Source organism: Salvelinus fontinalis, chromosome 4 (genome assembly GCF_029448725.1).
Source record: "Salvelinus fontinalis isolate EN_2023a chromosome 4, ASM2944872v1, whole genome shotgun sequence".
Lineage (NCBI taxonomy): Eukaryota > Metazoa > Chordata > Actinopteri > Salmoniformes > Salmonidae > Salvelinus > Salvelinus fontinalis.
In genome coordinates this window covers 18,425,931-18,498,019 of record NC_074668.1, presented here as the reverse complement: position 1 = coordinate 18,498,019, position 72,089 = coordinate 18,425,931, and the positions used below count along the sequence as shown (strand labels likewise).

At 42.4% G+C, this 72,089-nt stretch overlaps 2 protein-coding genes and 1 pseudogene across 2 annotated transcripts; 2 read left to right on the top strand and 1 right to left on the bottom strand.

Annotated features, from left to right (window-relative positions):
- The first annotated feature begins 12,206 nt into the window (after positions 1–12,206).
- LOC129853234 (transmembrane channel-like protein 2-B) lies at positions 12,207–31,785 on the top strand. Its single transcript, XM_055919038.1, has 17 exons — positions 12,207–12,349; positions 12,807–12,897; positions 15,577–15,658; positions 15,760–15,866; positions 16,028–16,126; positions 20,242–20,384; positions 20,497–20,644; positions 20,856–21,050; positions 21,470–21,649; positions 21,909–22,067; positions 22,286–22,414; positions 22,826–22,893; positions 22,991–23,230; positions 23,308–23,433; positions 23,672–23,750; positions 23,919–24,045; positions 28,226–31,785. Exons 1-17 carry the CDS (start codon positions 12,324–12,326, stop codon positions 28,453–28,455), a joined length of 2,229 nt encoding a protein of 742 aa, XP_055775013.1. The 5' UTR covers positions 12,207–12,323; the 3' UTR covers positions 28,456–31,785.
- Positions 31,786–40,851: 9,066 nt separating this feature from the next.
- Positions 40,852–50,777, top strand: LOC129853233 (cytochrome P450 1A1-like). Its single transcript, XM_055919037.1, has 7 exons — positions 40,852–41,314; positions 41,581–42,497; positions 46,824–46,947; positions 47,308–47,397; positions 48,236–48,359; positions 48,507–48,593; positions 49,446–50,777. Exons 2-7 carry the CDS (start codon positions 41,637–41,639, stop codon positions 49,726–49,728), a joined length of 1,569 nt encoding a protein of 522 aa, XP_055775012.1. The 5' UTR covers positions 40,852–41,314; positions 41,581–41,636; the 3' UTR covers positions 49,729–50,777.
- Positions 50,778–69,299: 18,522 nt separating this feature from the next.
- Positions 69,300–70,668, bottom strand: LOC129852810 (uncharacterized; annotated as a pseudogene).
- Between the last annotated feature and the right edge of the window lie 1,421 nt (positions 70,669–72,089).

Genomic DNA, 72,089 nt, shown 5'->3' with positions numbered 1-72,089 from the left:
ATTATGTGGATTATAATTAATGGACATTTTTGAAGGGGTTGATACATTTTTCATTTGGTCAAATCAAGTCTGAAATTTCTAAGTGGAAATTACAAACATTAAAATACTTTTTAAACCTCAAATACACTACAAGTTTGCATTTCTCAGCAACAAAAGAGTGCTCAAATTAAGATCCTATCTGTAGATGTACTGTAACATGGAGCATAATCCATACTCTTAAACATGAAACTGTAAGATTGTGAGATTTTTCATGGTTCAAAAACAAAGTACAATATTTGTAGAGCTTTTGACTGACAATATATATATATTTTATAGTGGGAATGGATATCGATGGAGAATTAGACAGTGGGAGTGAGGGTAAGTCATCAGAAGGAGAAAGTGTTTGATGTGTGTGTGTTTATGTGTGTTTGAGCTTACCTGTTTGTTTAATTGTCCAACAGCTGCAAATGTCGGATTTTGGAATAATGTGTTATTCTGAAAATATGTGGTTCTAAAGGGGTAAAAAAACGGTGTAAAAAATTATGACATTTACTATTCTAAATTATGAGTTTAAGGACGCAATAACCCACTCCAGCTAATTTTGAACTTTTCCCGTTGAATAACGATATTCAACATATCAATACAGTAAAGTACACGCACTTAAGGATATAAAGTTATGTTTTGAGCAAAATAGTGTTATTTAGACATATTTGCGAGATTGGATTTGGCAGTTCAATGAGTTGGTTTGATGGTGCACTCTGATGTCATTGGCCTCCCCCCTTGCTTGCGGGAACAATAGAGGAAAAATGTAAGGCTAAAAAGAGGAACGGCCCAACCCCCCCACTTGTACCATGTCAGAGGACACCTGGACCACCTATTGAGGTGTGCTTTTTGTTGAGTAAGTGTAGGCCGTCATTGTAAATAAGAATTTGTTCTTAACTGACTTGCCTAGTTAAATAAAGGTTATATAAAATAGGTGATAAATCATGTTCTAGGGAGGCTGGAGTGGGTCTTTTAGGATAGTCATAAACCAGTGATGTAGTGGTTTAAAATGTGTAGTGTATTTGAGGTTTAAAAATGCTTATGAAGTTTGTAATTTCCACTTAGAAATTTCTGTCTTTATTTTTCCTACAAAAATGTCCGTTCATTAAATCCACATAATAATTCCCATATCCTGTTGCTGCAGGATTATTTTCATGATGGTGCAAACGGACTCAAATTAAGATCCTACATCTGTACTTCCAATGCATTTTTCCACAAAAGGTGGGTAAACTAAATCATCAAATCAGAATATGTTATTTGTCACATACAACAGATGTAGACCTAACCGTGAAATGCTTACAATCCCTTAACCAACAACGTAGATTTTTTTTAAAGTAAGCAAGAAAATATATGCTAAAAAATAAATAAGTAAAATAAAATAAAGTAAGAAAAAAAGTAACACAATAAAATAACAATAACAAGGCTATATACAGGAGTACCAGTACCAGTGTGCGGGGGTATAGGTTAGTCGAGATAATTTTGGTAATATATACATGTATGTAGGGGTTAAGTGACAATGCATAGATAATAAACAGTCAGTAACAGCAGCATAAAAAAGGGGGTCAATGCAAATAGTATTTGACTAACTGTTTAGCAGTTTTATGGCTTGGGGGTAGAAGCTGTTAAGGAGCTTTTGGATCTAGACTAGCCCCGCGGGTACACCTTGCCGTGCGATAGCAGAGAGAACAGTCTATGACTAGGGTGGCTGGAGTCTTTGACAATTTTTAGGGCCTTCATCTGACACCGCCTGGTATAGAGGTCCTGATTGGCAGAAAGCTTGGCCCCAGTGATGTACTGGGTGTAACAGTATAACTTTAAACCGTCCCCTCGCCCCGACCCGGGCGCGAACCAGGGACCCTCTGCTCACATCAACAACTGACACCCACGAAGCGTCGTTACCCATCGCTCCACAAAAGCCGCGGCCCTTGCAGAGCAAGGAGCAACACTACTAATAGGTTTCAGAGAAAGTGACGTAACTGATTGAAACGCTACTAGCGCGTACCCGCTAACTAGCTAGCCATTTCACATCCGTTACACTCACCCCCCTTTCAACCTCCTCCTTTTCCGCAGCAACCAGTGATCCGGGTCACGGCACCAATGTAACAGTATAACTTTAAACCGTCCCCTCGCCCCGACACGGGCGCGAACCAGGGACCCTCTGCACACATCAACGACGGTCGCCCACGAAGCGTCGTTACCCATCGCTCCACAAAGGCCACGGCCCTTGCAGGGCAAGGAGCAACACTACTAATAGGTTTCAGAGGAAGTGACTTAACTGATTGAAACGCTACTAGTGCGTACCCGCTAACTAGCTAGCCATTTCACATCCGTTACATGGGCCGTACACAACACCCTCTGTAGCGCCTTGTGGTTGGATGCCGAGCAGTTGCCATACCAAGAGGGGATGCAACCAGTCAGGATGCCCTCGATGGTGCAGCTGAAGAACGTTTTGAGGATCTGAGGACCCATGCCAAACCTTTTCAGTCTCCTGAGGGGGAATAGGCGTTGTCGTGACCTCTACGCAACTGTCTTGCATTTACCCTCCATTACACCACTGGCAATAACCAGGGAGGCTGGCAACCTGGCTGATTTAGATGTTTGTTTAATTGTTCAGGTTTTAATGTCATTTATGGATATACGGAGCCTTTGTCTGTCTGTTTTTATTTCCATTAAATATATACAGTAAGTGACAATGTGTGTGTATCGTGTGCGTGTGCGTGTGTGCGTGTGCGTGTGTGTGTGTGTGTGTGTGTGTGTGTAAATGTGTAAATGTGTTTGTGTGTCTCAGATGAGGTCAGGTGGAGAGACAGAAACAGGAAAGTCAAACTCTCTCCACGAGCCGGGGGACGGAATGGCAAACAGGTCACCAGCGAAGAGGAAGAGAAAGACGAGGAGGACGAGGCACAGAGGAAGAGGGCTCATAAGAAAAAGGCCAATGTCCAAGACAGCGTGGAAGAGGATGAGGAAGAGGATGACGAGGCACAGAGGAAGAGGGCTCATAAGAAGGCGGCCAAGGTCCAGGACAGCGAGGAAGAAGATGAGGAAGAGGAGAAGAGCGTCAAGCGGAAGGGCCCAAAGGCTGCAGGCAGAAAGAAAAAGGCAGTCAAGCAGAAGAGTGAGGAGGAGAGCGAGGAGGAAGAACGAGAGAAGAAAAGGAAAGGCAGAAAAGGGACTAGCAAGAACCAGAAAGAAGGGCAGAACAAGGAGAAGAAGGGCGATGCCAAAGGGAAAAGTGACGCCAAAGGCAAAGGAGTGAAGGACAAAGGGAACGAGAAAGACAAGAAAAAGAGGAATGCAAAGTACAGCAGGTGCAGTATCCTTTGAGAGGGCCATCACTTTCACATATCTCCATGCTCCACACACCATCATGTATGAAGGAGGAGTCTGACAGACTCTGTTCGAATATCCCCCTTCAAAGTATTGATCAATTAGGTCAGGGAGTTGAGTCATGAAAATGGGTTATAGGGTTGCACAAAAGTGTTACAAAATGCTACGACAATGACCTTAGCTCACTATTTGTCAAGCACCAAAACAATATGTTTCATACAATAACACTATTTTACCCAAGGAGTTATAATAGTGTATTACTGATTTGTAAGATACATATATAAAAAGGCAACATTTCCTCTCAGCCTGTATATACAGTGGAGCAAAAAAGTATTGTCAGCCCCCAATTGTGCAAGTTCTCCCACTTAAAAAGATGAGAGAGGCCTGTAATTTTCATCATAAGTACACTTCAACTATGACAGACAAAATGAGAAAATAAATTCCAGAAAATCACATTGTACGATTTTTAAGGAATTTATTTGCAAATTATGGTGGAAAATAAGTATTTGGTCACCTACAAACAAGCAAGATTTCTGTCTCTCACAGACCTGTAACTTCTTCTTTAAGAGGCTCCTCTGTTCTCCACTCGTTACCTGTATTAATGGCACCTGTTTGAAATTGTTATCAGTATAAAAGACACCTGTCCACAACCTCAAACAGTCACACTCCAAACTCCACTATGGCCAAGACCAAAGAGCTGTCAAAGGACACCAGAAACAAAATTGTAGACCTGCACCAGGCTGGGAAGACTGACTCTGCAATAGGTAAGCAGCTTGGTTTGAAGAAATCAACTGTGGGAGCAATTATTAGGAAATGGAAGACATACAAGACCACTGATAATCTCCCTCGATCTGGGGCTCCACGCAAGATCTCACCCCGTGGGGTCAAAATGATCACAAGAACGGTGAGCAAAAATCCCAGAACCACACGGGGGGACTTAGTGAATGACCTGCAAAGAGCTGGGACCAAAGTAACAAAGCCTACCATCAGTAACACACTACGCCGCCAGGGACTCAAATCCTGCAGTGCCAGACGTGTCCCCCTGCTTAAGCCAGTACATGTCCAGGCCCGTCTGAAGTTTGCTAGAGAGCATTTGGATGATCCAGAAGAAGATTGGGAGAATGTCATATGGTCAGATGAAACCAAAATATAACTTTTTGGTAAAAACTCAACTCGTCGTGTTTGGAGGACAAAGAATGCTGAGTTGCATCCAAAGAACACCATACCTACTGCGAAGCATGGGGGTGGAAACATCATGCTTTGGGGCTGTTTATCTGCAAAGGGACCAGGATGACTGATCCGTGTAAAGGAAAGAATGAATGGGGCCATGTATCGTGAGATTTTGAGTGAAAACCTTCTTCCGTCAGCAAGGGCATTGAAGATGAAACGTGGCTGGGTCTTTCAGCATGACAATGATCCCAAACACACCGCCTGGGCAACGAAGGAGTGGCTTCGTAAGAAGCATTTCAAGGTCCTGGAGTTGCCTAGCCAGTCTCCAGATCTCAACCCCATAGACAATCTTTGGAGGGAGTTAAAAGTCTGTGTTGCCCAGCAACAGCCCCAAAACATCACTGCTCTAGAGGAGATCTGCATGGAGGAATGGGCCAAAATACCAGCAACAATGTGTGACAACCTTGTGAAGACTTACAGAAAACGTTTGACCTCTGTCATTGTCAACAAAGGGTATATAACAAAGTATTGAGACAAACTTTTGTTATTGACCAAATACTTATTTTCCACCATAATTTGCAAATAAATTCATAAAAAATCCTACAATGTGATTTTCTGGATTTTTTTCCCCTCATTTTGTCTGTCATAGTTGAAGTGTACCTATGATGAAAATTACAGGCCTCTCTCATCTTTTTAAGTGGGAGAACTTGCACAATTGGGGGCTGACTAAATACTTTTTTGCCCCACTGTATATATATATATATATATACAGTGCATTCAGACCCCTTGACTTTTTCCATATTTTGTTATGTTACAGCCTTATAATAAAAAAGATTTCCCCCCCTCATCTAGCTACACACAATATCCCATAATGAAAAAGCAAAAACAGGCTTTTAGAATTTTTTGCAAATGTATAAAAAACAACAACAACTGAAATATCACATTTGCATAATTATTCAGACCCATTACTCAGTACTTTGTTGAAGCACCTTTGATTACAGCCTTGAATTTTCTTGGGTGTGACGCTACAAGCGTGGCACACTTGTATTTGGAGAGTTTCTCCCATTCTTCTCTGCAGATCCTATCAAGCTCTGTCATGTTGGATGGGGAGTGTCGCTGCACAGCTACTTTCAGTTCTCTACAGAGATGTTAGATCGTGTTCAAGTCCGGGCTCTGGCTGGGCTACTCAAGGACATTCAGAGACTTGTCCCTACTCCTGCATTGTCTTGGCTGTGTGCTTAGGGTCGTTGTCCTGTTGGAAGGTGAACCTTCACCCCAGTCTGAGGTCCTGAGCACGTTTTCATCAAGGATCTCGCTGTACTTTTCTCTGTTCATCTTTCCTTCGATCCTGACTAGTCTCCAAGTCTCTGCCACTGAAAAACATCCCCACAGCATGATGCTACCACCACCATGCTTCACGGTAGGGATGGTGACAGGTTTCCTCAAGACGTGACGCTTGGCATTCAGGCCAAAGAGTTCAATCTTGGTTTCATCAGACCAGAGAATCTTGTTTCTCATGATCTGAGAGTCCTTTTGGTAACCTCCAAGCGGGCTGTCATGTGCCTTTTACTGAGGAGTGGCTTTTGTCTTGCCACTCTACCATAAAGGCCTGATTGGTGGAGTTTTGCAGAGATGGTTGTCCTTCTGTAAGGTTCTCCCGTCTCCACAGAGGAACTCTGGAGCTCTGTCAGAGTAACCATCGGGCGGCAAGCTCTAGGAAGCTCTAGGAAGAGTCTTGGTGGTAGCAAACTTCTTCCATTTAGGAATGGGAAAGGGGGATACCTAGTCAGTTGCACAACTGAATACATTCAACTGAATTGTGTCTTCCCGCATTTAACCCAACCCCCCTTAATCAGAGAGGTGCGGAGGGCTGCCTTAATCGACATCCCCGTCTTCGGCCCCGGGGAAAAGTAGGTTAATTGCCTTGCTCAGTGTTAGAACAACAGATTTTGTAACTTGTCAGCTAGGGGATTTGATCCAGCAACCTTTCGGTTATTAGGCCAACTCTCCTACACGCCAGCCTGCCTGAATGATGGAGGCCACTGTGTTCTTGGGGACCTTCAATGCTGCAGAATTTTGTTGGTACCCTTCCCCAGATATGTGCCTCGACACAATCCTGTTTCAAAGCTCTATCGACAATTCCTTCAACGTCATGGCTTGGGTTTTGCTCTGACATGCACTGTCAACTGTGGGACCTTATATAGACAGGTGTGTGCCTTTCCAAATCATGTCCAATCAATTGAATTTACCACAGGTGGACTCCAATCAAGTTGTAGAAACATCTCAAGGATGATCAATGGAAACAGGATGCACCTGAGCTTAATTTTGAGTCTCATAGCGTAAGGGTCTGAATATTTACATAAATAAGGTGTTTCTGTTTTAAATGTTTTATACATTTCTACAAATCGACATTCTACAAATGTATAAAAACATTTTTTCGCTTTGTCTTTATGGGGTATTGTGTGTAGATTGATGAGGATTTTTAGAATAAGGCTGTAACGTAACAAAATGTTGAAAAAAGGGGTCTGAATACTTTCCGAATGCACTGTATATATATATACATACATACATATATACATATATATATAGGCTGAGAGGAAATGTTGCGTTTTATTAAAGCTAATTTCCTGTAATTCTACACATTTTGCCATGAGGCTGAGAGAAAATGTTGCAGTTTTAAAGCTAATTTCCTGTAATTCTAAACAATTTCTATAGCCTATTACATGCTCATACACTATCTGGGCGGGGTCGCCGAGCTTAAGTGGGCCCTCCCACCTCGCGTGGGCTGCGGGGGGGTGTGCTACGCTACTGTATATTATATATCTTTAAACTAGGGATGCACCGATATGACATTTTTGGTCGATACCGATATCTGATATTTTCCTTGACAAAAAAAAGAACTATACCGATAACCGATATTTACATTTTTTGCTACCTTTTAAGCAGTCTAGTACAGTTAAATAGTTAACACACACACACATGGACACAGCGGTCTAGAGCGCTGCATCTCAGTGCAAGATGCGTCACTACAGTCCATGGTTCGAGTCCAGGCTGTATCACATCTGGCCGTGATTGGGAGTCCCATAGGGCGACGCACAATTGGCCCAGCATCATCCAGGTTTGGCCGGTGTAGGCCGTCATTGTAAATAAGAATTTGTTCTTAATTTAGGGCTAGGCATCCCGGGATACCTGTCGACAACATCCGGTGAAATTGGAGGGCGCGCAATTCAAATAAATACTCGTAATATTAAACATTTATGAACATACAAGTATCTTATATTGGTTAAAAGCTTAAATTATTGTTAATCTAACTGCATTGTCTGATTGTTTGAGGACGGCGCCTCACATCAACATATTTTTCAACCAGCACAGGCTTCATAAAATCACAAATAGCAATTAAATGATCACTTACTTTTTGAAAATCTTCCTCTGTTTGCAATCCCAAGGGTCCCATCTACAACATGCATGGTCCTTTTGTTAGATAACGACCACCTTCCCAAAAAGTCAGTTTAGTTGGCGCCATCGATTTCAGTCATCCACTCGTTCAACATGCAGACAAAGTAATCCAAAAAGCTACCACTTAACTTTGTTAAATCAAGTCAAACTACATTTCTATACAATCCTCAGGTACCCTAAAATGTAAATAAGCTATAATATTTCATATGGATAGAAGTATGTTCAATAGAAAAATAAAATTAGCAAGTGTGCGTCCTCTTCGCTGCGCGCCCACAGACTGATTTCCAACTGTGACTCCCTGTACCAAAACTCAAAATTCTTCCTCGTTTTGGAAGAAACAAGCCTGAAACCTTGAACAAAGACTGGTGACATCTAGTGGAAGGCATAGGAATTGCAATCTGGGAGCTGGAATTGCATAGGACCCATAGCTTTCCATTGAAAGAGCATGGGATCTATAAAATAAAAAGAATTCTGTTTGGTTTATCTTTGGATTTTCTCTTACCATATCAATTGTGTTATAGTCTCATACATTATTTTAACATTTCTATCCAATGGTACCAATTATTTGCATATCCTGGCTTCTGTGCCTGAGTAACAGGCAGTTTATTTTGGGCACGTCAGTCAGGCGGATATTCTGAAAAAGGACCCTAGCCCTAAGAAGTTCTGACATGCCTAGTTAAATAAAGGTTACACACACACACACCACACTGACCAAAAAGTTATTTTGTTGGCATTTACATATGTCATCATTACCAGTAAAACATAATCAAAACCTATTTCTTTCACTTGTGCTGTTTCATTGTTCATTTGTTCAGTCGTTTCATTCTCAACCAGGATTTCATTATCAAATCAAATCAAATTTTATTTGTCACATGCGCCGAATACAACAGTTGTAGACCTTACAGTGAAATGCTTACTTACAAGCCCTTAACCAACAATGCAGTTTTAAGAAAATACCAAAAAAATAAAAATTAAGAAAAAAGTAAGATAAGAAAAACTAAAAATTAAAGAGCAGCAGTGAATAAAATTAGCGGGGCTATATACAGGGGGTACCGGTACAGAGTCAATGTGTCAATGTGCGGGGGCACCGGTGTCAAGGTAATTGAGATAATTATGTACATGCAGGTAGGGTTGTTAAAGTGGCTATGCATAGATAACAGAGAGTAGCAGCAGAGTGGGGTGGGGGGGGGGGAATAGTCTGGGTAGTCATTTGATTAGCTGTTCAGGAGTCTTATGGCTTGGGGGTAGACGCTGTTTAGAAGCCTCTTGGACCTAGACTTGGCGCTCCGGTACCGCTTGCCGTGCGGTAGCAGAGAGAACAGTTTATGACTAGGGTGGCTGGAGTTTTTTTTAACCATTTTTAGGTCATTCCTCTGACACCTCCTGGTATAGAGGTCCTGGATGGCAGGAAACTTGATCCCGGTGATGTACTGGGCTGTACGCACTACCCTCTGTAGTGCCTTGTGGTTGGAGGCCGAGTAGTTGCCATACTAGGCAGTGATGCAACCCGCCAGGATGCTCTTGATGGAGCAGCTGGAAAACGTTTTGAGGATCTGAGGATCCATGTCAAATCTTTTCAGTGTCCTGAGGGGGAGTAGGTTTTGTCGTGCCCTCTTCACAACTGTCTTGGTGTGCTTGAAACATGTTAGTTTGCTGTTGATGCCAAACCTCCCTATAGGTTGTCTCATTGTTGTCAGTGATCAGGCCTACCATTGTTGTGTCATCAGCAAACTTAATGATGGTGTTGGAGTTGTGCCTGGCCGTGCAGTCATAAGTGAACAGGGAGTACATGAGGGGACTGAGCACGCACCCCTGAGGGGCCCCCATGTTGAGGATCAGTGTGCAGGATGTGTTGTTACCTACCCTTACCACCTGGGGGCGGCCCATCAGGAAGTCTAGGATCCAGTTGCAGAGGGAGCTGTTTAGTCCCAGGGTCCTTAGATTAGTGATGAGTTTTGAGGGCACAATGGTGTTGAATGGTGAGTTGTAGTCAATGAATATCATTCTCACATAGGTGTTCCTTTTGTCCAGGTGGGAAAGGGCAGTGTGGAGTGCAATAGAGATTGCATCATCTGTGGATCTGTTGGTGCGGTATGCAAATTGGAGTGGGTCTAGGGTTTCTGGGATAATGGTGTTGATGTGAGCCATGACCAGCCTTTCAAAGCATTTCATGGCTACAGAAGTGAGTGCTACGGGTTGGTAGTCATTTAGTCAGGTTACCTTAGTGTTCTTGGGACAGGGACTATGGTGGTCTGCTTGAAACATGTTGGTATTACAGACTCAGATAGAGAGAGGTTGAAAATGTCAGTGAAGACACTTTCCAGTTGGTCGGGCGCATGCTCGCAGTACACGTCCTGGTAATCCCTCTGGCCTATCAGCCTTGTGAATGTTGACCTGTTTAAAGGTCTTACTCAGATCGGCTGCGGAGAACGTGATCACACAGTCATCCAAAACAGTTGATGCTCTCATGCATGTTTCAGTGTTACTTGCATCGAAGTGAGCATAGAAGGTATTTAGCTCGTCTAGTAGGCTCGTGTCACTGGGCAGCTGTCGGCTGTGCTTCCCTTTGTAGTCTATAATAGTTTCAAGCCCTGCCACATCCGACGAACGTTAGAGCCAGTGTAGTACGATTCAATCTTAGTCCTGTATTAACGCTTTGCCTGTTTGATGGTTTGTTGGAGGGCATAGCGGGATTTCTTATAAGCTTCCGGGTTAGAGTCCCGCTCCTTGAAAGCGGCAGCTCTACCCTATAGCTCAGTGTGAATGTTTCTTGTAATCCATGGCTTCTGGTTGGGGTATGTACGCACAGTCACTGTGGGGCAGTGAAGTTTCAGCTCTGTCTGTCCGTGGCCTATCCTCCTCGGTGCGCACTGTCACTGTGTCCATTTCCATCTTGTCCAGCTGTGTATTTTTTATTTATTTTTTTTTTAAATTTTTTTTTATCCCATTTTCTCCCCAATTTTCGTGGTATCCAATCGCTAGTAATTACTACCTTGTCTCATCGCTACAACTCCCGTACGGGCTCGGGAGAGACGAAGGTCGAAAGCCATGCTTCTTCCGAAGCACAACCCAACCAGCCGTACTGCTTCTTAACACAGCGCGCCTCCAACCCGGAAGCCAGCCGCACCAATGTGTCGGAGGAAACACCGTGTACCTGGCCCCCTTGGCTGGCGTGCACTGCGCCCGGCCCGCCACAGGAGTCGCTGGAGCGCGATGAGACAAGGATATCCCTACCGGCCAAACCCTCCCTACCCCGGACGACGCTATGCCAATTGTGCGTCGCCCCACGGACCTCCCGGTCGCAGCCGGCTGCGACAGAGCCTGGGCGCGAACCCAGAGACTCTGGTGGCGCAGTTAGCACTGCGATGCAGTGCCCTAGACCACTGCGCCACCCGGGAGGCCCCTGTGTATTTAACATTTCACGTAAACTCTGTTTCTTGTCTGCATCGAAGTAACTGTCCTTGTACCTAGCATCGAGCATGGCGGTGACACAGTAGAGAGGCTCAGAGAGAATGCCACCGAATCGCTTGTTCACAGCCTCGAGTACTTTTGTAAGTTTTAACCCCACGGTCTGTCGGCAGTTTGTTGAGCAGGCGTTTCAATGCCATGACAGAGGATATCACGTCTGTTGCAGACACAGTTGAGCTTAGTTCTCGAGTCAGTTGTTCGAATGGAGTTAGGAGTGTTCATTTTTCCAAGTTTCAAACATGTTCTCAAATGCCATGGAAATGGCAGCAGCGGTACTAGAACCAACACATTCTTGAGCATGCAATACGACTTTCCTCAGTACGAAATCCTCGTCGACCCACTGTGCTGTCAGAATCATAATGCTCATGGGGCTGACATCGCTGGTCCAAATGTCAGTAGTGAAGCTCATGGATGTGAGTTTCAACAATACTGTGTAACTCTGGTAGGGCAACATCTGAAAAATAGTGTCAATTCAATTACATTTAATTAAGGGCTTTATTGGCATGGGAAACATATGCTTACATTGCTAAAGCAATGTTCTCTTTTTGTATTTTCTGTTGGTCTGCCAGATGTTTTTCAACATAATATGACAAGTTCAAAGTTTGTACCATGATAATTGGGCACTGTGTAAAGCCTCTGGCCACACTGCCCACTCTTAGCAAAGACAGTCTGACCGGAACTATAACTCTACCCTGTTTGACACATGGTTGACCCTAACTTGACCCCTGGCCCTGGTAACAGCTCTTTCTTCTGATAGCTCTTCTTCTTCGGGCGAGTCAGGGGACGAGGATTCTCTGTCAGAGGGGGAGATTGCTGCTCAGAAGGAAGAGGTGGAGGAGAAGAAGAAGCTGATAGCCACTCTAAGGAACAAACCGTGGCGCATGAAGAGGAGGCTTAAACTCCTCAAGTAAACAAAATGGCCACCATCATATGTCATCCTCCACTGATTTCCCATTGGCTGATTGCCTTCACATAGGGACTTGCTCTTGCTGTGCTGTTTTCTCTTTTTTCTATAACTACAGTACTTTACACATTCCTTAAGGCTTACACAATAACTAATGTGTTATTGTGATGTCATCTTATTTATTTTTAAATTAAATTAAAATATAATTGTGTCTTTGATGCTACATTGCCTGATCAAATGTCCACTTATTTTGTGAAATACTTTAATTACTTTATGGAACGACAAAGTAGATCGATTGTCCATTACCCTTTGAACTATTTACGAGTTTTGTGCATTGGCTTTGCTGATTGATGTTCTTTGACCAGCTTCTCACTGATTTGTTGGGGGGTGGTTTATCAAACCAGTGATTGATACTTTTTGTTGGTTGATGGTCATTCTTTTTTGTGTGTTTGAATTGTAGGGAATGCCAGGCGTTTGTGGAGAAGTTTGAGGGGGCTCTGGGAAAGGGCAAAGGGAGGAAGCTCTACGCCTACAAAGTCATAATGGCTAAGGTAACTTTTCCTAGGCCAAGTGTTAACTTTACAACTGAGTCCACAGTCTTAAAGATGAGTTATGTCCTACTGAATCATTATGAATAATTCAAACAAATTATGCATGTATAACTTCAATATGTTAAGACTTAAGTTAGCTGCCCAGTGACACGAGCCTACTAGACGAGCTAAATTACTTCTATGCTCGCTTCGAGGCAAGCAACACTGAAGCGTGCATGAGAGCATCAGCTGTTCCGGATGACTGTGTGATCACGCTCTCCATAGCCGATGTGAGTAAATCCTTTAAACAGGTCAACAGTCACAAGGCCGCAGGGCCAGACAGATTACCAGGACGTGAACTCCGAGCATGAGCTGACCAACTGGGAAGTGTCTTCACTGACATTTTCAACTTGTCCCTGACTGAGTCTGTAATACCAACATGTTTCAAGCAGACCACCATAGTCCCTGTCCCAAGAACACTAAGGTAACCTGACTAAATGACTACCAACCCGTAGCACTCACTTCTGTAGCCATGGAGTGATTTGAAAGGCTGGTCATGGCTCACATCAACAACATTATCCCAGAAACCCTAGACCCACTCCAATTTGCATACCGCCCCAACAGATCCACAGATGATGCAATCTTTATTCCACTCCACACTGCCCTTTCCCACCTGGACAAAAGGAACACCTATGTGAGAATACTATTCATTGACTACAGCTCAATGTTCAACACCATAGTGCCCTCAAAGCTCATCACTAAGCTAAGGACTAAACAGCTCCCTCTGAAACTGGATCCTGGACTTCCTGATTGGCCTCCCCCAGGTGGTAAGGATAGGTAACCTTGTGATTAGAGCGTTGGGCCAGTAACTGAAAGGTTGCTGGCTCGAATCCCCGAGCTGACAAAGTAGAAATCTGTCATTCTGCCCCTGAACAAGGCAGTTAACCAACTGTTCCCCGGTAGGCCGTCATTGTAAATAAGAATTTGTTCTTAACTGGCTTGCCAAGTTAAATAAAGGTTAAATAAAAAAATAAAAATAAAAAACAACACATCTGTCACGCTGATCCTCAACACGGGGACCCCTCAGGGGTGCATGCTCAGTCCTCTGCTGTAGGCACGACTCCATCATCAGCGTCATTAAGTTTGCCGACGACACAACAGTGGTAGGCCTGATCACCGACAACAATGAGACAGCCTATAGGGAGGAGGTCAGAGACCTGGCCGTGTGATGCCAGGATAACAACCTCTCCCTCAACGTGATCAAGACAAAGGAGATGATTGTGGACTACAGGAAAAAGAGGACTGAGCATGCCCCCATTCTCATCGACAGGGCTGTAGTGGAGCAGGTTGAGAGCTTCAAGTTCCTTGGTGTCCAAATCACCAACAAACTAACATGGTCCAAACACACCAAGACAGTCGTGAAGAGGGCACGACAAAGCCTATTTCCCCTCAGGAGAATGAACTGATTTGACATGGGTCCTCAGATCCTCAAAAAGTTATACAGCTGCACCATTGAGAGCATCCTAACTCGTTGCATCACCGCCTGGTATGGCAACTGATCGGCCTCCGGCCGCAAGGCACTACAGAGGGTAGTGCGTACGGCCCAGTACATCACTGGGGCCAAGCTTCCTGCCATCCAGGACCTCTACACCAGGAGGTGTCAGGGGAAGGCCCTAAAAATGGTCAAAGACTCCAGCCACCCTAGTCACAGACTGTTCTCTCTACTACCGCACTGCAAGCGGTACTGGAGAGCCAAGTCTAGGTACAAAAGGCTTCTTAACAGCTTCTATCTCCAAGCCATGAGACTCCTGAACAGCTAATCAAATGGCTACCCAGACTATTTGCATTGCCCCCCCCCACACACTTTATATGCTGCTGCTACTCTCTGTTTATTATCTATGCATAGTCACTTTAACTTTACTTACATGTACATATTACCTCAATTACCTCGACTAACCTGTGCCCTCGCACATTGACTCTGTACCAGTACCACCTGTATATAGACTCACTACTTTTATTTTACTGCGGCTCTTTAATTATTTGCTATTTAGTTTTTTACTTATCTATTATTTACTTAACACTTATTTTTCTTAAAACTGCATTGTTGGTTAAGGGCTTGTAAGTAATTTTACTGTAAGGTCTACACCTGTTATTTGATGTTATTTGACATGGCATGTAAAATACACATTTAACCCTCTAGAGTCTAAGCCCTGTCTAAACCAGGGGACAGGGATGCGGGAAGGGGGGACAGGGGGTCTACGCTAACATATGGAATTGTAGCTATTTATTTTGGGGTTTTATAAAAAAAAATATATATATATATATATATTGGATGAAACGTTGAAAAAAAATGATCAAAAGGAAGTATGTTCTGAAGTTTAGGGTTGTTACATGGTCTGACAAACACCACTCTATCTCTGCCACCTTTCACTGAAGATGCGGAACGGTTATATCGGCAGATGTGGTGGATTGAGACGTAGCCCATGCAAAAACTGATATCTCTAGCTTAAAGAGACGGATTTTGATGGGGATTTTTTTATTATGTTAATTTGATTTCCGCTGGAGCACAGAGATTGTAGGCTAAGGGTTAAATCATAAGTGCACCATAATCTTCATTCTTTTTTCTCATCAGGAACTACACAGTACTTCTGTGATAAACTTTTATTTTCAAATATTCTGTCTTAACCTTTTTCGTTTCAGAAAATGATCAAGTTCAACCGTGACTTTGACAATTTCAAAACAGCCTGTATTCCATGGGAAAGAAAGATTAAAGAGGTTGAGAGTGGGTACCATTATTTAAAGCTATGAGTTTCTGTCTTGTTCATGTAATGTAGTTCTATCTATTCATTATGTAACTTTTGGAGTTTGAACTCTAACCCTCAGGTCACTTTGGGTCATCTGTGGCTTCCTACTTCATCTTCTTGCGGTGGATGTACGGTCTAAACCTGGTCCTGTTTGGGTTAATGTTTGGGCTTGTTGTTCTCCCAGAGGTGAGCAGCTTTTTACCTTAAGCACATAGTCCATTGTCTTGCAAAATATTTGCAGTACATTTGGTCAGCATATGGAGAGATATCGAAGGAGGGACTCACTGTCTCATTCTTACAGTCATTTCCCCACTTCCCTTTCATTTTTCCTTTCTTTCTGTCCCGAGGTGATGATGGGTCTTCCGTATGGGTCTATACCCAGGAAAACTGTTCCCAGAGCGCAGCAGGCCAAAGCCATGGACTACTCCGTCCTCCTTGATTTTGGAGTGAGGATCTTTGGAGTGATGCCATATTTAAAGCACCTTGTTTTGTTTACTTAAGGTTCAGGTTTATTTCATGTGATTGTACATATGAAACAAACATACATAAAATGTGATGTCATACAGTACTTTTAAATTACTGGTAAAAAAAAGGGTAAAAAGTAGATTTTAAGACATTAGGGGTCATACATGTTCATGAATAACAGCATCATATTGCATTGTACCTGCATTGTAACTAAACGCCCACACCAGTAGAAATCCACTTTTTCAAGCTGAAAGACGATGGCCAGAGCTTACCCATGATGTTGCACAGCGATTTAAGTCAATAAGTCATCATTTTAGTCAAAGTATTATATATTCGGGCTTGAAGTGTCAAATCCGAACTGCCAACTTCGTGCAAATCCTATATGACAATCAAATTATTTTCAGCCTACGTTTAGTTTCAGGGCTGGGTTTTACTTGAATGTTACCACCCACCAGCGTGGCATTATTTATTAATCAGAAACAGCTGAGTTATTCCTCTTTGCGCCTGAGATGAGCCAAATAGCCTTGTGTCCACTTGGCTGCCTGAGCTATGGAGCAAATTAAAATAGGCAGTGCAAATGTATGTTTTTGCAAGTCTACTTTTTAAAATCTTTTTTCAGAAAATTATCATAATCCATTGAATAATTTGTCAATTTTCACTTTTATTTGGTGGTCTATTTAAAAAACAAAACAAAACAAATATATACATATAATACCATTTATAAAATAGTTATATATACAGAACCAGTCAAAAGTTTGGACACAGTTTACTCATTCAAGGGTTTTAATTATTTTTACAATTTTCTACATTTTAGAATAATAGTGAAGCCATCAAAACTATGAAATAACACATATGGAATCATGCAGTAACCAAAAATGTGTTAAACAAATCTAAATATATTTGATATTAGTTATTATTCAAAGTAGCCACCCAATGCCTCGATGACAGCTTTGCACACTCTTGGCATTTTCTCAACCAGCTTCATGAGGTAGTTACCTGGAATGCATTTTACTTATCAGGAGTGCCTTGCTAAAAGTTCATTTGTAGAATTTCGTTACATCTTAATAAGTTTGAGCCAATCAGTTGTGTTGTGACAAGCTAGGGTGGTATACAGAAGATAGCCCTATTTGGTAAAAGACCAAGTTCATATTATGGCAAGAACAGCTCAAATAAGCAAAGAGAAACGACAGTCCATCATTACTTTAAGACATGAAGGTCATTCAATCCGGATATTTTCAAGAACTTTGAAAGTTTCTTCAGGTGCAGTCACAAAAACCATCAAGAGCTATGATGAAACTGTCTCTCATGAGGACCGCCACAGGAAAGGAAGACCCAGAGTTACCTCTGCTGCAGAGGATACGTTCACTAGAGTTAACTTCTTATGGCTGCATGGGCACTATTGAGTAGCTTGGATGAAAGGTGCACAGAGGTGCCCAGAGTAAACGGCCTGCTCCTCAGTCATAGTTACTAATATATGCATAGTATTATTAGTATTGGATAGAAAACAATCTGAAGTTTCTAAAACTGTTTGAATTATGTCTGTGAGTATAACAGAACTCATATGGCAGGCAAAAACCTGAGAAGAAATCCAAACAGGAAGTGGAAATTCTGAGGCTGGTCGATTTTCAACCAAGATCCCATTGAAATCACTGCGAGATATGGATGAGTTTGCATTTCCTACGGCTTCCACTAGATGTCAACAGTCTGTAGAACCTTGTCTGATGCCTCTACTGTGAAGGGGGGCTGAATGAGAGGGGAATTAGTCAGGTCTGCCATGACCTGACCATTCTTTGACCATTCTTTGACCGTTCACATGAGAGGGAGCTCTGCTCCATCGCTCATCTGAAGTCAATGTAATTCTCCGGTTGGAACGTTATTCAAGATTTATGTTAAAAACATTCTAAAGATTGATTCAATACATCGTTTTACATGTTTCTACGGACTGTTACGGAACTTTTGGACATTTCGTCAGGTTTTAGTGAACGCGCTTCCCTGACTTGGATTTGTATACCAAACATGCTACAAAAATAGCTATTTGGACATAAATGATGGACATCACCGAAAAAAACAAACATTTCTTGTGGAAGTGGGAGTCCTGGGAGTGCATTCCAACGAAGATCAGCAAAGGTAAGTGAAGATTTATAATGCTTTTTCTGAGTTTTGTTGACTGCATAATTTGGCGGGTAACTGTATGGCTTGCTTTTGTGGCTGAACGCTGTTTTCAGATGATTGAATATTGGGTTTTGCCCTAAAGCTTTTTGAAATCTGACACAGTGGTTGCATTAAGAACAAGTGTATCTTTAATTCTATGTAAAACATGTATCTTTCATCAAAGTTTATGATGAGTATTTCTGTTATTTGACATGGCTCTCTGCAATTTCTCCGGAAATTTTGGAGGCATTTCTGAACATGGCGCCAATGTAAACGGAGGTTTTTTGGATATAAATATGAACTTAATCTAACAAAACATATATGTATTGTGTAACATGAAGTCATATGAGTGTCATCTGATGAAGATCATCAAAGGTTAGTGATTAATCTTATCTCTATTTGTGCTTTTTGTGACTCCTCTCTTTGGCTGGAAAAATGGCAGAATTTTTCTGTGAGTTGCTGGTGACGTAACATATTCGTTTGTGGTGCTTTCGCTGAAAAGCTTATTCGAAATCGGACCGTTTGGTGGGATTAACAACAAGATTACCTTTAAAATGGTATAAGATACATGTATGTTTGAGGAATTTTAATTATGAGATTTCTGTTGTTTGAATATGGCGCCCTGCTGTTGTCATATCGATCCCGTTAACGGGATTGCAGCCATAAGAAGTTTTAACAGCACCTCAGATTGCAGCCCAAATAAATGCTTCACAGAGTTCAAGTAACAGTCACATCACAACATCAACTGTTCAGAGGAGTCTGAATGAATCAGGCCTTCATGGTCGAATTGCTGTAAAGAAACCACTATTAAAGGACACCAATAAGAAGAAGAGACTTGCTTGGGCCAAGAAACACGAACAATGGACATTAGACCGGTGGAAATCTGTCCTTCGGTCTGATGAGTCCAAATTTGAGATATTTGGTTCCAACCGGCGTGTCTTTGTGAGACGCAGAGTAGGTGAACGGATGATCTCCGCATGTGTGGTTCCCACCGTGAAGCATGGAGGAGGAGGTGTGATGGTGTGGGGGTGCTTTTCTGGTGACGCTGTCAGTGATTTATTTAGAATTCAAGGCACACTTAACCAGCATGGCTACAACAGCATTCTGCAGTAAAACGCCATCCCATCTGGTTTACGCTTAATGAGACTATCATTTGTTTTTCAACTGGACAATGACCAACACACCTCCAAGATGTGTAAGGGCTATTTGAGCAAGAAGGAGAGTGATGGAGTGTTGTGTCAGATGACCTGGTCTCCACAATCACCCGACCTCAACCCAATTGAGATGGTTTGGGATGAGTTATACCGCAGAGTGAAGGAAAAGCAGCCAACAAGTGCTCAGCATATGTGGGAACTCCTTCAAGACTGTTGAAAAATCATTCCGGGTGAAGCTGGTTGAGAGAATGCCAAGAGTGTGAAAAGCTGTCATCAAGGCCAAGCGTGGCTACTTTGAAGAATCTAAAATCTAAAATATATTTTTATTTGTTTAACACTTTTTTGGTTACTACATGATTCCACATGTATTATTTCATAGTTTTGATGTTTTCACCCCTCCTCCCCCGAAGATGAATGCTTTGATTGGTGTAATGATAGCTAGAACCCACAAGTGTCTATTCAGATAATGCAAAGGAACCCGCAAAAGAAAATTCAACGAACTTATAGTTAGCTACATGTTATATGTCATTTGCGGCATGAATGATTATGAGCAAAGCTATTGTAGCCTGTCAAATCAATGAATATGTATATTTCAATTTGTGAATATGTGTATGTAGCCTTCGTTATTCTTCGGACAGGAAATGGCATCGAAATAGTGGCGGCAACTTGTTATGGGGGGGTCCTTTAAAGTGTTACACATTTTCAGTACATCAATTGTACTTGTCACTGTCAGCTTAATTTTGGATGAATGACTTGCATATGAACATGATTATTTTTCTTAATTTCACCAGGGCTACTGCAAGTACTCTATTATGTTCTATGGCTACTATAATGACGAACGCACCATCGGACTCCTCCAGTTCAGACTGCCACTGTCCTACCTACTGGTCGGTGTTGGCATCTTCGGCTACAGCCTGATGGTGGTCATTAGAACGTGGGTAAAACACACACACGTGAACATACACATACGCACACAGTAAATACATACTAATCCACATACACGCAAACAGTATCTGAAATATTGATGCCAGCAACCCCCCCCCCAGGATGGCCCGTAACTCGGATGAGGGAGGAGATGGTGGGGACGATGGACAGTTTACCTTCACCTTTAAGATGTTCACCAGCTGGGATTACCTCATTGGGAACCCAGAGACAGCAGACAACAAGTATGCCTCCATCACCACCAGCTTTAAGGTAAACACAGCAGCAGCTAACACTTAGGCCTATCCATAGCTAGTAGAACGACCTTCCACTAGCTTGGCACAAGATACTGTTGTTTATGCATAACTTTGTTCTACAAATATCCATTTGTTCTACAAATATCCATACATGTACGGGCCTAGACACTTACTATCTTCAACCATAGTATCCACTGTGTTTCTCACTAATCGACTGTTCTCGGTAGGAATCCATAGTAGACGAACAGGAGAACCAGAAGGATGAGAACATCCACTTGCGGAGGTTCCTGCGGGTTCTAGCCAATCTTTTCATTCTCTGCAGCCTGGGGGGCAGCGGCTTCCTCATCTATTTTGTGGTCAAGAGGTCTCAGGACTTTGCAAAACTAGATCAGAATACGCTCTCCTGGTATGAAAAGAATGAGGCAGGTTGAGTTGTTATGATGCTGTGCTATGGTTCGTCTAGTCAAAAGGAGTGAGCCAGAAATGTACATTTGGTGTTTGTCCTGTTTTCTTCAGTTGTAGGTTGTTGTGCTATTATCTGGGTTGTCATGATAGTCAAAATTATAACATTTATAAAATATATATATCACACCACACTTTACACTTAAAATAAAAATACTTAATAACTTTCATGAATAAGCCACTAAAAATTATTACATGTTTATAAATGATATGATACATGTTTTACATGTTTATGAATGTACTGCTTATAATGCTTATAAATGCTAATACATCTTTATAAAGAAATACTAATTTAATAATAGTATGTTCACTATTTGATGCTTATATTATTTATTTTTTCGGTCTTCATCCTGGTGATTGGATGTGTTTTACTTTCCAGGTGGAGGTTGTGATGTCACTGCTGGGGCTGGTGTGCCCCCCTCTCTTTGAGACTATCGCTGAGCTGGAGGAGTACCACCCTCGTATCGCCCTCAAGTGGCAGCTGGGCCGCATCTTTGCCCTGTTCCTTGGGAACCTCTACACCTTCCTGTTCGCCCTGTTTGATGATGTCAACGAAAAGGTACCAGACAATGTGTCAGTGTTATGTACCTGCAAATGCATGTTTGTGTGTTTATTCACCTGTGTGTGTGTTTGTGTGTGTGTGTGTGTGTGTGTGTGTGTGTGTGTGTGTGTGTGTGTGTGTGTGTGTGTGTGTGTGTGTGTGTGTGTGTGTGTGTGTGTGTGTGTGTGTGTGTGTGTGTGTGTGTGTGTGTGTGTTCCGTACATGTATATTTTACTTACTCACCTGAACCTGTCTTTGTGTGTTAACATGTGTACAGTTGGAACAGGAGAAGTATATTAAGAATGCCACTATCTGGGGTCTGAAGGAGTACTATGCCAACTACAGCACCTACCACAACACTACTGACATCCCCCCTCCGGAGATCCCTCCTGCTGATGTCATCAGAGGGCCGTGCTGGGAGACCGACGTTGGCATAGTGAGGATTACCCGTGTTCTTCCTCCGTTTTCCCTTTATTACTAAACATAGCGGTGGCAGACCACCGTTTTTTATTCTTTTGTTTTTCCTCCTGGGTTTTCCTCCACCTAACCTGGGCAGCCCATAAAGTTCCTGTCATTGTGCACCAGTGATGAGACTGAGGCTGTGTGACATGCTGGGCGTTTCATGTTTAGTTTCCCTTCTGTGCTGCCCTCTAGGAGTTTGTGAAGCTCACCGTCTCTGACATCCAGGTGACATATCTGACCATCCTCATTGGTGACTTTGTGCGAGCCGTGATTGTGCGTTTCCTCAACTATTGCTGGTGCTGGGACCTGGAGGCTGGATTTGTACGTGCTAGGCTTCCGAAGCATAACATAACTACTGTTCTACTGTGTGTGTGTGTGTGTTTTGGTAGTACTTTACATTACAGTATGGGATAAAGTGGTAATAACATGTATGGAAGTATGGTAAAGGTATACTTACTCACTATCAATACAATCCAGCACTGCTATATTGCTCTTTACTTTGTTTTTCTTTGCTTATTGTATGTGTGAGAACAAGTAAACTTGATACCACACAGCGACATCTGGCACGATAGGTGATCCTTCACATTCACCAAGACACAGGACACTGCCCTGGGAAGTTAATTACTGAGAGAGAGAAAGAGGGAGAGAGAAAGGGGGGACGATGAACAGAATTACATTTACATTATTTATATTATGCATTGCACTATTTAAAATATTTATATGTGATTCTAGCCGTCTTATGGAGAGTTTGACATTAGCGGCAACGTGCTCGGATTAATCTTCAATCAAGGAATGATTTGGTGAGTAAATATGAGACACCACATAAACCATCAACACATTTCCACTCACCCTGTAAGTTGTGTTTATCACATATTTCTGTATCTGTGTTTGTTTCAGGATGGGTGCGTTCTACGCCCCTGGCCTGGTAGGGCTGAACGTCCTGCGTCTCCTCTCCTCGATGTACTACCAGTGCTGGGCCGTGATGAGCTGTAACGTTCCCCATGAGAGGGTCTTCAAGGCCTCCAAATCCAACAACTTCTACATGGGCCTCCTCCTCCTGGTGCTCTTCCTCAGCCTTCTGCCTGTGGTTTACACCATAATGACCCTGCCGCCCTCCTCTGACTGTGGCCCCTTCAGGTGTCTCTCATGCACACACACACGCACGCACACATACACACTAGGCACACATCTAATGCTGGTCTCTTGTCTACTAGTGGAAGGGCGCAAATGTATGATGTTGTCATGGAGACTATAGAGAAGGACCTACCAGCGTTCATTGGTAATATCTTCACCTACGCAACTAATCCTGGGCTGATCATACCAGCTGTGCTGCTGATGGTGTATGTACACACACACACGCACGCACGCACACACACACACACACACACACACACACACACACACACACACACACACACACACACACACACACACACACACACACACACACACACACACACACACACACACACACACACACACACACACACACACACACACACACTAAAGCAAACACGTATATTGTCATAGTAACATACACATGCTCATCATATCAAGAGTTCTGTGATCCTGTTTCAGGTTGGCCATCTACTATCTGAATGCGACCTCCAAAAACTATCAAAATGCCAACCTGGAACTGAAGAGGAAGATGCAAATGGTAAATGACCATGAGCAACTGAGCTGCCGTCTCTCAGGACTTAAATCCTATACTGTAAATAATGACATGTTATTCAGTACTGTAAGTTAACTGCATGTACGTAATGCTGAAGTGGTGTGTAAATATGAATGCAGCAACACCAACAGTATAATCTGTGGTTGTGTTTAGGCTAGAGATGAGGAGAAGAACCGGAGGAACAACAAGGAGAGTACCAACCAGGTGATGCATGACCTGGTTGGCCTTCTTCCCAACCGCTCTCTAATCCCCCCTCCTACGGAAGAAGCACCCCCACCAGGTCAGTTCACATAGCCTACTCTACCTTCCTACCATCTCCACTCAGCACCACTTGGTGGTTGGATGTTTTTTTGGCATTAGGAAAAAAATGTGAACCCACTTCAAAGAACAATAGAAGAAACCGTTTGTTTTGAGTGAATTGTATCATAATATCGCTCCGAAGAAGAGCTGTCAAAAAGTATTCACACAACTTGACTTTTTCCACATTTTGTTGTGTTACAGCCTAAATTTAAAATGGATTAAATTTAGATTTTGTGTCACTGGCCTACACACAATACCCCATAATGTCAAAGTGGAATTATGTTTTACATTTTTTAAAGCAAATTAATTAATAACAAAAAGCTGAAATGTCTCACTTCAGTAAGTATTCAACCCCTTTGTTTTGGAAAGCCTAAATATATTCAGGAGGAAATATCTGCTTAACAAGTCACATAATAAGTTGCATGGACTCATTCTCTGTGCAATAATAGTGTTTAACATGATTTTTGAATGATTACCTCAACTCTGTACCCCACACATACAATTATCTGTAAGGTCTCTGTCGAGCAGTGAATTTCAAACACAGATAATTGCATTTTTTGCCCTCTCACCATTATTTGCTCTCTCACCTTAGTTTATACAGTGCTTTCAGAAAGTATTCAAACCCCTTGACTTTTTCCACATTTTATAACGTTACAGCCTTATTCTAAAATAGATTACATGTTTTTTTGCCCTCATCAATCTACACACAATACCCCATAATGACAAAGCAAAAACAGGTTTTAGAAATGTGTACAAATGTATTAAAAATAAAAATTGACATTTTACATTTACATAAGTATTCAGACCCTTTACTCAGTACTTTGTTGAAGCAGCTTTGGTAGCAATTGCACATTGAGTCTTCTTGGGTATGACGCTACAAGATTGGCACACCTGTATTTGGGGAGTTTCTCCCATTCTTCTCTGCAGAACCTCTCAAGCTCTGTCAGGTTGGATGGGGAATGTTGCTGCACAGCTATTTTCAGGTCTCTCCAGAGATGTTCGATCGGGTTCAACTCCAGGCTCTGGCTGGGCCACTCAAGGACATTCTGAGACTTGTCCCAAAGCCACTCCTGCGTTGTCTTGGCTGTGTGCTTAGGGTTGCTGTCCTGTTGGAAGGTGAACCTTCACCCCAGTCTGAGGTCCTGAGCACTCTGGAGCAGATTTTCATCAAGGATCTCTCTGTACTTTGCTCCTTTTATTTTTCACTCGATCTTGACTAGTCTCACAGTTCCTAAAAAGCATCCCCACAGCATGATGCTGTCACCACCATGCTTCACCGTAGGGATGGTGCCAGACGTGACACTTGGCATTCAGGCCAAAGAGTTCAATCTTGGTTTCATTAGACCAGAGAATCTTGTTTCTCATGGTCTGAGAGTCTTTAGGTGCCTTTTGGCAAACTCCAAGCGGGCTGTCATGTGCCTTTTACTGAGGAGTGTCTTCCGTCTGGCCACTCTACCATAAAGACCTGATTGGTGGAGTGCTGCAGAGATGGTTGTCCTTCTGGAAGCTTCCCCCATCCCCGTCAGAGTGACCATCGAGTTCTTGGTCACCTCCCTGACCAAAGCCCTTCTCCCCCAATTGCTCAGTTTGGGCGGGGAGCCAGCTCTAGGAAGAGTCTTGGTGGTTCCAAACTTCTTCCATTTTTGTAATGATGGAGGCCACTGTGTTCTTGGGCACCTTCAATGCAGAAGAAATGTTTTGGTACCCTTCCCCAGATCTGTGCCTCGACACAATCCTCTTTCGAAGCTTTTCGGACAATTCCTTCGACCTCATGACTTGGTTTTTACTTTGACATGCACTGTCAACTGTAGGACCTTATGTAGACAGGTGTGTGCCTTTCCATATCATGTCCAATCAATTGAGTGTACCACAGGTGGACTCCCATCAAATTGTAGAAAAATGATGCACCTGAGCTCAATTTCGAGTCTCATAGCAAAGTGTCTGAATACTTATATAAATAAGCTGTTTCTGTTTATTTTTTTACAAATTTGCTAAAAACCTGTTTTCACTTGGTCATTATGGGGTTATTGTGTGTAGATTGCTGAGGATTTTTATTTATTTAAGCAATTTTAGACCAAGCTGTAACTTAAGAAAATGTGGAAAAGGTCAAGGGGTCTGAATACTTTCTAAAGGCCTTGCCACCGTGAAATATAGGCCTACGGTCGAGACAATAAGAAGACACAGAGGGAGAATGAATTCAACAACACCTTTGTTTAATCACAAAATGGAGAGCAACATCGTTCAGATGGAGTCCACAATGCATATGCATATTGCATGTAACAAACAGTTACATGGCCTACAGGAAGGTCAATCAAGTTAATGTCTCTGACATTTTCAGACGACTATTGATTTAGTTATCACAAGTTATCACAAGTCACAAAGAAAATAGCACTATTTCAACTTCAACATCATCAATCAAATCACTTATGCTTAGTCTAATACAGTGACAACTAGATTCCCAAAACAATTTAGTCCAATTGATGTAAGCTAAATATCAGGTGGCTGTCCATGTTACTGATTTCTCTGTGTGTGTGTGTGTGTGTGTGTGTGTGTGTGTGTGTGTGTGTGTGTGTGTGTGTGTGTGTGTGTGTGTGTGTGTGTGTGTGTGTGTGTGTGTGTGTGTGTGTGTGTGTGTGTGTGTGTGTGTGTGCATAAGTAGAAAAAACATGTTGACTCTCCCTACTTGTAGAGAAATGCCAATGCCATCCTCCTTTCCTTCATGTTGCCAAAACGGTCTTTTACCCTGTCATACAGGACACACTTTTAGTTCGTGTTTTCCTAGACTCCCTGACTAAAATGCTTGCTCGCAAGCCTAACTTTCCTTCATGGGCAACGATGAGCCAGCTAGTTAACATTAGCCTACTACATCTAGCTACATATTAAACTTCTATCCTCTCAGGCCAGGGGCATAATGTATGATTTTATCGTTGATTCCCAATCGCCGTTATAATCATTGGCCATTATGGAGAATTAAGTAAAACTACAAGTCCAAATCCCTATCTCCATTCATGGCTAATTTAGGAAAGTGACAATTTTAACTAGCTAGCTATCCACCAGAGTACAACAACACAACGAGATTTAACAATTCAATTTTTTTCTGTCAGTGATGTTTTGCTTTTGATGTTTTACGTCTGTAATATGATTGGTGTGAAGCCAAATCCAAACGGATTTCCCATGACACTTTTTTTTGGTGCGCCAAGACGATTCACAGTTGAGCTCGCTCAGTTTAGCTAAATGCTGATTGGCTATTTTAATCAAGGGAGGCCACATGCTCGCTGGCTTCCCTTGCATTCAATGCTACTGGTGGCAACAATATCCTACTCTTTTTGACCAGACAGCATCAGATAGCTGGGCTACACATACAGAGACAAAGGGGAGATGTTTCGCTCGCTTGGATGCTTTCTCCGATGAGATATATTCAGCCTCTTACGAATTGAAGGGACATTCTGAAACACAGAGAGACAAAAGGTACATAATTTTATGTATTTGTTATTTTTTTCTTTTTTCTTTTTTGGTGGTGGCTGCATTATGTTATGGGTATGCTTGTCATTGGCAAGGACTAGGGAGTTAAAATAAAAAAAATAAATACATGGAATAGAGCCAAGCACAGGCAAAATCCTATAGGAAAACCTGGTTCAGTCTGCTTTCCAACAGACACTGGGAGACAAATTAACATTTAAGCATGGCAATAACCTAAAACACAAGGCCAAATATACACTGGAGTTGCTTACCATGACAACATTGAATATTCCTGAGTGGCGTAGTTACAGTTTTGACTTAAATCAGCTTGAAACTCTATGGCAAGATGTGAAAATGTCTGTCTAGCAATGATCAACAACCAACTTGACAGAGCATGAATACTTTTTGAAAGAATAATGTGCAAATACTGTGCAGTCCAGGTGTGCAAAGCTCTTAGAGACCTACCCAGAAAGACTGATTATAACATGCGTTGACTCAGGGGCGTGAATACTTATGTATTTAATTTTTTTAATGGAAAACAAAAATCTAAGAACATGTTTTCACTTTTTCATTATGGGGTATTATGTGTAGGTGGGTAAGAAAAAAAAATATTTGATCCATTTTGAATTCAGGTTGTAACACAATAATATGTGGAATAAGTAGCTGTACATACACCCCATTTTTCGCTTTTGCTTTTTCAGACAACATGAGCGAGAAGGGCAGCACATTTCCCAAGGTGGCAAAACGTCCAGGAGCAGCTGTCAATGTCAAGGGGGTTAACCTTCAGAAGGATGTTTCATTGGCTGCACCAAACTCCCGAGTGGCTGTGACCCGCCCCCCAGGCCCAAGGGGGCCGCCTGGAAACGCCAGAGGACCACCCCCAGGGCCGGGAAGGGGCAGAGGGAGGGGTGCACCTCCTCCTAGATGCTAATTAGGTGAAAAACAGGGTGCTAAGATGTCCACACCACCCTCACAAATCAGGATTTACAAAAGCAAGAAAACGGACTAAAACACTCGGACTTAAGAAAAGTTTCTTGCCGTTTTCCCTTGCAAAACGTTTTGTGTTGCATGTTATAATGAAAAAGACCCTAGGAATCTGGCCAAAAGTCTAAAGCCTGTAGGCAGTATTTGTAACACCCTCACAATCATGACATAACAGCATCCTAAATCCTATTTATAGACAAACAGATGATCAGATTGTCTGTGACCAATTTAGGGAAAGCTTATTTAGACTACTGAGTGTCACAGCACGCTGTAAAACATTAGTAAATATTAGCTTCAATATTTGAATAACTTACTTCTTATTTATGTGTTCAAAAAGCATGATATTCAGAAATGTTAGTTTAATTAAATATCCTGCAACATCTGAATGACTATTTGTGAGTGAAAACTACAACAAAGGAAATTGTGTTTAATTTACTCCATATTCATAATATTTCTATCAACTTAAGAATTCTACGTTTTTGCAACAACTTGCCATTTGGTTCCGTTTGTATATTGTGGGTAATTCAAATTTGTTAGACTTTATAATACTTTTACACAATGTTGTATGCGTGTTTGAAGTATATTTCTACATTAGTGTTGAACTGAAATGCTCAAATCAACATGCAACAATGTTTTACACGGCGATGTTGGGTAACCTTGTTGAACGTGATGTTCTGAAAATGCTTTTAAAACATAATATTATACGTTTTTCCAATGCCTAGCGCAAGGCCCGTTCCATGTCATTTCAGCAACCCATGACACCCACCATCTCAGATTGTCCTGTAGTTAGAAACAGATAAGATTAACATTCCTGCAACATTATTTGGTTGAAATATAATTAGATCTCTGAGAAATTAAGCTAATTGATTGCACCCAAATTGGCCATTTTAATTGATAGGATTCATATAATATTCAATAAATATAGTACCCAACATCCGATTTACACAAAACTTGTTTCTAACATTGAGTAAGACATGAGGAATCCAAAGAAATTGTCAAAAGCTACCCACGGACCCTCCACACCAATCCCACCCTAACAATGAATATACAGTATCAGTTCTCTATGTCTGACAAGTAGTATGGAGCTGCGGCTTGGAGTATTGTTTCTTCATCCTATGTAATGTATTCTCAGTGATTTTGGTGAAGTTTTTTTCCCTTGTTTCCGAGAAATTAGTAATTGAAGTTGTTACATCCTGATTTTACCAGGTGCTGACCTAGGAGAGGCTAGCTATCGAGCTGGGCTAGAAACAACTGGCTAGAATAACTAGTATTCAGTTGATGCAACCTAGCTATCTAGGTGTCTGTTCTAAAAGAGTTACCTACAGACATGTAGAGTTGTTAACAGTGCCCACTAATATCAAATCAATTGCAGCTAGTTGTGAGACTAACCAAAAAAGTCCTACACTGTAGCAAGCTATTCCGGTAATGTCACTAGCAAGCAAAATATCCATCAATAAAAGCTGAGCTTGCCATTGTTTTGGTCTAGCTGTCTTGCACAGTTGATCTTTTTTTGTAAATTTATAGTTCATGCCATGTTACCTGGCTAGACTTGAACAGAATAGTCTTCTAAAAAGGCACTTATTTTCATATTTGTTTTATTAGTATCCTTGAAAAGATTATCAAGGCTACTAACGTGCATTGTAACATAAATATTAGTTTTCAGCAGTTGTAAGGGTAGGAATGTTGTTGGAAAATTCTTGCACAGGGACACTCGAAGTCAATCTTAAATTATTCATTGTTTATTGTCAGCGCGCTGGAGAGGTTCCAACCAACTCAATGCATCATAATATACATGTCAATCAGGAGCTCTCTCTGGGCAGACCCAGCAGTTGTTTTATATACGCTATACACAGATAAGTTATATTTGCATGATTTAGCATAATTAATTAATCATTACCGTTTTGTTTCATTCATGCGATCGACCAATTCTGGTTCATAACATGTGACAGATTCACACCTCACAAGGCTTCTCCTCTCTAAGCTGAGACCTTGAAACTGAGACATCTTTAGTTTGTTATCAAAACAAGGTCTGGGTGTACTGCCAAATTGCAGCTGCTGATAAGAGGAGGATTTGTTCAGTGAACCACTTGCATGAACACAGAAATTGGTTTATAGAACAGAACATGAATAGAACACAGAAATTAGTTATACGAAAAGCACAAACATTAAAATTCCCATTACATTCCATCCTCTTATCACTATGTGTGATAATAATTGTTACATTTTAATGTAAGCATTTTGATTTTAGCTTCTATATCAAAATATTCTATACTCTATTAAAGTAATGGAAATCAACACAGAAAAAAAACAGACACTTCATCATTTCAAAACCTTCATTTTGGGTTCGACAATCCACTTAGTATGGTAATACTATAATCATAATAAAGGCTATAATTTATTAATTGGATTGAGAATCAAAAATACACAATGGATCTGTAGATTCAGAGGTGAATAAATCTGTCAATGTTAACCATTGTTTCCATATTTCTTACCACAGTCGGATTGCATTGACCTATGTTTTCACTAACTGTCCCTGGGACATTCACCTAGTCAAAATATAAAACCCAGTTGTTTAACTTGCTCATCAGCTCAGTCTTCCACATAATGTAAACAGGTTAAGGGTTTAGATGACCTTACCCTCAACTTGTTAAAATAAAACAACCTTCAATCATTACTCATTGTCTGTACCTACAGGGGGAAATGGGGGCTCATCCAGAATTGGCATCTAACTGTTTCACCATCCTCTGGAGGAGTAGAAAACAAGATAGCTGCCAAAATCCTATCAGCCAGAGAGGCACATCGTCTTACAGCATGTTAATAACATTTCACAGGGAAGAGAGAGAGAACACATGTTATAACAGTTTCACACCAACCTTTCGAAGAATGAGATTGGGGCAAGGTTAGCCCAAGCTACAATCTAGTGTCTCTCCTCGCGTATTTAGGGCACAGCTCTGTCTCTAGAAGCCACCCCTTTCCAAATCATAATTGTAATTATTGATATATTATCCAACCCAAATTTAGAATGACAGTCCTTAGTGCTTCACGTTGGTTCTATCACTTTAATTTAAGATCCTCACTTTTCTCATCACTTGTGGTAATGACAGATTTGTATTTAAATGCACCCCTATCACCTTGGCGATCTCACTGAGGCATTACAGGTCAGGGAATCAGAGGGCTAATCCTTAGGGAAAAATCCTGACCATCCAGCAGACCCAATCTGGTGAGACTTGTTATTGAAGCAGTACAAAAACAAAGTAAAGAAAACAACAACAGCAATACACACATATCACACGAGGTGGGGGATTTTTTTTTTTTTTTTTTTTTTTTAACATATTTACCAAAGGGCCCCAGGGGACCGGTAATTCCCCCTTTGGACACATGACTCACATTGTGATTCACGTGTCTGAAAAAAACAACAACACTGGCTGTTGAATCAAAAATAAACAAATGAGAATAAATCAAATTGAATTATCTATGGATAACTCCATCAGGAAATAATTGGATCCCATAAGGTAATGGTAAAATAGACTAGAGACAACTCTCTCTCTGTCCTTCTTACGGTTAGAATCACACATAGGACTATTGATAAATTATAAACTTCTTCTTAATTATTTGTTTTTACATAGCCCATAAAAAAATGTATCCTGTCTTCCTAGTAGGGGTGATCAGGTCTCACCAAGAAGTCAGAACAGAGGTCAGTCAGCCCTTTTAAGTGAGAGTTTGTTTCCCTGTACCTCAGACATTATTTAAAGATATTTCAAACATTGTGTGTATCAGGTTTACATTAGGTTTTTCAGTACATTTCTTCTAATCAAGAGAATTTACATGTGCGCAACCAAAACTCTGACAATAGAAACTTTCAGTTGTGTACAGCATCCTTTCTAACCCGTGAAAAACCCACTAAAACAAAATAAAAAGACCCCACACTCCTAAATCAAACAGAGTACGAACCACTAACAAATATACATTAACAGGTGGGTTGTGTGTGGATGCTGGCATGTGTGTGGCAAAAATTGTAGGGTAAACACAAACAACATGGCCAGGCCTTGCTTAATTTTGGAGGACCCTTAAAACTTTTAACTGCTCTCCCAAGACACCTGCCTCAGGAAGTCCTTTGAAAGGGAGAGATACAGAATCATTGATAAACATGAAAAGAAAACTTGGTAACGGACATTCCATCAGTCCTGGAAAACATCAAATAAACATGTACTTTGTTTTCACTATGCTACATTTTAATCAGTCCAAAAAATTCTTCATCATTAATCGAATTTACTGCTCTCTTGTAATCTTAATATTTTTGACCTGTTGACATACAATTATTTACAAACTGTCCCAAATTTCCCCACTGTGCCTCTCACAGCCTTTTTGAGTTCAGTGTGTACTGGCAGCTATCTATTGTTCCACAGGAAGGTTATCTCTAACCCAAACAACAGATGACGTAAACACGAGAGCAATGGACCTAGCCTTGAAGAGTGAGCAGCCTCTAATTTGATATCAGGCCTAATGCTCAATCCCTCTGTTTTACTCCTTCAAATTACTAAAATATTACATTATTGGATTGCTATCTGAAAGCCAATAACCAGTCTTTGTTACTTTCACTAGTCTCCATAATCTTTCCTTCAACTAGGACTCCCTTCTTCCCAATAGGAATACCTCATCACTACTGCTTAAAACACACAGATCACTCTCAAACCACATTTAGCGTTTTCCCCTATTGCAAGGGTTAAGACAAAACAAAACAAACATGATAACTTTCCCCATATTGGAAAGCATTGTTTTCATTTTAGTATACCTTCAAAAAGTTACTCTATATTGTTATTTCCAATCTCTGTTGGATATTCTTCAATATTTATTAAATGTCTATTATTTTAAGATTCATATGTAATTCCTTGTAGGGATCATTATGTATTACAGTTTTTCTCAATTGCTAAAACACAATTTCTGAAACCTTGCTCCATTTCCTTAAAACATTAAACACAAAACCTCATCTTCAAGCACTATTTACATAACCTCTGGCTCCTCTCGCAAAATGAAACATTTGCCTCAAAACAGTTTTACCTGTGTTCAAAAAATCAAAAAATCAAACATAAACAAAGTGATCAAAATGATATACACTCTCAAGCAGTCAGTAAACAATACACTGAAAAAAAGAAAACACATTGTTCAAAACATACAATTCTCCGGGAAAAGTACATTTTTAATCTAAAAAAATATTCATATTTTTCCATCATTGTCTTTTGATGAACGAAAACATGTTCTATCATAGTAGCTCAAAATTGATGAGAAATTACTACTCTGCTTTGCTCTTTGCAATTTGTTTTTTTTGTTCTTCCTCCTCCTTGTACCCCTATTTTTACAGTACTGTACCCTGCATCTCACAAACGTGTCCTTTGTCTCTGTGATACTGTAATTATTGTTCTTTGTTGATATGACCCTGCAACCAGTCAAAATCTATTGAGCAGTCAGTACTGTTAATAAATGGAAAGCGCAATGTTCAGGGCCATACAATTTGTCCATTGTACAGTATACAGCCTACAATGCACTGTACTACAGTATACAGCCTACAATGCACTGTACTACAGTATACAGCCTACAATGCACTGTACTACAGTATACAATACTAAAAGGGACAAAAATCAAAGGAGTAAACATGTGATCAATGTGCTTCTTCTTGTCTTTGGGCTGGGTCAGGCCAGAGCACTTCCTCGACATCACAAGCAATATTGTCCCTCCTGAGGCAACGGGGGAAGAAGCCTCTTGTGTGCCGTATCCAGCCCTGACATGATTCCTCACCTATATCACCACAGGCTAAATCCATGGCTTGCAGCAGATTTACTCTGGTGTAGGGTTGTCTATCATACACTTTCCATCTCCAAGAGGAGAAAAACTCCTCAATCGGATTCAGGAAAGGCGAGTATGGAGGGAGGTACAAGTTCATAAACTGCCCATTGATGTTAAACCATTCCCTTACCTGAGCAGCTCGGTGGAAACTGACATTGTCCCACACTATCACATAGGTGGGAATGGGATTCTCATTTAGCTCTTGACCCTGCTGCTCTTGAACCTGCTGCTCAAATAAAATATCTCTTAGATTGGCAATAAATCTTAGAAGGTGCTGGGTCTTATATGGCCCGAGTGTAACATGGTGATGTAGAACACCATGGTTGCTGATAGCAGCACAGATTGTGACATTGCCACCTCGTTGACCAGGGACTTCAACAATGGCCCGCTGTCCAATCATGTTTCGGCCTCTCCTTCTCCTCTTTGTTAGATTGAAGGCTGCTTCATCGACAAAGATGAACTCATGGGGTCTGTCCAAGGATTCCATATCAAATATTGTCTGTGTAGAAATACAATATACTGTATGTAGGATTTTGTAAGTCGTACAGAGACAGTGCTATACTGTAGAGTACAATAAGGCTTCCGATTCACATACATTGTATGTACTGAAGAGTAATGTCATTCACATAGTATGTGTTAGTACTGTAGACAATCTGAATTACAGTAAATGTTTCTGAATGTACACTTGCACATACTGAGCTCGCAGTTCTTTCACCCTTGGTGAGTTGCGCTCAAAAGGTACTCTGTATACTTGTTTCATTCGCATCCTGTTATGATGGAGGTAATGTAACCAAACATACTAAATGGAGTGGCATGGATAATATAATACGTTTTGCTCTGAGACCAGGTTGTCCCTCTACAGTATTCTGTGGGAAGGAGCTAGTATACACTTTTTTTGGTCAATTGTGGAAATGCTCACACTGTCGATTCCCTGGAAGTGTGTGTTGTCTTGTATCACTCGTTCCTGGATTTCTCTGAGTCGTATTGCATTATCTTGAAGGACCATGCCAACTATAACAGCCTCTTGCTCCCGAGTGAATATAGCTGTCCTTCCACCTGCATGTGGCAGCCTTGCAATTCTACAAAAAGTAGTTGTGCAGTTACAAAACATATTAATGTAGTACAAGACATACAGTGATTAACTTTACAAATGTCTATTGAAACAGCTGCATATAGTGTAGTACAGTAAATTTGCAATTACAAAAATACAGTAGTATACTGTACCTGTTCTCTTCTCTGAATGTCCTTACCATGGTGGACACAGAAAATCGGCTCAAATTGGGTTGCACTCTAAGTCCTGCTTCCCTCATTGTCAGTCCATGGACAAGAACATGGTCTATAACTGATGCTCGAATTTCATCAGATATTTCCACTCTTTGTCTTCCTCTTCCTCTTTGTCCTCCTCTTCCTCTTTCTTGCCCTCCTCCTCGTCACCCACCTCACATACGCACTCGTCCTCGTCCTCTCACATTGTTTCTTCTATCCATTCTCAGACTTTCTCTTTCCCACCTTCAACAACCTGTTTGCTCTCTGAACTGGCTTATATTGGTTGTGTCGCATCATTTGAAACAGGTTAAATCAATTTTGAGTGGTTGTGTTCAATCAATGACATGTGTTCTCTATTTGTATTTGATTGTTGCCACTTGTGTTTACCAGTATGGATGACATGTGCATTAGAGTGCAGAATGTGTTTTGAGAATGAGAATGTGTTTAGAGTTTTGCTGAAAAGTCTAAGTGAGATCTGCAAATTGTGTTTTACCATGTGAAATGGTTTAAGGTATTGACAACAGACTGCATAATTAGCTAAATAAGTCCAGGCAACTGAGAACTTTGTTCAGCCAATGGGTTTTAGTGTTTTAGCAATTGAGAAAAACTGTAACTGGGTTGCACTGTCTCCATCCCCAGGAGATGTCGCACTTGGTCTATAATAAGTTTGGCACCTGAGATAACAGGGAAACAGATGCAGTATCCATTTTGCCTACTCACGAATTGGTTTAGAATGTCATCATTTGGGATATTAAAAAAACTCCATCGGGAGTACATTAGATTGGAGCCTTTTAAGTTAAGTTAACAGAAAATCATGTTCAACATTCATTGGTTCTATTTGACAGGGTATGGTCTTATTTCAAAATGCATTACTAGGGTGGAAGAAATCTTCTAAGCATTTATTAGCTCTATTGGTTAGGGGTAAGTCAAGTCCTGTGCAATGATTTAATACTTATCATTTCTCAAATAATCCATAAAAAGACCACTCTGAACATTCCTCAGAATACTTTGTCTCTCAGAACTCAGCATAAGACCCAGATGTAGACAGCTAGAGTCACAGATGTTTACTGACCCAAACAGGGGGCAGGCAAAAGACAGGTCAAAGGCAGGCAGAGGTCCGTAATCCAGGGCAGAACCAATAAGGTACAGAACAGCAGGCAGGCTCGGGGTCAGGACAGGCAGAAACAGGAGACAAAGGGCTGTGAGTCATAGGTTTAATCCTAGAGACATGAAAAGTGGGATGGATACGGAGGGTATGGGGCAACAGAAGAGAAACAGCAGAGCGGCTAATGATCTTGGGGATGGTGAAAGAGACAATGAAGCAGGGGGGAAGTTTGCGGGACTCCACCCGGCCGTTGGACTGGTGGTGGAACCTGGAGGACAGGCTAGCCGACGACCCAATGAGTGTGCAGAATGCCTTCCAGAACCGGGACGAGAACTGAGGATCCTGGTCGTAGACCACGTCTACTGGCAGTCCATGGATCCGGATGACGTGCTGGCCAGTTCGTACTATCACGTTTCAGGTAAGACCCAGATGCAGACAGTGTCAAAGTAACAAAAGATTATTACTAGTACAGGGGCAGGCAAAACGACAGGTCAAGGGTAGGCAGAAGGCAGTAATCCAGATATGGTGCAAAAGGTCCAGAACGGCAGGCAGTCTCAGGACCAGAGCAGGCAGAATGGTCAAAACCGGGAAAAACTAGTAAACAGGAACTAGAACAGACAGGCGCAAGGTGGGAAAATGCCAGTAGGTTTCACACAACAAAACAAACTGGCAACAGACAAACAGAGAAAACAGGTATAAATAATGGGGAAGATAGACGACACCTGGAGGGGGGTGGAGACAAGCACAAAGACAGGTGAAACAGATCAGGGTGTGACACCCTAGGTGTAAAATAGTAAATAATGCTACTTCTCAGAAAGTTGAAAACTGTCAAGAGGAGTAAAACTATCTGCATATATATTTATTATGGCCATCGAAATGTTAGCTATTAAAATCAGATCCAACAATAATATCAAGAGAATAGAAATACACGGCTTAAAAACAAAGGTGACATTGTAAGCTGATTATTCATGTTTTCTTTTAAATCCACAACTTGGATCCCTCCACAGCCTCATAGAGGATCTAGATAAATGTTCTAACCTCTCTGGATTACAACCAAATTATGATAAGTGTACTTACTATATTTCATATTGGGTCACTAAAAAATAAAACTTTTACATTGTCATGTAGTTTATCAATAGAATGGTGTGATGGTGATATGGACATACTTGGTATACATATCCCGAAAGAAAGAAATGATATCATTCAAAAACATTTTAATAGAAAGTTAGCAAAAATAGATAAGATCTTATTACCATGGAAAGGCAAATACCTTTCTATTTGTATAAAAAAATCACGCTGATTAACTCTTTAATCATATCCTAGTTTAACAATTTGCTTATGGTCTTGCCTCCACCTAGTGAACAGTTTTTTTTAATTATATGAGAAAAAATGGCAAGCCAGACAAAATTAAACGGGCCTATTTATATAATGAATATGAATTCGGAGGGCAGAAAAGCATTGGTCCTCTCACTAAAGGCTTCAGTCATACAAAAATTATAGTTAAATCCAAACTGGTTCTCTAGAAAATTTGTACCCTATGTTCAAGAAAGGCCTTTTCCCCTTTATTCAGTTTACAACCTCTCGCTTTCAGTTATTTGAAAAGGAAATCATCTCCCAAATATCGCTATTTTTAAAACAATCCATAGAAAGATGGTTGCAATTTCAATGTAATCCACCTGTAAAGACAGACAAATACTACAAAAATATCGTGTTTAAACTCAAATATACTAATTGATTAAAAAAACATTATTCTTAGAAATAAAAAAAATGAAAAGGTATACTCTTCATAAATTATATCATAATTACGACTGGTGGAGTTATGTCATACATGCAGCTAACAAAAACATATGGAAATGTCCGCTTTACCCAGAATTACAACCAACTAATTGCAGCATTACAAAAATGCAAAATGGAAGAGGAAAGTGGACAGGGGAAAAGGTAAGGAACTTGTCTGTCGGCCCTGCATTGAAGACCATAATTGGTTAAAGAAAATCATGATCAATAAGAAAGTATACCAGCTTAATTTAAGGACCGAAAAAAAATGACAGCCGTGCCACATAGATTCCAAAATAGTTGTGAAGAGATTTTTGACATGGTTCATGAACTGATATGCAAATAGTACAATAGTACGCAAGCGTAAACACCATGGGACCACGCAGCCGTCATACCGCTCAGGCGTTCTGTCTAATAGAGATGAACGTACTTTGGTACGAAAAGTGCAATACAAGAACAACAGCAAAGGACCTTGTGAAGATGCTGGAGGAAACAGGTACAAAATGATCTATATCCACAGTAAAACGAGTCCTAAATCGACATAACCTGAAAGGCCGCTCAGCAAGGAAGAAGCCACTGCTCCAAATCCGCCATAAAATGCTAGACTACGGTTTGCAACTGCACATTGGGACAAAGATCATACTTTTTGGAGAAATGTCCTCTGGTCTGATGAAACAAAAATAAAACTGTTTGGTCACAATGACCATTTGCCATTCCAATGTTTGGAGGAAAAAGGGGGATGCTTGCAAGCCGAAGAACACCATCCCAACCGTGAAGCACGGTGGTGGCAGCATCATGTTGTTTTGCTGCAGGAGGGACTGGTGCACACACAACATAGATGGCATCATGAGAAGGAAAACTATGTGAACATATTGAAGCAACATCTCAAGGCATCAGTCAGAAAGTGAAAGCTTGGTTGCAAATGGGTCTTCCAAATGGACAATGACCCCAAGCATACTTCCAAAGTTGTAGCAAAGTGGCTTAAGGACAACAAAGTCAAGGTATTGAGCTGGACAGCTATTTTCAGGTCTCTACAGAGATGTTCATTCGAGTTCAAGTCCGGGCTCCAGCTGGGTCACTGAAGGACATTCAGAGACTTGTCCCGAAGGCACTCCTGCATTGTCTTGGCTGTGTGCTTAGGGTCATTGTACTTTTGGAAGGTGAACCTTCGCACCAGTCTGAGGTCCTCAGCGCTCTGGAGCAGGTTTCATCAAGGAACTCTCTGTACTTTGCTCTGTTCATCTTTCCCTTGATCCTGACTAGATTCCCAGTCCCGGCCACTGACAAACATCCCCACAGCATGATGCTGCCACCACCATGCTTCACTGTAGGGATGGTGCCAGGTTTCCTCCAGAGCTGACTCTTGGCATTCAGGCCAAAGAGTTCAATCTTGGTTTCATCAGACCAGAGAATCTTGTTTCTCATGGTCTGAACGTCCTTTAGGTTCCTTTTGGCAAACTCCAAGCGGGCTGTCATGTGCCTTTTACTGAGGAGTGGCGTTTGTCTAGCCACTCAACCATAAAGGCCTGATTGGTGGAGTGCCGCAGACATTTTTTGGTACTCTTCCCAAGATCGTTGCCTCAACACAATGATGTCTCAGAGCTCTACAGACAATTCCTTCGACCTCATGGCTTGATTTTTGCTCTGACATGCACTGTCAACTGTGGGACCTTATATATGTGTGCCTTTCCAAATCATGTCCAATCATTTGAATTTACCACAGGTGAACTCCAATCAAGTTGTAGACACATCTCAAGGATGATCAATGGAAACAGGGTGCACCTGAGCTCAATTTCGAGTCTCATAGCAAAGGTCTGAATACTTATGTAAATAAGGTATTTCTGTTTTTATTTTCTTAAAACCTGTTTTGGCTTTGTCATTATGGGCTATTGTGTGTAGATTCATGAGGGAAAATATATTTATTAAATTTTAGAATAAGGCTGTAACGTAACGAAAAGTGGAAAAAGGGACGGGGTCTGAATACTTTCCGAATGCACTTCATGGTCCAATACCCTTGATGCATATCTATGAGTGAATATCCTGTCTGTGGAGGTGGGAAAGTGGAGAGAGAGGTGGAGTTGGGAAAGAGAAGAGGGAGAAAGAGGAGGGACAGAAATAGGTTAGAGGGGAGAGGGAAAGATGAAGGTAGGTATAATGGAGGGGGAGGGGGAGGGGGGAGAGAGAGAGGGAGAGGTTGAAGAAGGGAGGTGGGAAGAGAGAGATAGACAGGAGGGAAAAATAGATTAAAAAAGAGAGAGACAGAGCGAGAGAGGAGTGTGTATTTTCTGTGAGGCCTTTTTCTATGTATCCATATTGTGATGCTAATCTTCTCCCATTGAATGCAATGTTTTCACTTAGGCATCAACTCTTTAAAGCTCACATTTTCCCATTGACTGCAATTTATTGACATAAGATTAAATTGGCTGATGCTTATCTTTTCCAATTGAATGTACTGAGATAAACATCAACCCTGTGACACTCATCTTTTTCCATTAACTGCATTGTATTGAAAAAACATCAGCTACTGTGACATTTTATCTTTTTGCAAAAACGTGCCAGGGTGACATTTTCAGGCTGATAATGGGCTGGGATGCTAGATCAAGCTCTATGAAGTTGTTCAATTGAATGCGCACCAGTTTGCAGTGTCTGCTTAAATAGGCTGATCTTGTTGCTGCCTCTCGTGGTACTTGGCCCTGCCTAGCGCCAGTCCTCTTGCAAAGTGTATCCAGTTTTGCGTCCCCCGGCAATTTGCATTGCAGTAGGTCAAACTGCACTCATTAGACAGTCTCCAACTTAAGAGAACTTTCACTGCTCGCGTCTGGTGAGTAACATATCATTGTCTTTTGGTTGTCATCAAATTTATGCATTGACTACTTGTTAAACAAAAGTAGGCTACATGTTGGTAGTTCATTGGGAGATACCACTTTATTTTCTTATTGCCATAAAATCATAGATTCTTATTTCTGTGAAATAAAAACCTAAACAGTTGTGTTCTCATACAGGACTATTCTGAACAGATTATCTTTCTTTCTTTTTCTTTCATGTTTATGAAAGTGATAAAGTATTTGTTTTCACTCTCTCTTCCAGATTCTAGTTTGTGTCTTAGTGCTTCTGTCCTGGCTAGGGAGCTCTCAGACGGCAATATGAGGCTGACATTTGGGATATTCCCCAAGGATGGCCTCAGTATGTCCCTCTCCGGAGTCACCATGGCTCTCTGTACCCTCACCCTGCTTCTAGTGGCTCTCAGGGGCCGCAAGCGAGAGGGTGCGGGACACCCCAAAGGCACCCTGCCACCGGGGCCGACCCCCTGGCCCCTGGTGGGTAACCTGTTCCAGATGGGCGACCAGATCCACCTGTCACTGACGCAGCTCCGGCTGCAGTACGGAGACGTCTTCCAGATGCGTATGGGCTCCCTTGTTGTGGTGGTGCTTAGCGGCTATGCCACCATTAGGCAGGCGCTGGTTCGGCAGGGTGAGGCTTTCGCTGGACGCCCTGACCTCTTCACCTTCTCTGCCGTGGCCAATGGCACCAGCATGACCTTCAGTGAGAAGTATGGCCCCGCCTGGGTGCTCCACAAGAAGCTCTGCAAGAACGCCCTACGCTCCTTCTCGCAGGCAGAGCCGCGGGGTCCCGACACCACCTGTCTGCTAGAGGAGCACGTGTGCGCTGAGGCAGCTGGGATGGTGGAGGCCATTTGGGAGCGATCAGAGGCGAGCGAGGGGCTAGGTCTGGACCCTGTGGTCCCGCTGGTTATGTCGGTGGCCAATGTGGTGTGTGCTCTGTGTTTCGGGAAGAGGTATGACTACAATGACAAGGAGTTCCTCACTATTGTGCACATCAACAACGAGGTGTTGCGGATCTTCGCTGCAGGCAACATGGTCGACTTCTTCCCTGTGTTCCGCTACCTGCCGAGCCCGTCCCTGCGTAAGATGGTCCAGCACATCAGGAGAATGAACAGCTTCATGGAACACAACATTGAGGAGCACCTGGAGACCTTTGACAAGGTTTGAGCCACACCTGGGTCATGCAAATTAGAGCATGCCACAGAAAACGTTTTATAAAGTTTCTCAGTGGAAAATTTAAAATTAGTCCTTTTTTTGGACAAGTCCACGTAGTCCCTCCCTGTTTCAGTTTTCTTCTGTTTGGTGTTTAATTAACAGACCCTGAAAGCAGACAGTATGATAATATTGCAATGTATGATAAGATATCCAATTGACATTCAACCGTTCTACTGTTACAGCTTGAGACAGAGGTAAGATATGTTGATACATGTGCTATTAAAACTATTGCCTAGAGGCGTATATTCTGTAATGTGTATTCACTGAAACAGAAAGTTGACGTAATCGTTTTTGCAGACATCAACTTGTAGAGAAATCTCTATTTTCATATGACATTTAGGCTGAATTTGGTAGATAAGTAAACTGTTAGAAATATATGATCTGTGCAATCAGATTCTGGTACAGAGGCACAGAAAACCAGCCAGTCATTGAGGGATCTGTTTCAGTGTTAGAGGGATAGACAGAGAGAGAAGGAATAATGCAGGGGGGAAAGAAAGGAAGAGATGGGATAGAGTGAGGGAGATATAGCATGAGCAGAGGTAGATTAGGTAGAAAGGAAAGTTCCTTTTTGGAAAGCATGTTTTTGCTTGTGATTTTAGGTTACATATAACAGGTTGTATATTACAGTAGGGAATAGATTGAACAGGTAGTCATTTGAAATATTGAAATAGTTGAGCTACAATATAAGAGACCTATACTCTAGGTAGGAGGGCAGGCCAGACCAGGCTTATATATATCGGGTGAGGCTAAAGTGAACCTTTGATCTTGCGCAGGGGCTAAAATGCTCGCACGCACTCTTTAATGAGGAATTATCAATCTGGTGGAAGACCCAGGCTCACATGTTTTCTAGAAGATGCTGTCATTTACTGTCAGTCTCACTCTCACAATTTGATGGTACATTTGATTGGCGGGTTGTGTATGAGGGTTTTGTGAATTTGAAAGGATTACATTTAATTTGAAATCAGTATTTGGAATATGACACAGATATAACCTGGAGTGGCTAGGTTAGGACTAGCCACATGTATAGGCTTACTTAGAGAGACATAACATATAAGCCTTATTATTAGACATTATAAAGGCTCATACAGTACCAGCCACAAGTTTGGACACACCTACTCATTCAAGGGTTTTTCTTCATTTTTACTATTTTCTACATTGCAGAATAATAGCAAAGACACAAAAACTATGAAATAACACATATGGAATCTTGCAGTAACCAAAAAAGCGTTAAACAAATCAAAATATATTTTCTATTCTTCAAAGTAGCCACCCTTTGCCTTGATGACAGCTTTGCACACTTTTGTGGTTCTCTCAAACAGCTTCATGAGGTAATCACCTGGAATGCATTTCAATTAACAGGTGTGCCTTGTTAAAAGTTAATTTGTGTAATTTATTTCCTTCTTAATGCGTTTGAGACAATCAGTTGTGTTGTGACAAGGTAGGGGTGGTATACAGAAGATAGCCCTATTTGGTAAAAGACCAAGTCCTTATTATGGCAAGAACAGCTCAAATAAGTAAAGAGAAACAACAGTCCATCATTACTTGAAGACATGAAGGTCACTCAATTCGGAAAATGTCAACAACTTTGATACTTTCTTCAAGTGCAGTCGCAAAAACCATCAAGCACTGTAATGAAACTTGCTCTCATGAGGACCGCCACAGGAAAGGAAGATTCAGAGTTGCAGACGATAAGTTCATTAGAGTTACCAGCCTCAGAATTTGCAGCTCAAATAAATGTTTCACAGAGTTCAAGTAACAGACATATCTCAACATCAATTGTTCAGAGAAGACTGCGTAAATCAGGCCTTCATGGTCAGTATTTCTGCAAAGAAACCACTACTAAAGGAGACCAATAAGGAGAAGAGACTTACTAGGGCCAAGAAACCCGAGCAATGGACATTAGACCGGAGGAAATCCAAATTTGAGATATTTGGTTCCAACCGGCGCGTCTTTGAGTAGGTGAACAGATGATGTGTAGTTCCCACCGTGAAGCATGGAGGAGGAGGTGTGATGGTGTGGGGGTGCTTTGCTGGTGACACTGTCTGTGATTTATTTAGAATTCAAGGCACACTTAACCAGCATGGCTACCACAGCATTCTACAGTGATATGCCATCCCATCTGGTTTGTGCTTAATGGGACTATCAATTGTTTTTTAACAGGACAATCAACCAACACACCTCCAGGCTGTGTAAAGGCTATTTCACCAAGAAGGTGGGTGATGGAGTGCTGCATGAGATGACCTGGCCTCCACAATCACCTGACCCCAACCCAATTGAGATGGTTTGGGATGAGTTGGACCCCAGAGTGAAGAAAAAGCAGCCAACAAGTGCTCAGCATATGTGGGAACTTCAAGACTGTTGGAAAAGCATTCCAGGTGAAGCTGTTTGAGAGAATGACAAGAGTGTGCAAAGCTGTCATCAAACAAAGGGTGGTTACTTTGAAGAATCTAAAATCTAAAATATAGTTTGATTTGTTCAACACTTTTTTGGTTAGTATATGATTCCATATGTTTTATTTCATAGTTTTTATGTCTTCACTACTGTTCTACAATGTAGAAAATAGTAAGCATAAAGAAAAACCCTTGAATGAGTAGGTGTGTCCAAACTTTTGACTGGTACTGTACGTGCTTTTAATACATTTTAAAGCATTACAGCATTAAACTGTCATGTTCAAAACATATTGGTGCAACAGTAGCTGAAATGGGGAAAGGTCTGTCCATAATAAAGTGCTGCTCTGCCTTCTTAACAACACTATCAACAAAGCAGGTCCTACGGTTGCAAATTTTGTCTACTGTTCAGTCATGTGGTCAGGTGCCACAAAGAGGGGCTTTGGAAAATTACAATTGGCTCACCACAGGGCATCACGGCTGGCCCTTAAAAGTACACAGGCAGCTAACATTAATTATATACACTGCTCAAAAAAATAAAGGGAACACTTAAACAACACAATGTAACTCCAAGTCAATCACACTTCTGTGAAATCAAACTGTCCACTTAGGAAGCAACACTGATTGACAATAAATTTCACATGCTGTTGTGCAAATGGAATAGACAAAAGGTGGAAATTATAGGCAATTAGCAAGACACCCCCAAAAAAGAATCACTCCTTTTTTGGGGGTGTCTTGCTAATTGCCTATAATTTCCACCTTTTGTCTATTCCATTTGCACAACAGCATGTGAAATTTATTGTCAATCAGTGTTGCTTCCTAAGTGGACAGTTTGATTTCACAGAAGTGTGATTGACTTGGAGTTACATTGTGTTGTTTAAGTGTTCCCTTTATTTTTTTGAGCAGTGTATATATGTCAATCTCTCATGGCTCAAAGTGGAGGAGAGATTGACTTCATCACTACTTGTTTTTGTAAGAAGTGTTGACGAGCTGAATGCACTGAGCTGTTTACACTACTAGAACACAGCTCGGACACCCATGCATATCCCACAAGACATGTCACCAGAGATTTCTTCACAACCCCCAGGTCCAGAACAGACTATGGAATGCGCAGAGTACTACATAGAGCTATAACTACATGGAACTCTATTCCACATCAGGTAACTGATGCAAGCAGTAGAATCAGATAAAAATACACCTTATGGAACAGCGGGGACTGTGAAGAGACACACACAAGAGCTAGCATACACACTCAACACAGTAGTATTATACATTCTGTATTGCAGAAATATAGTGGTGTAATACAATGTACTGTTTTATCTGCCTTGGCAGCAGATGTCTTTTTTTATCCATTATTTTACCAGGTAAGTTGACTGAGAACATGTTCTCATTTACAGCAACGACCTGGGGAATAGTTACAGGGGAGAGGAGGGGGATGAATGAGCCAATTGTAAACTGGGGATTATTAGGTGACCATGATGGTTTGAGGGCCAGATTGGGAATTTAGCCAGGACACCAGGGTTAACACCCCTACTCTTACAATAAGTGCCATGGTATCTTTAATGACGGACACCCGTTTAACATCCCATCTGAAAGACAGCACCCTACACTTTGGGATTGGGATTTTTTTTTTTTAGACCAGAGGAAAGAGTGCCTCCTACTGGCCCTCCAACACCACTTCCAACAGCATCTGGTCTCCCATCCTGGGACTGACCAGGACCAACCCTGCTTAGCTTCAGAAGCAATGCAGGGAAGTATGCAGGGTGGTATGCTGCTGCCGATAATGGGGATCCCTAATAAATACAAATACAAATACAGCTGCAGGTATTAAGTAGAGTGTAAAGTAAAGTGTTAACTAAAGCTGTGATGATGTGTGTGTTTCCAGGACTGTATACGTGACATCACAGATGCTCTGATTGCCCTCTGTGAGGAGCGGCAAGAGGATGAAGACACCACAGTGCTGTCCAACTCCCAGATCATACACACTGTCATCGACATCTTTGGAGCAGGTGAGAGAGATGGAACAGAGAAGTTTGGCAACAAATGATTTGAAGCTCTGCTTATAAACAGCATATTTACACTAGGCTATTGCACAGTACGTTAATTCTTTACAAGAAGTTTATAAACAGACCTTGGTATTATGGCGATTTCAGGGCTGTGGCTGTAGTATGTTTGCTGAGACTCGATTTCCAAATCCAGATGTATTTTTCTTCTGGAGGATCACCATTCCCAGCAGTGATGGGTTGAACAATACGTTTGAACAGACCAACTCTAGAGCAACTTCATTAAGTTGGCGTTCATAGCATAGATACGACGGTGATAACGACGATTGTAACTAACGTTACATATGAGGTTTTTTTACATTACAGGATTCGATACCATCATAGCTGGTTTACAGTGGAGCCTCTTATACCTCATCAAGTTTCCTGACATCCAGCTCAAAATACACCAGGAGATTGGTACTGTACATCCTGTGTAGTAATACTTCTTCCTGTATGACTGAACAGTACTTTTCCTATAGAAAACTGTAATACTGTACTGTCTGCCCTTGTAGCGCTAAATGGACTTGTTGTCTCCTTATACTTAGTCTCTTTGTACGCCTGCTTGTGTGTCTGCTTTACTTGTTAAGAATAATCACTTTGTTTTATAAAAATAGGTGAGAGTTCAGGAGTTTTATGAATGAAAGTACTTCCTGTGTTGTCAAACAGCACATCCTAATGAGCAGAGTCTCCTACAGTACCAGCCAGTTTGCCAGTTTGATAGGCCGTCTGTGCAGTTCCACACAATGATCTAATCTTTGAGAGACGCGTCCCCCCACCCTACCCCCCATTCCGTCCTCAATGGCTAGAGACCATTGCTCGCCATGGTAACATTCAAAAGGTCATGAATTCGCCAACGCCGGAGCAATTTTTGAAGTGGGCTGAGAAAACTGGTACAGTCTGTTCAGTAAGCACGATTCATTCACAGAGACAGAGAGAGAGAAAAGAGAGAGAGAGATGTTGGATACTTGGACAGTCTACTCTGACAGGAACAAAGGGGATCACACGCAGGGGTATTGCACCATATGAGAATCACGCCACACAAATCATCCCCTTACTTGCGAATGGAAATGTAAGACTAGATGGCAATAATCCAATCGTCTTTCTTTCTTCCTGGGTCTCACTTGTTCTGATTGCCTCTGTAATGTCGCTGATCCTTTTCTCTCTATTTTCACTTTCAGGTACATTCTTTTCTTGTGACTTTCTTCACCGAGGTATTTTGATTGTGACTGTATGTTTTTGCCTTTCTCTGGTTCAGACGACCACATTGGCCCATCCAGACTACCTCGGTTTGAAGACAAGCCCAGGATGCCTTTTACCGAGTCCTTCTTATACGAGGTGTTCCGTCACACATCCTATGTCCCTTTCACCATACCACACTGGTGAGGCTCTGATAACAGTCACAGTAACAATTTGTAATATTTACATCTGCATGGTGCCTGTCTGTTAGCATGTTCAGGTCAAAGCGTTATCTCTGGGAAAGTTGAGATTTACATAGTATTTTTCCCCCATGCTTTTCTTCCCTTAAGCACCACACAAAACATCACACTCAATGGATACTTCATTCCAAAGGACACCTGTGTCTTCATCAATCAGTATCAGGTTAATCATGACATGTGAGTGTTATCTGTATATGTTTTAAAGCACACATCTCAATTTATGTTACATTTTAGTCCTTTGTGCAGTGTTGGGGAAGTTACTTTGAAAGTATAGCTGGCCAAGTTACCCATTACTTCAGAATGGAAGAGGTTAAGCTACAGTAAAGCTACCCTTAAGAAACATATAGTTTACTTAACTGAAGTTACTTTGGAAAAGTAGTTCACTACATCCAAACTACTTTGTGAAGAATTATCATATCTAAATCTGAAATGTCATAGACTACAAATTATAAGAACAGATCACTCTGGAGTCAGATTTTATCTGATTTTAGATGTTAACAGATTGTGTAATTTAGCCTATTAAACAAAAAAACGATATTTTAAGTGAGAATTTAACAGGTCTGATGCCGAAAAAGAAAGAAAATTCTTGCCTAATTCCCCCCCTTTTTTAAAAGTAGTGTGTAGTTCCAGTATTTATAGCTACACCACTACATGGCAAACAAGTAATTAACTACTGAAAACACTACCTAGATTTGAATTGAGTTCAACTACCACCAAGATAAAGCAAAATGTAGCTATATTACTAGTTGAACTACATGTAGTTCACTACTCCCCAACACTGAGGAGGTGACATTACCTTTTGGAGATGTCAGCTCTCTCACAATATATTTGCATGTGTTTGAGTGTTCAACTGGTCTTGGTCATGTTCACTAGGCACCAACCAGCAGGGAGGGACTAAAGTGAGGGACTGACTATCTGGACTCTGCTCATTTTTGTTTCCAAGTTACGAAACGTTTTCCTTTGTGTGCTCTAATGAACACAACTTTGTTGTGGTTGTGAATGGTTGGCTATCATTTTCCTCATTTGTAGAGATCTGTGGGGTGACCCGGATGTGTTCCGCCCCGAGCGCTTCCTGGGTAAAGAGGGACTGCTCAACAAAGACCTGACAGAGAAGGTCATGATCTTCGGGATGGGTAAAAGACGTTGCCTGGGTGATGGGTTCGCTCGGTTGGAGATGTTTGTATTCCTGACCACACTGCTCCATCGGCTGTGTATCGAGAATGTTCCGGGACAAGAGCTGGACCTCAGTACCGACTTTGGGCTCACCATGAAGCCCCGCCCCTACAGGATCAGTGTCTCGTCACGCCTCTAGATCCGTCCTGTCCGTTAAGCCATACGGCACCAACTACAATAAGGCTACAACTGGCTTGACTGGGCAACACCTTGCCCACATCATCATAACGCACAGAAACCATGGATACTCAGACACCAAAACATATTTACTATACAGACTGAACACAACATCTTTACCTGGCAGTGGCGTCATTACCACTGTAAACACAAACACAGATCCTAGCTGTGAAGAGTCAAGACAGAGTTAAGCCGGTACAAAGTGTGCAATAGTATTAGTATAGTATAAGTAGCCATAACCAGTATTATTTTAACTATTAGGGACAGTAATTGGTCCTTCCACCTTCATCAAGTGAAACATAATTACAAATGCCCTTTATTAATATCCTTATCTGTAGTTATTAATTCAACTAAACGCTTAGGGAGGGACAGAGCAAGTGTTGTTTTATATAAGTGATCAGAGACGTGGGCACTATGCAGCGTTCACTCAGGGTTCATTACTACTCAACGCACTCTTCCACCCCCCCTCTTCATCTGTAACTCCAGGGTTTTAAGAGATCTCTTTCTCACTTTCTCTCTCCTTTCCCCTTCCTACTGTAAGTAGTTGCCAGTGATACTCTGAGATCGAGGAGCACCACCTTTAAAAAAATATATATTAAAAAAAAATATTAGACACGGTCTTTGTATTCTACCAGACTTCTTTCAGAGGTTAATATGAAAGATAAGACACGTCTGTAAATTCAAATTTTGATGCTGTGATGTTCTATTTTATGAGATAAAACTATCACTGAAAAGCCATGACTATGTGTTTGAATGAGAATTGTTTCTTACGTTATTGTAACTTGAATGCCAGTATATGTTCCCAGAAGAATTCCACAGATGTCACAGCAGTGAAGCCATTTAAGAGACATGTCTTTATTCAGACGACAATACACCCCTTTTTGAAATCCGATATTAATGAAGCCTGTTAACACGTGTCTTGTGAAAATTAAAAATTTTCATTTGTTAGTCTTTTTTGTCTTAATTTAGCATCTGAAAAGTGCGACTGAGAATAAAAACTGATGGAAGTTTGTGTATGTGGTAATTATTAGTTTGTTTTTGTTTTATTTTGGTCACAATCACTGGCATTCTCTCCAGAATTTAAGGTACAATCCTTAATTCGTGTTTCAGCCAAACGGCAGCCCTACCCACTTGGTTTGGTACAAAGCTGTGGGATGGGACTGGAGATATGTGGCCACTTTCAAATTCATAGATTGAGATAAAAAAGTATAATTTTAAACACATTTCTAAGCTATACACTGTTTACAAAGACTGATTCTTGAAGAATGTGACTTGCCTCATAAGCTTAGCATAACTGCCTAAACCCAACTGAAACCAAAATAAACTTGTTTTACTCCATTGTTTGTAAATATGTAATTGTAAACAAACATTGTATAGCTTCAAAGCATCTCATGGTTGATTAGTCCTTGCATCCAAAGCTCCGTCTATGAATTTGAGTGGTTACATCTCTCCTGCCCCATCCCTCAACTGTTTACCAAAACAAGTGGTGGGGCGGACGTTTTACAAAACTCAGACTGTGGATTTATTTTTTTACCTTTATTTAACTAGGCAAGTCAGTTAAGAACAAATTCTTATTTACAATGAAGGCCTACCGGGGAACAGTGTGTTAACTGCCTTGTTCAGGAGTAGAATGATAGATTTTTACCTTATCAGCTCGGGGATTCGATCCAGCAACCTTTTGGTTACTGGCCCAATTCCTCTAATCACTAGGCTACCCAGATTGAATACAGTTGTATAAGCTCAAGAAATTTATAAATCAATTAAATTAATTCAAATTTGAACTGGTTTCATGTTAAGGCTCCATGCCATCTCTTACATGCTAGATCCTGTTACAGTATATGAGCCATATGAGAAACTAATGAGCATGATTGGAATGAAGAATGGACTCAACTCAACTTTAGACCACTTTCAAGGTGAACATATCAGAAAAAAATACTTTCATTCAATTTGGACAAAGAAAGGCTCTCAAACATTTGACCCTAAGGGAGTTTTAACCACATTACTCAGGCCTCAGTATAGAGGCACCAGTGGCGACCTGTTTGGCAAAAAAAAAAAAAAAAACGTTTTTCTTGTTGTTGCCTGTTTTGCATGTTATTTTGGCATTAATACATGTCACATATCAGTTTGCAAACATTGTTTAAAAAAATTGAGTTAATAAAGCCGAATACAAACATGGTCTCCTTTTGCTTTCTTGAGTAAGGCAGCTCCAAAATGTAGGTGTTTCAGACTAGCTCAGTGCTTTCTGTGGTGGAGGGTAGCCAGTGGAAAATACAGAGTGTAGGGTTTGGTAATCTTCTCTAGTTGCGCCGTGATTGGCTCAGTGTTCTGCCAATCATGGGGACACTACGTCACCGCAAAATCTACAGGGAGAGCTTGAAAGTTCAATCCCCCTTGAGTGATGCCATAGATTTACATTAGAAATGCCCATCCAAGAATACTCAATGCCATTGGACTGCTTTGCTTGATGTTGTCTCTACCTTCTTGCCCTTTGTGCTGTTGACCGTGCCCAATAATGTTTGTACCATGTTTTGTGCTGCTACCATGTTGTATTTCTACCATGTTGTTGTCATGTTGTGTTGCTACCATGCTGTGTTGTCATGTGTTGCTGCTTTGCTATGTTGTTGTCTTAGGTCTCTCTTTATGTAGTGTTGTGTTGTCTCTCTTGTCGTGATGTGTGTTGGGTCCTATATTTATATATTTTTATTTACTTTTTTAAATCCCAGCCCCCATTCCCGCAGGAGGCCGTTTGCCTTTTGTTAGGCCATCATTGTAAATAAAAATTTGTTCTTAACTGTCTTGCCTAGTTAAATAAAGGTTAAAATGATGTAAATTCACGTTATATCTACCGTAGCTTTGATTGGACTGATCATGTCAACATCACACTTTCAAAATCTTAGCTAGCAAGCTAGACAAGCAGTCATTGTCATGAATCACATTGACAATCTACTGGCAAATATTTTCAATCCTTGTCATATGAAGAAAAATTACAGTGCCTTCAGAAAGTATTCAGACCTCTTGACTTTTTCCACAGTTTGTTACGTTACAGCCTTATTCTAAAATGGATTAAATCATTTTTTGTCATCAATGTACACACAATACCCCTAAATGACAAAGCAAAAAACAGGTTTTTAGAAATGTTTGCTAATTTATAAAAAATGAAAACTGAAATATCACATTTACATAAGTATTCAGACCCTTTACTCAGTACGTTGTTGAAGCACCTTTGGTAGCGATTACAGCATCGAGTCTTCTTGGGTATGACGCTACAAGCTTGGCACACCTGTATTTGGGGAGTTTCTCCCATTCTTCTATGCAGATCCTCTCAAGCTCTGTCAGGTTGGATGGGGAGCGTTGCTGCACAGCTATTTTCAGGTCTCTCCAGAGATGTTCGATCGGTTCAAGTCATGGCTCTGGCAGGAGCACTCAAGGACATTCAGAAACTTGGCCTGAAACTTGTCACCCAGGCTGAGGACCTGATCGCTCTGGAGCAGGTTTTCATCAAGAATCTCTCTATACTTTGTTCCGTTCATCTTTGCCTTGATCCTGACTAGCCTCCCAGTCCCTGACACTGAAAAAACATCCCCACGGCATGATTAAAAATATATATATATTTCATCTTTATTTAACCAGGTAGGCAAGTTGAGAACAAGTTCTCATTTGCTACTGCGACCTGGCCAAGATAAAGCAAAGCAGTTTGATACATACAACAACACAGAGTTACACATGGAATAAACAAACATACAATCAATAATACAGTAGAAAGATCTATATACAGCATGTGCAAATGAGGTAGGATAAAAGAGGTAAGGAAATAAATAGGCCATGGTGGCAAAGTAATTACAATATAACAACTAAACACTGGAATGGTAGGATGTGCAGAAGATGAATGTGCAAGTTGAAATACTGGGGTGCAAAGAAGCAAAATAAAGAAATAAATACAGTATGGGGATGAGGTAGATTGGATGGGCTATTTACAGATGAGCTTTGTACAGGTGCAGTGATCTGTGAGCTGCTCTGACAGCTGGTGCTTAAAGCTAGTGAGGGAGGTAAGAGTCTCTAGCTTCAGAGATTTTTGCAGTTCGTTCCAGTCACTGGCAGCAGAGAACTGGAAGGAGAGGCGGCCAAAGGAAGAATTGGCTTTGGGGGTGACCAGTGACATATACATGCTGGAGCGCGTGTTACAGGCTGGATGCTGCTATGGTGACCAGTGAGCTGAGATAAGGCGGGGATTTACCTAGCAGAGACTTGTAGATGACCTGGAGCCAGTGGGTTTTGCGATGAGTATGAAGCGAGGGCCAGCCAACGAGCTCATACAGGTCGCAGTGGTGGGTAGTATATGGGGCTTTGGTGACAAAACAGATGGCACTGTGATAGACTGCATCCAATTTGTTGAGTAGAGTGTTGGAGGCTATTTTGTAAATGACATCGCCGAAGTCAAGGATCGGTAGGATGGTCAGTTTTACGAGGGTATGTTTGGCAGCATGAGTGAAGGATGTTTTGTTGCGAAATAGGAAGCCGATTCTAGATTTCATTTTGGATTGGAGATGCTTAATGTGAGTCTGGGAGGAGAGTTTACAGTCTAACCAGACACCTAGGTATTTGTAGTTGTCCACATATTCTAAGTCAGAACCATCCAGAGTAGTGATGCTGGACGGGCGGGCAGGTGCGGGCAGCGATCGGTTGAAGAGCATGCATTTAGTTTTACTTGCATTTAAGAGCAGTTGGAGGCCATGGAAGGAGAGTTGTATGGCATTGAAGCTCATCTGGAGGTTAGTTAACAGAGTGTCCTACGAAGGGCCAGAGTTACACAGAATGGTGTCGTCTGCGTAGAGGTGGATCAAAGAATCACCAGCAGCAAGAGCGACATCATTGATGTATACAGAGAAGAGAGTCTGCCCGAGAATTGAACCCTGTGGCACCCCCATAGAGACTGCCAGAGGTCCTGACAACAGGCCCTCCGATTTGACACACTGAACTCTATCGGAGAAGTAGTTGGTGAACCAAGCGAGGCAATCACTTGAGAAACCAAGGCTGTTAAGTCTGCCAAAAGGAATGTTGTGATTGACAGAGTTGAAAGCCTTGGCCAGGTCGATGAATACAGCTGCACAGTAATGTCTCTTATCGATGGCGGTTATGATATCATTTAGGACCTTGAGCGTGGCTGAGGTGCACCCATGACCAGCTCTGAAACCAGATTGCATAGTGGAGAAGATACGGTGAGATTTGAAATGGTCGGTATCTGTTAACTTGGCTTTCAAAGACCTTAGAAAGGCAGGGTAGAATAGATATAGGTCTGTAGCAGTTTGGGTCTAGAGTGTCTCCCCCTTTGAAGAGGGGGATGGCCGCGGCAGCGTTCCAATCTATGGGAATCTCAGACGATACGAAAGAGAGGTTGAACAGGCTAGTAATAGGGGTTGCAATAATTTGGGCAGATCATTTAGAAAGAGAGGGTCCAGATTGTCTAGCCCGGCTGATTTGTAGTGGTCCAGATTTTGCAGCTCTTTCAGAACATCAGCTATCTGGATGTGGGTGAAGGAGAAGTGGGGGAAGTTTGGGCGAGTTGCTGTGGGGAGCGCAGGGCTGTTGACCGGGGTAGGGGTAGCCAGGTGGAAAGCATGGCCAGCCATAGAAAAATGCTTTTTGAAATTCTCAATTATTGTGGATTTATCGGTAGTGACAGTGTTTCCTAGCCTCAGTGCAGTGGGCAGCTGGGAGGAGGTGCTTTTATTCTCCATGGACTTTACAGTGTCCCAGAACTTAATTGAGTTTGTACTACAGGATGCAAATTTCTGTTTGAAAAAGCTTTCGTAACTGCCTGTGCATATTGGTTCCTAACTTCCCTAAAAAGTTGCACATCATGGGGCTATTCGATGCTAATGCAGTACGCCACAGGATGTTTTTGTGCTGGTTAAGGGCAGACAGGTCTGGAGTGAACCAAGGGCTATATCTATTCCTAGTTCTAAATTTTTTGATTGGAGCATGCTTATTTAAGATGGTGAGGAAAGCACTTTTAAAGAATAACCAGGCATCCTCTACTGAGGTCAATGTTATTCCAGGATACCCTGGCCAGGTCAATTAGAAAGGCCTGTTCGCAGAAGTGTTTTAGGGAGCGTTTGACAGTGATGAGGGCTGGTCGTTTGACCGCAGACCCATTACGGATGCTGCCGCCACCATGCTTCACCGTAGTAATGGTGCCAGGTTTCCTCCAGACGTGACACTTGTCATTCAGGCCAAAGAGTTTAATCTTGGTTTCATCAGACCAGAGCATCTTGTTTCTCATGGTCTGAGAGTCTTTAGGTGCCTTTTAGCAAACTCCAAGCCGGCAGTCATGTGCCTTTTACTGAGAAGTGGCTTCCGTCTGGCCACTCCACCATAAAGGTCTGATTGGTGGAGTGCTGCGGAGATGGTTGTCCTTCTGGAAGGTTCTCCCATTTCCACAGAGAAACTGTAGAGCTCTGTCATAGTGACCATCAAGTTCTTGGTCACCTCCCTGACCAAGGCCCTTTTTCCCCGATTGCTCATTTCTAGGAAGAGTCTTGGTGGTTCCAAACTTCTTCCATTTAAGAATGATGGAGGCCACTGTGTTCTTGGGGACCTTCAATGCTGCGTAAGTGTTTTGGTAAACTTCCCCAGATTTGTGCCTCGACACAATGCTGTCTCAGAGCTCTATGAACAATTCTTTCGACCTCATGACTTGGTGTTTGCTCTGACAATGTAATAAGATGGTGCCTACAGAGAGGGCTGCCGTGCTTCTAGCTCATAGGAAACTTTGCAGTATTTTGTTTTTTTATGTGTTTTTTCTTACATTATTTACCACAGGAGGACTCCAGTGAAGTTATAGAAACATCTCAAGGATGATCAATGGAAACAGGATGCACCTGAGCTCAATTTCGAATCTCATAGCAAAGAAATTACATTTTGCAAACATGTAAAAACAAATGTGCTAGCATTTCTAAAAACCTGTTTTACCTTTGTCATTATGCGGTATTGTGTGTGGATTGATGAGGAAAAACAATGATTTAATCAATTTTAGAATAAGGCTGTAACGTAACAAAATGTGGAAAAAGTCAAGGGGTCTGAATACTTTCCAAAGGCACTGTATAGATAAAAATGTATCAGTGCTCATCGGCCATTGGACATGAACATTACACAACAAGTTGGAAATCGCAAATTCAACAATGAGTGGTTTGTAAGGAATCAGTGGCTAACTGCAAGCATTGCAAAGCAATCCCCATTTCGCTTCCCTTGCCTGCTATTCGGTCTGGTCCAAGTCTGGGTTTAGGGGTCTTTTTTCCAAGCTTAAAGCTTAAAATAAACATTCACATGCAACATCATGGGCCAGAAAAGGTTGAATACATTGGCCATGCTGGTCAAGACAGTATTACTTCTGCCGCGTTCAAAACAACTGGAAACTCGGAACTGGGAAATTCAAGACCACTGTGAACTCTGAAAAAAAATATCTCTGGCTGGGAAAAAACGTTTTGAACCGTCATCCAACTTGGAATTCCAAGTTGGGAACTCTGGCCTCTTTCTAGAGCTCCGAGCTGGAGATCACTGACGTCATGATTTGACCTTGTTTTTTTCCAGAGTTCCCAGTTGAAAGCACCATACATCTAGAGAATACCAGACTTTGATGACAAAGTTTTATGACAAAATTTGCCCACAAGAAGGTTCTGCAGCACCACCTTCCTTTTCAAGTGAGCACAGAACAACTATGAGTCCAAAAATGTCTTGTATGCTTCTGCATAAATTATGTATTATTCCAGGGAGATATGTATACTGTAGCTAAGAAAGTAATACTATGTGTATGTTGTGTATTAAGCTGGTTCCCCCACATACTGTAATTTAGCTTACTGTTCTCACTTGGTGGTGCACATGTAGCCTATAGCTTGTTTTAGAGAGATGTCATAATCAAATATTGTAAGAGCTTTCATTGTCTGCTTATATGCCCCCTTTATTTATCATACAGTTCTGACTTGGTGTACAGGTAGAATACTGTAAGAACGCCCCATGTTCTGAAATCTGTCTCTGTACATTTCAAAAGTGCTGAACAAATAGTTATATTTACTATGTCCGTCTCAGCTCACTCATTAATGTCTTAATCAAAATTACGGATCATTGCTCCCTTATGCCATGGTACATAGTTTGTACATCTCAATTGTCAGTAGAAACCCCATATGTTTAAGCAAGTCAGCCATATCAGCTATGTTTTTTAAGGTTGCAAATGAGGCTGAATTAACTGTTTCACTGCTAGATAAGGCTCCGCTGATAGCCAGGTGTAGCGGGGTAAGAATTCAATCCATGGTGCTTAAAATGAAGCTCTGCTGTTGGGACAGCTTTATATAGACCCTAACAGTTTGTCACCTTCATAGTGCAATTCATTTACTGTGGCTTTGCTGGCATGCATCCAAAACAAAAATGTTGAGTTTGCCCCACCAAGATTTACAAGATTTACATGCTAAAATGCCACTGAGAGGCACGTCGGGATATGCAACTTGATCTTATAACAAACACTCACATTGGCCAACAGCCAGAGAAACACTCATGCTCTCTGAATTGCAGATGTACAAGCATGGCAGTTTAAGAGCATTTTATCTTTATTTTATTTGAAAGGACATCCGGAAATGGAGAGAGGGAGATACAAGGTTTAGAGGGGCATGGACTGAAGTGACCGATATGGGGGCTTGAACCCCCATCGGGACGGGAGCTTGTGTGGTCCGGAGTAGTGAGTGTTATCTGCTACTGTACCTCAGACTCCGGCAGACAGTTTAGACATTTCTTTAAAGCTCATGACCTACCCACATTTCTAATGTATTCGCCTGTGTGTGGTCATAGGAGAGACTCCAACAATGTCTGTTACAGCAGAGATCCTTTTGGTGGTTGAAATAACGGTTGTTAATTAGCAAAATAGCTGTCATACTCTCTGGGGAACAAGACACCCCCCCACCACTCATCCCATTTCCCTGACTGCCTCCGCAATGTGATCAACCCTTTGTCTCTCACTTAGTTCTAGTCCACAGAGCTCATTGTATGGATGAAACTATGGAGTTATTAAGAATAACAAACCAGGGTGAGCGTGTGTAGAGACAGCTCTGATCTGAAGGGGCAAATCCATAGAAATGCATGAAAGGAATCGGTAGGTAATGCGGTGGTAAACACTCAGGGTTACAGTATGGTTTAAAAATGTTACACAATTATGATCGGCCTCATTCAAGACAATGGGAGGTCTACTTTTAGAATGGTGGCCTCTTGGCTCGGTATATGGTTCTTATTTACACTGGACTGTTCTAGGTTAGGGTTTGACCAGGGTTAAACACCAGGGCTCCGAAAGCATGGTAGAGCTAGTCTTAGCCTAAGGCTGTCCTGGCTCATCCCTGGACATATATCATAGGCAGCCCAGGGTTCCAATAAAGGGTCAACTACTAGACTGGTTATTCCTGGGGCCATGTTTATAATAGGTTCTTATGCACTGAGGGGACAATTCAGATTTAGGAATTTATGCCTTTCCTACACGCACCTTTCCTACGCACTTCTCAGTATTTGGTATTCAAATGTACCTTATTTAGTCACGTAACGCGCTCTGCAGGTGTGGATATCTTCCATGCCAAGAGTGTGCAAAGCTGTCAACGAGGCAAAGGTGGCTACTTTGAAGAATCTAACATCTAAAATCCATTTTGATTTGTTTACCACTTTTTAGGTTACTACATGATTCCATATGTGTTATTTCAGTTTTGATGTCTTCACTATTATTCTACAATGTAGAAAACAAAATGTTCATTTCTTAGTCAACCTTGTGTTCTTTTTCTTTGTGTTCTTGAATGTAGCCCTGTTTCTTTGTGTTCTGGAACGTAGCCCTGTCTTTCATTTTTGTTAATTGATTTCACCTGTGTTCGTTTCTCACCTGGTCTCATTAGCTCCCTATTTAGTTCAGTTCTTTCTGTTTATATGGTTGTGAGTTATTGTTTGTTTTTGACTGCCTACCTGTGTTTGATCTTTGCCTGCAACCACGAGTCTTGCCTTCGGTGAAAGCTTAACAAGCATCTGCCACGCTCTGCGTTTAAATCTATACATTTTTCTCCCTGAGTATTCATTACAGAATCCCTTACCTAAAAACGGAATGGATTCAGCGGAGCCTAACCCAGCAAGAGGAACTTGTGGAGTAAATTTGCCATCTTCTCCGCCAGCCTATCTCTACACCTCCAATGCCAGGTATTGTAACCCATAGCCCTCCTTTGTTCATACCCATGCCTGGAAAATATGACGGTTTGCCTGGGAAATGTTAGGGATTTCCAATGCAATGCAGCAAATACATTGAGCACAACCCCACTAACTTCGCCACCGACAAGAGCAGGATGGATTGTGTTGTGTCTCTACTCACAGGCAAAGCCCTGTATTGGGGCACCGCCATATGGACTGCCAACAGCACAGAACTCGGATCTGAGAACCATTTTCACACCCTTTTCAAAAAGATATTCGATCACTCTCCCTCCAGTCGGCCTATAGGAGACCTCCTCATAGAACTTCAACAAGGACGCAATTCAGCTGCCGTGTATGCCCTCGATGGACTGAGACTGCTTTTCTTACCATCTACCAAAGAGGGCTCAACAGGGAACTTCAGGTGGAGCTGGCCTGTAGAGGTGTCCTTCTGGATTTAAATCAATACATTCGTATCTCCATCGACCACCTCATCGCCGACCGCCGAAGAACTCTGCCACCCAGGAACCCGAAACCTTTTCTGTCCATGATTACGTCATCCCGTCCGAGTCTTCCAGGGCCCATGTAGTTGGGCCATGCTCTTCTCCTGTGAATCAAACATCAAAAGCGGATCCAAGAAGGGCTCTGCCTATACTGTGGAGGGAAAGATCATCTACTCAGCCATTGCCCTGTCCCCCCCCCCACACACGGAGAGATGGGAAGGGTCCCCCCGCTGCCATGCAGGATTAACACCCTGGGCAGGCAGACAATGGGCACGGGCCTCATTGCGCACCTGACACAGAGCGTCACCCTCCAGATTGGAGTTTTCCACACTCATGGAACTCTCATTCCCCAACAGCCACTCATTCTCGGACACCCCTGGCTTTGTCGTCATGACCCTGCCATCTTGTGGCAACAAGGTGAACTACTGTCCTGGTCTTCTACCTGCTTCTCCAGTTGTCTCAGCCTACCCTGCAGAGCCACCACCATTGAGTAATCTGCTTCGGCAGTGCCACCCACCATACCATCTGAATACGCCCAGTACAGCAATGTCTTCAACAAAACCAAGGCCTCCACTCTGCCACCGCATCGCCCAGGAGACTGTGCTATTGACTTACTCCCTGGAGTGTCCCCACCGAAGGGCCGTGTTTACCCCCATCTATCCTGGAAAATGAGACAATGGAGAACTACGTTGATGAATCATTCAAGCGGTTTCATTCGTCCTTCTTCCCCGGCTGCGTCCAGCTTCTTCTTTGTTGGAAAAAAGGACGGTGGTCTCTATTGATTATCGTTCTCTGAATGATGTCACGGTCAAGAACCGTTTCCCTCTTCCTCTGATCCCAGCAACCCTTTAACAAGTGGGCCGCGCCAACGTCTATACTAAACTCGACCTGCGATGTACATATAACCTTGTCCATATACGTGAAGGCGACCGAATGGAAGACGGCCTTTATCACCGCTCGAGGGCATTACGAATACCTGGTCATGCCCTACGTCCTTACGAACGCACTCGCCGTCTTACAATCCTTTATGAATGAGGTTTCCCAAGATATGATCAACCGCGTTCTCATTGTCTACATTGATGTCATCCTGATTTACTCCTACTTCCTGAAGGAACACAAACAGCATGTGCCAAAGGTTCTTCATCGGCTCCTTGACCATAACCTTTATGTGAAGACTGAAAAGAGTGCCTTCCATGTAACCTCGGTATACTTCCTCGGCATCGTACTGACACCTAGAGGGGTCAGCATGGATGAGAGCAAAGTCACCGCCATCAGTAACTGGCCCAAACCCACCACCGTTAAGGAACTCCAACGTTTCATTGGGTTCTCCAACTTCTATTGCCGGTTCATTCGGAACTTCAGTTCTACGGCCGCTCCCCTCAATGCCCTTACCAGCCAAAAGACCCGGACCCTTCAATGGACTTATATCGCCCTGACTGCGTTCAACAACTTGAAACGCCTCTTCACCTCAGCTCCTGTCCTTCGCCAACCTGATCCGACCCTTCCTTTCACCCTGGAGATGGATGCCTCTGAAGTAGAGGTAGGAGCCATACTCTCCCGGTGGGTGGTAACACCTCCCAAATCACATCCCTGTGCCTTCTCCAGAAAGTTATTCCCCCACTGAGAGCAATTACGATGTGGGAAACCGAGAACTCCACCATCAAGCTGGCCCTCGGAGTGGCGCACACTGGTTGGAGGGTGTGCAACATCCTGTTCTCATCCTAACCGATCATCATAATCTGGACTACATCAGAGGGGCCAAGGGGTTAAACTCCAGACAAGCCCGCTGGGCTCTTCACACGCTTCCATTATCATGTTACTTCCCTCGAAAGAAACGTAAAAGTTGATGCTCTCTCCCGCCATCTGACCTTCCAACCAGTAAATCAGACCCTACACCCATTCTTCCTTCCTCTTGCATTATGGGACCGGTACAGTGGGAGGTCCACTCTGCCAAACAAGAAGCCCTAACCTCAGACCCGGCTCCTCCTGAGACACAAGCTGGGAAGAGTTACGTACCAGCAGCTGTTAGACCCCAACTGATGCAATGTGTCACACGTCTTTGGGGTCAGGACATCCGGGCATTACACGAACCACCGAACTTCTAGCCCGGAAGTTCTGGTGGTCCTCACTGGCATCCAACGTAAGGGATTATGTACTCCTGTCCAGTCTGCGCCCAAATCAAAAGCCCTTTTCATCTCCCTTCTGGGAAGCTTCAACCTTTGCCAATCCCGCACAGATCCTGGTCCCACACAGCTGTTGACTTCATCACAGACCTTCCTGAATCTTCTGGTAACACCTCCATCCTTGTCATAGTAGACCGTTTTTTTTCTTCAAAAATGTGTCGTCTGGTTCCTCTTCATCTACCTAATGCCATGGAATTGGCGTAGTGTGTGTTCCATCTGTATGGGGTTACGGAGGACAATGTCTCTGACCGCGGGCCCAAGTTTGTCTCCCGGGTATGGTGAGACTTCTGTGACCGAATGGTGGTCGCCCTCAGCCTCTCCTCCGGGTACCACCCCCAGACCAATGGAACGCCTGAACCAAGAAATAGGGAAGTACTTCCTCCAAAAATGTTCTGCCTCTCCAAATGACTGGAGTCAGTATATGGCCTGGGCCGAGTACGCTCAGAACTCACTCATGCACTCATCCCTCTGCCTTAATCTGTTTCAGTGTGTCCTTGGTTACCAATTCCCCCCCCCCCCCCCCCCCCCCTGGGCTGCGGAGCCTGGTACTGTCCCAGCTGTCAACAACTGGTTTTGGCGTAGTGAGCGGGTATGGGAGACCGCTCACCGGCATCTGCAGGAAGCCTCTAATACCCAGAAACGCTTTGCTGACAGACGCTGCTGACCAACGCCACTCCTTCACCCCGGACAGCATGTGTGGCTCTCTACCAGAGACATCCGCCTCACCTGCAAAAATGTCTGTCCTCGCTTCATTGGTCCCTTCAAGATGACCCATCGCATCAACCCTGTCACGTATCGCCTCCAGTTACCCCGTCAGTATAAAATCTCCTCATCCTTCCATGTGTCTCTGTTACAACCGGTCACCCACAATCCTCTTCATCCTCCAGTCTCCGTTGGATGTCGGAGGGGAACCTGAGTTTGTGCAAACATCTGCCGCGCTCTGCGCGTGAATCTACACCTCTTTCTCCTGGCGTATTCATTACAGGTGTGTCAACTTTTGACTGGTACTGTAAATTTAAACTTCATCCAGTATAAACTAATGTATAGAATTTATTATACAAGACAAAATTCACAAATTCTATAGCACAATGGCAGAGTCATGCCTCAAGTGTAAAACTAATAATGACTCAATAATCCATGCTTTCTGGGAATGCTAAGAAGTCTGGAAGTTGTTAGTGGTGCTAGAAGGTTGGCTGTCAGAAGTATTAATATATACACTGCTCAAAAAAATAAAGGGAACACTTAAACAACACAATGTAACTCCAAGTCAATCACACTTCTGTGAAATCAAACTGTCCACTTAGGAAGCAACACTGATTGACAATAAATTTCACATGCTGTTGTGCAAATGGAATAGACAAAAGGTGGAAATTATAGGCAATTAGCAAGACACCCCCAAAAAAGGAGTGATTCTGCAGGTGGTGACCACAGACCACTTCTCAGTTCCTATGCTTCCTGGCTGATGTTTTGGTCACTTTTGAATGCTGGCGGTGCTCTCATTCTAGTGGTAGCATGAGACGGAGTCTACAACCCACACAAGTGGCTCAGGTAGTGCAGTTCATCCAGGATGGCACATCAATGCGAGCTGTGGCAAAAAGGTTTGCTGTGTCTGTCAGCGTAGTGTCCAGAGCATGGAGGCGCTACCAGGAGACAGGCCAGTACATCAGGAGACGTGGAGGAGGCCGTAGGAGGGCAACAACACAGCAGCGGGACCGCTACCTCCGCCTTTGTGCAAGGAGGTGCACTGCCAGAGCCCTGCAAAATGACCTCCAGCAGGCCACAAATGTGCATGTGTCAGCATATGGTCTCACAAGGGGTCTGAGGATCTCATCTCGGTACCTAATGGCAGTCAGGCTACCTCTGGCGAGCACATGGCGGGCTGTGCGGCCCCACAAAGAAATGCCACCCCACACCATGACTGACCCATCGCCAAACCGGTCATGCTGGAGGATGTTGCAGGCAGCAGAACATTCTCCACGGCGTCTCCAGACTCTGTCACGTCTGTCACATGTGCTCAGTGTGAACCTGCTTTCATCTGTGAAGAGCACAGGGCGCCAGTGGCGAATTTGCCAATCTTGGTGTTCTCTGGCAAATGCCAAACGTCCTGCACGGTGTTGGGCTGTAAGCACAACCCCCACCTGTGGACGTCGGGCCCTCATACCACCCTCATGGAGTCTGTTTCTGACCGTTTGAGCAGACACATGCACATTTGTGGCCTGCTGGAGGTCATTTTGCAGGGCTCTGGCAGTGCACCTCCTTGCACAAAGGCGGAGGTAGCGGTCCTGCTGCTGGGTTGTTGCCCTCCTACGGCCTCCTCCACGTCTCCCGATGTACTGGCCTGTCTCCTGGTAGCGCCTCCATGCTCTGGACACTACGCTGACAGACACAGCAAACCTTTTTGCCACAGCTCGCATTGATGTGCCATCCTGGATGAACTGCACTACCTGAGCCACTTGTGTGGGTTGTAGACTCCGTCTCATGCTACCCCTAGATTGAGAGCACCGCCAGCATTCAAAAGTGACCAAAACATCAGCCAGGAAGCATAGGAACTGAGAAGTGGTCTGTGGTCACCACCTGCAGAATCACTCCTTTTTTGGGGGTGTCTTGCTAATTGCCTATAATTTCCACCTTTTGTCTATTCCATTTACACAACAGCATGTGAAATTTATTGTCAATCAGTGTTGCTACCTAAGTGGACAGTTTGATTTCACAGAAGTGTGATTGACTTGGAGTTACATTGTGTTGTTTTAAGTGTTCCCTTTATTTTTTTGAGCAGTGTATATATATATATATAACACCAGAAGAGGAAACCACAGAGAGAAATGAGTAAAAGAGAAACCAGTGGAATCAAGCTCACCAGTGGTAACAGTTTCCAGAAAATGCCAGTTCGTACCCAATCCACTCCCCTCAAACCACTAAAACCCAGGCATCATTTCAGCCCCCACCCACCCCTCCTCCTGTTGCCTGTTCCGAATGCTCTAATTTTATTGGACTCCCCGTCGTCCTCAAAACCAACATGACAGGGCCTTTGCGTGTTTGAGTGTGACCCTGTCTGTTCCCTGCTATGGGATCTGACTGCGTGACAGTGGCTAGCCATGGGCAGCTCAGTGCGGGCCTCTACCTGCCAAGCGAACGCTAATGCGCTTCACACTGAATGATTTTCCCACAATAGAAGCACAAACTGGCCAAGTGACTTCCTAATTGCCCCGCTGGTCCTCTGTGGGCCCCATTCTGCTGCCCAGGGGCTCCCATTAACACCCTGCACGCAATACCCCCCCCCCCCCCCCCCCCCAGCCATAAACCTAGCCCCCAGCCAGACAGTAAACATACAATACATACTGTACACACATACATACACACAAACACAGTACACATAGGTCCAATCCCAAATGGACCCGTAAGCCCTATGCACTAGCAGAGAGCTGAGAGGATTTGACAGGTGTAATCAAGAGCTCCGCCTTGCCCTCTAACAGGCTAGGTGTAAGTTTCATCATATTTCGCCATACACTGATCAAATCCTCTCACTATACATCATACAAACAACATTTCTAAGAAAAACCCAAGCAAGGGTTGCCTATTCGGACAAAACCATGATACTATGCAGAATGGTTACCTATGTTTTGCATACTACAGTTTATCCATTTCCTGGTGCTCCAGCCAGGTAAGGATGAAGAGATGTGATTTCAGCATTTTGTACCCATATGGGCATGGGCCATTTTTGTTTATTTTCTTATAGGTGTGTGTGTTGTTGTCCGGGTCTTTGGTCCCGGTGTGTTTGGTAAGTATCTCTCACATGAGGGAGATTAGCATGGTCAGGGGTCCGGAAAGATAATTACAAATAATTTACCGCAAGAAGCCCAAACAGTTATATTATCGGCCTAAAATGTAATAATTTCAAACCTTGACATTTGTATACGATCACATATCTCTCTTATGTGTGGGAATACTTTGGAACAGATTTCTGAAATTGTTTGGCTGTGTTATTACAGTCTTATGTCAAACAATAAAATAAAAAACACCCCCGGGACGCCAGTTGGGCAACCCTGCTATAGGGGATATAGGGCAGCTATAATGACATGGCCGAGATCACATCTCCCAGAGCACTCAGAGACTTGTTAATGGAGCTAGCCTCAGAAAGAGTGGGAATGGAGGGAGGGACAGAGAGCAAGAGAAAGACAGGAGTATTCAACAATGATATCCATGGGGGAAAATTATATATATATGTTACTAAAGAAAAGTTTGGACACACCTACTCATTCAAGGGTTTTTCTTTATTTTTACAATTGTCTACATTGTAGAATAATAGTGACGACATAACTATGAAATAACACATATGGAAACATGTAGTAACCAAAAAAGTGTTAAACAAATCTAAATATATTTTATATTCTTCAAAGTAGCCACCCTTTGCCTTGATGACAGCTTTGCACACTCTTGGCTTCTCTCAACCAGCTTCACCTGGAATGTTTTTCCAAAAGTCTTGAAGGAGTTCCCACATGCTGAGCACTTGTTGGCTGCTTTTCCTTCACTCTGAGGTCGGGTGATTGTGGAGGCCAGATCATCTGATGCAGCACTCCATCACTCTCCTTCTTGGTCAAATAGCCCTTACACAGCCTGGAGGTGTGTTGGGTCATTGTCCAGTTAAAAAACAAATCATAGTCCCACTAAGCTCAAACCAGAGGGGATGGCGTATCGCTGCAGAATGCTGTGGTAGCCATGCTGGCTAAGTGTGCCTTGAATTCTAAATAAATCACTGACAGTGTCACCAGCAAAGTACCTCCACACACCATTTCCACCTCCATGCTTCACAGTGCAGAGATCCTCCATTCATCTACTCTGCATCTCACAAAGGCATGGCGGTTAGAAACAAAAATCTCAAATTTGGACTCGTCAGACCAAAGGACGTATTTCCACCGGTCTAATGTCCATTGCTCGTGTTTCTTGGCCCAAGCAAGTCTCTTCTCCTTATTTGTGTCCTTTAGTAGTGGTTTCTTTGCAGCAATTAGACCACGAAGGCCTGATTCATGCAGTCTCCTCTGAACAGTTGATGTTGAGATGTGTCTGTTACTTCAACTATGCGAAGAATTTATTTGGGATGCAATTTCTGAGGCTGGTAGCTCCAATGAACTTATCCTCTGCAGCAGAGGTAACTCTGGGTCTTCCTTTCCTGTGGCCGTCCTCATGAGAGCCAGTTTCATCATAGGACTTGATGGTGTTTGCGACTGCACTTGAAGAAACTTTCAATGTTCTGAAATGTTCCGGATTGACTGACCTTCTTGTCTTAAAGTAATGATGGACTGTCGTTTCTCTTTGCTTATTTGAGGTGTTCTTGCCAATTTATGAAATTGGTATTTTACCAAATAGGGCTATCTTCTGTACACCACCCCTACCTGGTCACGACACAACTGATTGGCTTGAACACATGAAGAAGGAAATTTATTCCACAAATGCAATTTTAACAAGGCACACGTGTTAATTGAAATGGATTCCAGTTGACTACCTCATGAAGCTGGTTTAGAGAATGCCAAGAGTGTGCAAAGCTGTCATCAAGGCAAAGGGTGGCTACTTTGACGAATCTCAAATATAACACATTTTTATTTGTTAATTTTTTTTTGGGTTACTACGTGTTATTTCATAGTTGATGAGAACTATTTCACAACCAAAATATTTTATAAATCTTTGAGATATGGAGTGGCGTGAGTGTTTAATGCGCACCGGCCATTGCGAGGGCATATAGGTCTCATTGGTAGTAGCCTACAACTACAAAGTTTTTAGGACATTACATTTACTGTTGGATTAATACTTAGCTACTAGCAGTGGGTATTAGTTCATGTGTTTTGATTTTACACTTCCTCAGGTGTTGAGCCCCAAATGAATTAGCCTATGATATTAGTTAGTGTACATAAATTTGTACAATATATAAGTTAGATGTACACTATATACCCACTTTAAATTAGTGGGTTCAGCTATTTCAGCCACACCTGTTGCTGACAGGTGTATAAAATCGAGCACATAGCCATGCAATCTCCATAAACAAACATTGGCAGTAGAATGGCCTTACTAAAGAGCCCAGTGACTTTCAACGTGGCACCGTCATAGGATGCCACCTTTTCAACAAGTCAGTTCGTCAAATTTCTGCCCTGCTAGAGCTTCCCCGGGATGACTGAAGAGAGTGTGCAAAGCTGTCATCAAGGCAAAAGGTGGCTACTTTGAAGAATCTCAAATATTAAATACATTTTGATTTGTTTAACACTTTATTGGTTACTACATGTTTCAAAATGTGTTATTTCATAGTTTTGATGTCTTCACTATTATTCTACAATGTAGAAAATAGTACAAATAAAGAAAAACCCTGTAATGAGTAGGTGTGTCAACTTTTGACTGGTACTTTATATATATTTATTTCCTGTTTACTTTATTCCTATTTTCTGATTGTATCATATTTTATCTGCAAAACTGCATCATGACATGAGGTTGAATTAAGAAGGGTGGTATCAGGGTTGTCACATTAACCCCTGAAGTACATTAAAGAGCCAGTCATTGTGCTAAGACCCCCGATCTCCTTTTACGTATGCCTTGATTGGCAGCTATCCCTCTCTGAGCCCGGGTCTGTAATGATGTACCTACTATTCACTCACTCTGACTAAACCAATTTAATAGGGCCCCTTTGAAATGGGGCGCGGGCGTTTGAGTGTACTGGTGGCTGCGATATGGCGGTTGGCGCAGGCCTGCTGAAACATGGTGAAGAGCTCCCCGGCGCTGGGGACCTCCTTTGTCTCTGCTCCCTGGGCAAACACAAGCCCCTTTCTGTTCCTCTTAATCTCCACCCGCCTACTCAGGACCTTGGTCCACTCACAAAGAGGTCCTGGAGCCAGTCATTATACAGCTCCAACATGTAGGGAGAGAGTAGCACGAAGAGGAGAGGAGAAAGGAGAAAAGAGGGGGGGGAAGGAGAGGGGAGAGGAGAAAAAATTAGATAGATGTCTTTTTATGTTTACTATAAGGTGTATTTGCTTCTTGTTGCTGATGAACAATAGGCAAATAGTTTCTCCTCGCTCAGTGAGACTTCTTAGCCCTCACCTTAAAGTCAAACTTGGGGGCATTCTCCTGGAGGATGTCAAATATGGCGCTGAACGCTCTCAGCATGCATGATGCCTGGGCTTCTCTGGTCTCTGTCACCCACCATGGTGAATGTCCTTTCCGGAGCCTGTCTGAATGTACGCAATGATACACACGTTGTAGCCGTCGATGGCTGACTGGATCAGGCTGGAAACATGACTGGTTCAAACAGGTATGCTTAATGTCCTCGAGCTACTGTGGGCCAGCGAAAACATTGGCAGCAATCAAGAGCAGGAGGTTGGGTTTAGTTAAACAACGTTGCGTACAAGAAGAACAAAATTCTCAATTGAAAAAATACCTTTGAGTACATTTCCAGTTCCACCACCTCAACTGAACCCATTCAACCCCTGATTACGCTCAAGCAATCCCAGTGCTCAGTGCTGTATTTCGTGACAGACTTGCTGAATCTGCGATAGGGGTAAAGGGGTTAGGGATGGGCTTTGGCAGAGGCTTTCCTCCTTTCTTGTTTCATTTAGTTCACTTTTAACCAATAAAAGGATGTTAAGATTGGCAGCATCACATGTTGGTGTTTTGGAACACATCTTCCTGGGTGCTCTCACCGCTGAATACCCGGTCGATTCGGAACTCTCTTGGCCCCCTTGGCGTTTCCACGGTAACAGAGTAATCGTCCAGATGCTCCACGGCAATGGCCCCTCCCTGAGCTGGCTTGGCCTGGCTCATTGATCATATCTGACAGAACACCAACACGTAATCTGCACCACGACAAAGCAACCGCAAAGGTCAAGCGACCCCACACTGTACAGTACTGAAATTGCGCCTAAGCTTAAGCTCAACTGAAATAGTCTTTGGGCACGTAGAAGACCTGTGTTCAAACCTAGTTGGTCCCAATGATGGATAACTACATTTCATGTCCTCCACAATGTTGTAGTATTTCTTCCTCATTGTCCTCTCTGAAGTGTAGTTCTCCACGACTTTCCCATTCTCCTCTCTCACCTGTTTTAGCTCTAGAAAGAGTCTTGGTGGTTCCAAACTTCTTCCATTTAAGAATGATTGAGGCCATGGTGTTCTTGAAGACCTTCGAAGCTGCACAATCCTGTCTCAGATCTCTACGGACAATTCCTTCGACCTCATGGCTTGGTTTTTACTCTGACATGCACTGTCAACTGTGGGACCATGTGTGTGCCTTTCCAAATCATGTCCAATCAATTGAATTTACCACAGGTGGACTCCAATCAATTTGTATAAACATCTCAAAGGATGATCAATGGAAATAGGATGCACCTGAGCTCAATTTCAAGTCTCATAGCAAAGGGTCTGAATACTTAAGTAAATAAGGTATATCTGTTTTTTATTTTCTAAAAACCTGTTTTGGCTTTGTCATTGTCGGCTATTGTGTGTAGATCGATGAGGGGAGGGCGGGGGGGGGGGGGGGAGGGCGGGCCCAACCCCAAGATTGATGAAGAAAAATGTGTATTTAATCAATTTTAGAATAAGGCTGTAACATAACAAAATGTGGAAAAAGGGAAGGGGTCTGAATAAGTCTTTCAATTCAGTAAGTGATTTAATTTAAAATGACAAAAATTAACAACTTTTGAAATTAATAGCTTCTCCTTTTCAGAAGTAATTGAAAATAAAAGCAACATTTTTTATGAATGAATTGGAATTTCAGTTTACTACCTGAATTGACTGACTTCAATTTGAATTGAGCCCAACCCTGCTGTACTCGATCACACTACAGAAAGATCTGCAGTTTACATATCTTGTTGTTACACAAATAGAAACAGAGACACATAGGTCAACATACGTAGTAGTGACCACACACACACACACACACACACACACACACACACACACACACACACACACACACACACACACACACACACACACACACACACACACACACACACACACACACACACACACACACACACACACACACACACACACACACACACACATTACCAGAGAGAGAAGGGCTGGAACCAACTCTGATACAGTCCAAAGCCTTCCGGGTAATCTCACATTCCCTCAGTGTCACCCTTAGCAAAAGCACATTAGATGCATGCTCATCGAATGGGTCCAACCTGTGGTACAGAACATTGTTCACTCAATAACAAGAGGCACCATATCCATTTAATTTGTCCCATACAGTGGGGCAAAAGTATTTAGTCAGCCACCAATTGTGCAAGTTCTCCCACTTAAAAAGATGAGAGAGACCTGTAAATTTTCATCATATGTACACTTCAACTATGACAGACAAAATGAGAAAAAAAATCAAATTATTGCAAATTAATTGCAAATTATGGTGGAAAATAAGTATTTGGTCACCTACAAACAAGCAAGATTTCTGTCTCTCACAG

Coding starts and splice junctions, on each gene's coding strand:
- LOC129853234 (XM_055919038.1), top strand. CDS start 12,324: ATGAAGAGGAGGCTTAAACTCCTCAA. Junction 12,350..12,806: donor AGGAGGCTTAAACTCCTCAA/GTAAACAAAATG, acceptor TTTGAATTGTAG/GGAATGCCAGGCGTTTGTGG. Junction 16,127..20,241: donor CCGTCCTCCTTGATTTTGGA/GTGAGGATCTTT, acceptor TAATTTCACCAG/GGCTACTGCAAGTACTCTAT.
- LOC129853233 (XM_055919037.1), top strand. CDS start 41,637: ATGAGGCTGACATTTGGGATATTCCCCAAGGATGGCCTCAGTATGTCC. Junction 46,948..47,307: donor CATCGACATCTTTGGAGCAG/GTGAGAGAGATG, acceptor TTTACATTACAG/GATTCGATACCATCATAGCT. Junction 48,360..48,506: donor CCTTTCACCATACCACACTG/GTGAGGCTCTGA, acceptor TCTTCCCTTAAG/CACCACACAAAACATCACAC.